We start from the raw sequence: 62,334 nt of genomic DNA, 5'->3' as shown, positions 1-62,334 counted from the left end.
TGTGGGAGCGTACAGGTCGGTGGGAGGTAATCTGTGGCAGGAGGCGGTCTCGAAGGTAACCAGGTCCGATGCCATGGAGCGCTTTAAAGATGATGGTCAGCACCTTGAAGCGCACCCGGAAGGCCACCGGCAGCCAATGCAGCTCGCGCAAAAGCGGTGTAACATGGGAGCGATGAGTCCCTCCCAACACCGCCCGCGCAGCCGCATTTTGAACTAGCTGGAGCCTCCGGGTGCTCCTCAAGGGGAGCCCCATGTAGAGAGCATTGCAGTAGTCCAGGCGGGAAGTGACAAGGGCATGAGTGACCGTGCGTAGGGCGTCCCGGTCCAGAAAAGGCCGCAACTGGTGAATCAGGCGAACCTGATAAAACGCTCCCCTGGTCACGGCCGCCAACTGGTCATCCAGGTCAAACTTTGAAAGAGAGTGATCTTTTTTCCTGCCCCAGCTCCTTGATAATCATTTCAAGTAATCTACCAAATCTTATAATACAAGCCATATTTTTCTTTCACTATAAAGAAACAAAGAACTACTCAACAAATAGAAAATTTGTTCTGAGCTTTACCCCAGAAGCTGGAAGTGTAGCACCTTCCATTTTTGAGCAGACTCCATTCTCATCTTTGCTGTGTTTTTTTATATTTCAAAGACAATACAAATGAACTAAAATTTACGGTGAGTGCCGATACACATATTCAGTCTGAATAATAAGTGAATGAATGTTTAAGTACTTAAAATCAAGAATATCTGCAGATTATTAGTAAATAAGATGACAAATAGAAAATAGACCCCATGGCTTACTTAGCCCTTTAAATATAGCATTCTGGTATAGTTACTTGAATAAGAATCATATAAACATTATTTTGATTTATGTTCATATTTGAAACCATGTTCATGGGTGTCCTAAAGAGGAACCATGTACTTCCTGCTATAGTTCATATTTTTATTGCTCTCTGTAGGACACTTAATGCTGTTCAGATGCAGTATGATTTCTTTCTTCCTCTTCTGCAGATTGCAAGATGTGAATCTTGATTCTCCAGTTGCAGTTGCTTGGGGGAAATGTAGGGAAAGTTGAGATATTTACACCTTGTCTTGTCTGTGACTTTGTTGGGCTCAGAAGGATGACCACTTGTGAACAGACTTTGCACTCCAGAATTGATCCAACAGAAGTTCAACTCTTCTTACGTAATAAGGCTATTTATATTTTCACAAGAAAAGTTTCATTTCTGGTAATCCACACATGAGAGGGTAGTGCACGACAAGCATGAGTAGGATTTCCTCTTTCTGAATAAGTTAATACCTTTTTTTTAAAAAAAAACAAAACCCCATCATTCAACTTACTAAAGAGGTAATATGCAACAAACCCCCATAATGATTTCAAATTATTTCATAATTCCTGAAATATCTTGGTGCACTGGAAAAAGCCATGCAATTAATAACATCAAAAAGACTTTCACAGAAGTCTGACTGCACCAAAAAATGTGACATCTCCATTCAAGACTATTTTGGCACTTGTGCGTGGTATGGTAAGCTGAAGTTCATCTCCTTCTTCTAATTTTGCAACACCTGCCAAAACATTGCAATCATTTTAAGTACAACAGTCTAATATACCAAAACAAAACAAAAATGGCTATGATTTGGCTAGTCCTTAATTGACAAAGCTGCCACCTTTTTTCATTTTGAGGTAAAAAAATGCATATTATATACATTATATACACCTATAAATAAGGTATATATAAATAAATATAGTCCTCAAGGTACCATAGGCCATTTAATGAACATTCAAAGTTATAACAACTCCTCCCCCTCCAAAAGCTATATATGAACCCGTTTCAAAGTTACAATGCCTGCAGCTCCCCCATGGTCAATGGCCCCATTTCCCCCCCTCCAATCCTGCTTGCTGGGTCCCCATAGATACTGGGCCTGCTTTGCCACCCCACTGGCTTCCACACACTCCTCCCCATACCCAGTCACTGTTCTCCCACTTATCTTTTGAATATACCCAGAACTCAGAAAGTCAGGGTAGGGAAGGCCACTCTATTGTTGGGACACATGGCACAATTGAGGAGAAGAAATCCTGTCGGTTTTGCTTTCTTCGCTGTGCTTTGTTCCCCCAGGGCCAGCAACACTAATGTAAAACTACCATTGCTGGCACTGTGGGAGGAAAATGTTGTGAGGAAAGCAAAACCGGCAGGATTTCTTCTCAGCTTCTCCAGCGTTACCAACGCTAGCATAAAGCTAGTGCTGCTGGTCCTGGGGGAGCAAAACATAGCCAGGAAAGCAGAACTGAAAGAATTTCTTCCCCTCAATTCTGCCATATGGCCCAGCAATGGAGCAGCCTTCTCTACTCCAACTTCCTGAGCTCTGGATATCCTTGAAAGGCAAGTGTGTGATTGTGACAGGGTAGGATAGGGAGGAGATCATATGGAAGTGGGGAACCCAAGGGGCAGGAAGTGAGCATGCGGTATCTCAGAGGGTAGGGGCAAGCCTTGGGAGGTCCAATATGAGTGGGCCAGTCCTGCACTAGGCCTCCCATGATCTCCCCCACCTAAGTCATGCCATGCTCTACTTAATGACCCATGCATTTCATTTAATGTTTAACAAATGCATTGGGGAGAGCAAAGATGGGGAGGTTGTTAATGGCACGGTTCATTTTACATAGATCCCAACCTCCGACACTAATGGGCAGGTTCCATTACTGTTGTAAATCAAGGACTATCTGTCAGTCCTTTTATAGAGGGATTTTGACTTCCAACATGAATGGAAAGGCAGACTAGTGGGGTGTAGTAGATATGAGGAATAGTTTAAAATTATGGAAGCTGCTTGGGGAGGCTTTGGATCAGTCACTCTTTCTAATTCCAGCCTCTCCTGAAGAATTTTCATGAGACTCAAATGATGGAGGATCATGGACATTAGTCCATAAGCTCTTTGGAGAATGGTCAAAATATAAACAAATCAACATCAGTCAATTTCAAAAGGCAGCCTTAATTGGAACAGCTTACATCCTGTGACGATACCTTTAACATCATCAAACAACAATATCTGCCTATCCCAGTCCTTAGGAAAGACTCAAGAGATGGACAAAAGTAGGCAAATCCAGTCTAAACACCTGGTTGACTATGCAATCAACCATAATAAATCATGCATTTCAATTATTTCAGGCGTTTGGGTCCATTCAGCAGCAATGCATTTTCTAAGTCGTGAGTGGCCCAGAATACTCTTCCCCATTCCTAGCAGATTTTATGTCTGTGTCCATCAGTCAGTCCCCAGTTCTATGCCATTTTCCTAATACAGAAAGATGTGCCAAAAAAGCAAAAAGCAGTGTATATTTGCATCTGTTTCTCTAACAGAGGTTGCTGCCTACCACTGAAATTAAGAGAAAGAATTAACAAGAACTCACCTATATGATGTAAGGAGTTCAGCATGGCCCACCACACCACCCACCACCATCATTTTATATGGCTAATTCTCTTTCCCACCAGTAAAATTCTTATCTAGGCCAACAAATTTAGGATGGTTTTCATAATTACCTGCTGTATAACAAGAATTGTTAGGAGAGGTTTCAGGCATGTTTTGCAGGCAACGAAATAATGTAACCAGACTGAGATCATCTCCAACGACGTGGGCTTTTTTCCTCTGAATCAAATGTCCCATTACAAACATTTCATCTGTATATAAAACCTGAACAAATAAATTTCATTACAACTTTAAATTAATACTTCAGACAGATTAGTAAAAGAACTTTTTTCTCTATTTTACCTGACCATATATGAAGAAGTAGCCAGTTTCTCTGACCAGTATTTTATTTCCATGTTCTTCTAGAGCTGTTCCTCTTTTAAAGCTAAGAAGCCAGGGAACTATACTTGAATCATCTGAAAAATTATTAGTATCTCATTAAACGTGGATTAACTATTTTCCTTATATACTTCCTATGATTTTTTTTAAAAAAAGAAATAATCATTATGCCTTTGAGATGAGTAACTCAAACAGAAACTAACAACAAGTATTAATGTTTGATGAGAAGTTCAGATAACTAAGCCTTGGCTAGTGGTTGAGGATACTTTTGATGTTTTTGTATCATCTTGCTTTTTTCAATTTTCTTTTGTAATTCAATACATGCTTTTTTCAATATTCTTTGTATTCTATCTCAATATTTTAACAGTGCATATGGATTTTAAAAGAGAGATAAGTAGTTTTTGTACACCAAAGTGAACTTCAAGGATCTTCAAGAACAGCCTCCTGACAGAAGCCATATTTTTAAGGATCTACCAGGGTTCAGGCTGTATCAGAACTCAGCTCAGAAGGCTGGTGAACTAGAGGAATGCAGTGGAATGTAGGGAAAGGCTTGTAGTCAGGTATCCTATATACACATGGATTTTTAGCATATAAGCTATAGAAATAAACAAACCCTTTGGGACAGGTTATGCATTCCCACCTGTCATCCATTGAAACACTGGACCATCAGAGTTGAAAACTTGAATCTCTAATGCTGACCCAGGGTTTCCCCTAAAATCGGGAAAGGTGGAGTGGTAAAATGATAATAAATATAACTGGATTTGCCCTTCCTGCATTACTTAAGAACCTTTAAGAACAAGGTTGCATTTGAGCAATTATAATGCAATGGCTAAATCTGTTCACCCACAGAAAATTGGGTTGCACTAAATCACGTTAAGAAATTAGTACATTACCATGTTGCTGAATGGCACTTTTGCTATCAGCCATCAATTGCAGACACGACTGTAATACTAGAAAGAGATATTTAGAGAGAAGAAAATTAACGTGGGATTCAAATAAAGGAAATGAAAAATAATTAGTTTCAGGAAAGTGTGGGTTGTAACTTTTCCAACCCTACTAATGAGTTGTTAATTCAAACTGGTTCAAGGGAATTTGCATTCATATTCTGTAATGAATACATGTCGCTAGGGGCCCATTCAAACTATTCCTGGAAAAAAATGACAGTTTAGAATTATAGTATTGCTAATATTATATTTTGAAAATAAATGAACCATGTTAAGAAGAGCAATTATAAAATGTAATACACAAGATAGGGTTATTTCACCTTTGGTTAGATGTACATGAATTCAGTGGGAGAGATAACTGATCCGGAAAAGAGAGAGAAGAATTAAAGTTCATCAAGCAACAACTCATCTAAAGGGTGGAAACTTGAAAGACACCCATCTTTTCAGCAGGAATGTTTGCTGTTACAGATACCTCTGGTCTACCCTATCATCATCTGTTATTTTGACTATATAAGACCCTCCATGCTCAGCCACAATTGTTAATGTCCTGACCTGGACCCTGGGGTGTTTTCCCAGAGACCACTGTGAATTCCAATCAGATCTTACTTCATCCAACCAGATCTTACCTTACCTGTTTCTCCTCTCTGAGAGGGGGATCTTTTCCCCCTGTGTCTGTCTCCAGTCCACATTATGTTTCGGTTTCCTCGATGTGATCCCAAAACAATTCCCTGACAAAACAGGCAAATAAGCATAATGAAGGCTGTAATTGCTAGCTCTCACTTCAGCTCCTTCAATGTCCAAAGGTTTTCAACTCACCTGGCTGGAAGCTGCGTTGGCCATCTTCCAGTATGGAGTGAAGGGGCTGGCTGCCTTGGGTTCAACAAGCCGTGGAAGTGAATTCCTTGCCTGAATCCTGCCATTCAGCTTGCTGGTTAGGACTGCTAGTTCTGTTTTCAGTGCAACAACGTAGTAAAGGGATGCTGCTGCCAGGCAAAAGGAGACAAACACTGCAAATCCAAGAAAGATGAATAGGAGCCCTTTACAATCAAAGCCATTAACAGAAGAAGAAGAGGGGGAAGACCCACAAGTCGTGAAGGTATTGCCTTTTTCTCGTGGGAAATTCATAGATTTCATGACTTCTTTATTAAAGCGAAGAAGAAACTTCAGCTGCTTCTTATTCTGTGCAATACAAACATTTTGCCAGTTGCATCCAAGATATGTGCTCAAAATCCCATACTGCGTGCTTCCGGTCATGAGAACCTGCTGATGCCATGTATGTTGCTTCTGCTCTGCATCTGCACAATGTAAAGCTCTGTTTTTGTATTTTGGCAATGAATCTTCCTCATTTTGGTTTCTGCCTCATTTATTACCCATTATCCTTGTTATGCAGCCCCATGACCTTGCCTGACTGCACAACTTCTACCAATGCAATTGCATTTTGCAGCTGGGCAATAATTTCCTCCTTGACAAATGAGTGCATTTGTGTGGGGTGGGAGATTAAAAAAAAAAGTGGGACTTCTGTCCACTTATAGTTCCCTCTTATGCTACATACATCCCCTCTCATTAGGTCTGCTGTCGTAGTAGCATTCCAGATGTTCTTGTCTCATCCATGTATAGTTTCTTCCATTAGCCCACTTACCATTAGATTGTCCTGGTAGTGGACTTTGTTATTCCTGGTGATATCCAAGTTGGCCTGATTCTCTTAGTTCCTGTTGGTCTCATATCTGAGGCAGGCAGGTAAAGTGCTCGAGGATCTTTGCCCAAAGACCCTTACTAGTAAGATGGGTACCAATCAGGATTTGAACCCATGTCAAGGGTCAATGTTCTAACCAATCTGCCATCTAGCTCCCCCATATATGCCATTACAACTTCTAAACAAGAAGATAAAAACTAACACAACTTATATAAAATAAAGAAGACAAAAAGAAAAAGAAAAAGAAAGAAAAAATAAATGACTTATGATATTCTTATGATATTCTAACCTCTCTCTGTATAGTTACATTATAATACTTTTCTTTCTATAATCTGTCTGATCATCATAACCGTAAATCAGTCCAGAAACTCTTTTAAAGTGGCTAATTCTCTTGATGCAGTTGAAGATTGTCTCCTGCTGGGTATCTGGGTTCCTAGCTTTCAGCTGATGGTATATTGCCCATTAAATTAAGGGGCAATGTAATTGCTTCCACAAGCATGACCCAGAGACTTTCTACTTTAGCTCTTCAAGTTTTGACTAGGTGTCCCAAAGTTCCACAATAAAAACATCAATGAAGGTTTTCCTCTATTTCTCTCCTGAGGACCAAGTGTTTTTTACAACTCCATTTTGCAAGTGTTTTTGGCATCAGGGACTGAAGAAACCATAATTGGAACCAGCAACTTGGTCATTAAACGAAATGGTTGCTAAGTGAAATGACAACTGTAGTAATGGTCTTAGCTCAGCTTTTCTTTGCTTTACAGACATGTGAAGGTCATAAATGGAAGAATTTACTTTTTCATCACCATAACTGCAAATGGTCACTAAACAAGACAGCTGTTAAACAAGGGCTACAGTACCTCTATTATATTTATGATTATTGTAGAGCCATCTTGGTAATGGTTAAGCCACCGAGCTAGAAACTGGGAGATTGTAAGTTCTAGTTCTGCATTAGGCACAAAACCAATTGGCGACCTTCAGCCAGTCACAGTCTCTTAGCCCTATGAAGGAGGCAATGGCAAACCATTTCTGAAATCTTGCCAAGAAAACTGCAGTGACTTAACCAGGTAGTCATCAGGAATTATTAACCCAAAGGCTCTCTACTTACCTACCTACCTACCTATTATCTATCTATCTATCTATCTATCTATCTATCTATCTATCTATCTATCTATCTATCTATCTATCTATCTTCTATCTATTCTAGCATATAACTGAAAATCTGATAGTATGTACTCATAAATTCTGTGGTGTCAGAATCCAATTATATTTCATTTCTAGCTACCTACTCGGAAAAAAAACCCCATTTCTTACTCTCTGTGGATTCTGTCATACTACGAAAGGGGAGGAGGAAGCAAGGGGGTTTTATGACTCTCACTTCCTTCATTTAAACTGCAAAGGACTGGATGTTGATTCTAATCAAGAGGACTGACCATAACAATACGGCCATCGCCTTTCATCTACTCTCTCTCTGAAGTCTCCCTTTTGCCGGCAGTGAGGGAAAAGGGGTGGAACAATGTAACGCCTGTGATCTGGGAAAAGAGAGGATGAGTGATCGTCGCACGGAAGGACTGTGGGGTGGGGGGGGTTGCTTGGGAACACTTAAAACATTGAATGGTAGGGGTTGATCCCTCAGATCCTGTCTAGAAGGCCTGCAATCATTTTCTCTTAATAAAGATGCCTATTGGAAGAGATATTCCAAGAGTTCTGTCTTCTTAAGATGTAAAGTGAGGTGGGTCCTTACAGTTGTTTTGTTTTGTACCTTGTAAATATCTTCAAGTCAGATTGTCAAATGTAGCTCTAAATCTTTGCATAAAGGTCTAGTAATTATCTAGTAACAAATCATTCCTCTCAATGAGGGCACAAGCCATTTTGTTGCCTCTTTTTTCAGCAGAATGAAAGAACAATCCTGGAGGGAACTGTAGGAAACTGCTGGTTGACCTAGCATAACAATTCATGCCATGTGATAAAAGTCAAATACTAATCCCAGGTATTTCCAAATTTCTCCAATACTCAACAGGACAGCAAAGAAATATTTTTTGGGCTGCAGGCTAGCAACTTCTTTGCTTCTTGTGAGCTGCAGAATAACAAACTTGCTGCTTGATTATGTATGTATTTTCTGCTTTTGCCTTAATTAGGAATCCATATTGCTAAATACTCAACAATGTTGCTACTCCTTGCTGATGTGTGATCGTCCCTTGCTGATGCTAAAACTAGACAGCTATTTTTTTAATTATTATTTCCCCAAAATCAATTTAAGCAATGGGGGTGGGGGGTGGGGGAAGTAGCTGGTAGGTTATGAAACTTGATCAACATTGTGGATGGTTTTGTTATGCCTTACTCCTGATGCTTCCCAAGTGTCAAAAATTATTCAATAAACTTTCTTTACTGCTCTTATTCTGATGTTTCTTTCCTTCTTCAGTTTTCCAATCTGCAGCCACTTCGGCCAGTCACAACCTGTCACACTCAGGTTCTGCAGTTTCCTCAATCTTTTATTTTTGTGAAAATACAGACCATTGCTTTTTTCTCTTCTGGCACTTCATCTGTTCTCCAGATTTTCTCAAATAAAGTAGAGGCTCGGAAAACGATTCTATGTGCTTTGAGAAGCTGCTTTGTAACCAAAGATTCTCAGACTTTGCAATTCAAACACCATGGAGCTAGTCAAAGAAGGACCTTCCCTTCATGGGAACTGAAAAGAAAATTACTTCACACAGGTGAATATGCATCTGGTCACAATTAAGGACTGGCAAATACAATATAGATCACAGAGAAATGTCCTTTTATTACTTATCAACAGGCCTCTCCAAATCAGTCGTTCTGTGCTGATTGCCCACTCCCTTGACAGGGCTATAAACAATCATTTCAGAAATTATACAGAGGAAAGCATCAACTCATGCAGCAAATGGGTGCCACAAAAAACACTGCTGCATGGAGACAGCTACTATGAAATAGATTCTTCAAAGCATCTTCCACAGGACCATTGAGGGCACCAACTTCAGTCTGTCCCAAACTGCAATTTCAAATAGACAAATCATGCAACTTTAAAAAGAGCACTATAAAAAAAGAGACAAGCACAATGCTATAATCTGAAATTTGGAAATGAGCAGCAAGCAGCCAAAGTATATTTATATTTAAAGCAAACCACACACACAGGAAGAGGAGGTTAATGTTGGGAGGAATTCCCCCATTTGGGTTCTTCCAGCTGGGATTTCCGCAATCAGTGCTCGAAGAAAAAAAATAGAACAAGAAGCCAGCTACCAGAAAAGAGAGGTTTAATCACAGAGATCAAAGTTGAGTGACAATTCAGCATGAATCCCCAGCTAGCTAGAAAGAGTGGTCTCCAAGCATGAGTTTTTATACCTTTTCTTGGTTGTCAAAACTGTCATTTCTGATTAGTGGAACAGTGTCAATTGATGGGCTAATTTCTTTATTTGATCTTGCTCAGGAAAAGGTTAATCCCTGCCTCAGGAAGGAATTTGGTGTGTTTCTATGTGTTTCATTATTATTCTTACAGTAGTGGCCAAAATTGTGGAAACCTTTTGGGAAAAGTGTACATTTGAGGTTTGATGGCTAATAACACCACTTTTTGGGGGAGTAGTACCATAAAATTATATATCAATGGAAAGATAATTTAATCAAGAATGTAATGCAATAACTTTTATGAAGGATTTGCTATTAGAATAGCAGGTATAAAGAAGAAAAGTGAAACTCGTAGAAAATGTGAGATATATAAAAATTATCACCATAGAAAATGTGATATACAAAAATTATCGCCATGTCAGTTAATACTTAGTTGGGTAACCTTTACCATAAATTACGGCCTTACGTCTTCCCATGGAGTGAACCAAGTCCTTTAGTTCTGCAGCTGTTATAATGTGAAACCAAGATTGAATGATTGCTTCTATTAACTGGGTTTTATTGCTGGGTCACTTCTGACTAATAAGTTTCTTTAGTCAGCTCCATAGATTTTCAATTGAGTTAAGGGCTGAGCTATTCCCAGGCCATTCCAGCAGTGAAATATCATTATCTTGAAACCACTTTTTGCACAAAGCAGCAACATGACATGGAGCTGAATCCTGTTGAAATATAAATGCTTCATTGTCTTGGAAAAGATCATGTGCGGAAGGCTTCAGTTTGGGCTCAAGTATTTCATTAATGTATTTTTGGCCATTTATATTTCCATTAATCACACAAACTCTGCCCACACCTTTTGATGTCATACAACCCCAGATCATAACACTGGGTGTTTCACGGTACATGTAATGCAATCAGGATTCAAATCTTCTCCGATTCTTCTCTTTACGTATTTTATGCCATCACTACCAAACAGGGAGTTCTTAGTCTCATCACTTCAAATAACACTGTCCCATTGTTCCTCTGTCCAGGTAACATGGGTTTTAGCCCAGTTTACTCTTTTCAACCTTTGTCATGGTTCTGACAGATGAAACTCTTCAAAAGAACTTTGAGGCATTGTTTACCTTAAAGAATCTTTTATTCGAGAAGCAAAGTATCGGCACTACATAGTTAAAGCCAAAAACTGAATTCCCCTCCCCTGGGCACAAAGTAGCAAAGCACAATTCCCTTCTCCAGTTAACAGTCATAAATCACATTCCCCAATTAGCTTTATTATTGTTATGACTAACTGGACTCTCATCCACATCCCCCCTCCTAGCATCATCTAACTCTAAAAGAGAAAGAGAAAAGATGGCTACATTTCCATCTGTTGTCAAAGCAAGAACATCCGATGTTAGCAGCATTGACAACCTTTGTTTGAGAGATAAAAGTGGCTTTTTTCATGGAATTCTAGATTTTAGGCCAAATTCCTGCAGTCTGTGCTGAATAGTCTTTGCACTCAACTTCACATTGCATTGTGCCATTTCGTCTTGTATACACCCAGATGATTTTCTTCTGTCACGTAGGCACAGTCTCTTAATTCTTCTATCATCACTTGCTGTTGTGCACCTTTTCCTGCCTTTAGCAGTGTGGTTTTGTAGTGACTGAGTCTCCTTATACCTCTTCAAAAACTTAGAAATGCCACCTTTCGTTAAGTTTCCACCACTTTTTCTTCTAATTTCTTTATAACTGTAGCCTTGTTCACTTAATAATACTATTTGACATCGCTTTCTGGGCAACTAGTCAACTCTTTGCACCATTACTTTAATTTTATTACATTTTACAAGCTCACTAAATGAAAGAACACAAAAAACCCAACCAACTTGATAGTGATTACATAACACACTGACAAATGTCCTCCTCTCAGCTTCAATACATGACATCAATAACTGAATCCTACTGTGATCTGATTGGCCCATTGCCAAAACAAGATGACACCTGATTGGCTCTCTAAACACTCATGCTCATTGGCTACAATCAGATGAAGGAAAGCTACCTGATATCAACCTAAGCAAATTGTGCTTCCTTTTTCTGGTTATTTGGCTATAACGTTTCATAGAATACAGATAATTGAACAAACCTGGTTGCATTACATTCTTGATTAAACTATCTTTCCATCGATATATAATTTTATGGTACTACTCCAAAAGGAAGTGGTGTTATTAGCCATCAAACCTCAAATGTACTTTCCCCAATTTTGGCCACTACTGTATGTATTTTCCTGTGTGTCTGTTCTAATCTTGTTAGTCTTAATTGCCGATAGCCAGCCTTATATTCCTTCAGTTTAAGCTGATACTTTGTTGGCGCATTAAATGTTTGTTTGCCTTGGGCCGCTTAGCTTGGTGCTGAGTCAGATTGATTTGCATTGGGTTTTTTTCTGTATTGGCCAATGTATTTCTTGTTTGATTAAATTATATCCTTTTTATTGGTGTGAAGGGGGTGTCTCTCATCATTAAGTACTAATTGTAAATGCATCATTTTATTGCATATTTCAGTACACAAATGTAGATGTTGAGTAAAAATTTAATGCAAAGAAAAATGAGAATAAAAACATAAGCAATTATTTTATTATATATTACTTACAGGCTGAACACACAAGAAAGAGCAGGATTGTTCAACTTAGCTTTTGAGTCTTCTCCTCTCACACACAGACACACCATGACACATTTGAGAAGAATCTCCTCTTAAAACATATTTATTCAACTTCCATTGACTTCAATCCCTATTTTTTTGAAGCGTTTATGCATACACCTCCCCCCCTCCCCCCAGAACTGCCGTGGAATGTGTTCCATGATTTATTGCTCTGCAAATGCAAATGAGGTGAACAGTCATCACTTTGTAAAAGTAGGTCAACACTGACTTTGAGGGGAAAAGTCCAATTTAAAACAGTGACTTTGAAGTTCTGTCCTACAGAACTCCTTCCCCAACTAAAAAAAACTGTGTTACAATACAGGAAGTTTAGGAAGCATTTGGGAAAAGTTTTGTAAAATACAATTGCTAAAGATAATAATGCAAGACTGGACAAAATACAGGTTTGTAAAAAAAAAATATCTTGCACAATCTTTTCCTACACTTTACTCCAAAAAGTTAACAGTGTTACACTATCAACATACAAAAATGAAAGGACTACTTAAAATGTATTATATGTGATCAGAATAATCATAGAAGAAATTGGTGAGGGAATATCATAACAAAGAGAATTTCATAGCTTATGAGACATCAGACTATCATTTACAAACTCAAATTTTAATGGCAGAATTGTAAAAATTTTACAAAATATTAACGAAATGCAATAATGGTCATGTTAAAATTAGCAAAAAATTAAAGATATTTCTCTCCCCCTCTCCCATCCAAATGCACACTTTAAATATCTACTTGATCAGGTCACATATAAATTTGATAAATGATTATTGGCATACACCCACACATATAATCTCTATATTTAATTGGATCCAGTCTGCAAAACTCTCAATGACCGCTAGATGGCAGAAAGAAATGTATTTTAACACTTTGTTGCCATCTATGGTTGTCTGTATTTCTATTGCCCAGATCCAGTAACCCCATGGAACTTTCATCCAAACAGCAAAAGGTCAATGTAGCGTTCCAGTATACAAATACCCTAGGACTGACTGTCAAAGAGTACCATTACTTGTGATTCCCTAGTTTGCAGTTTCAAACGGTAATATGTATAAAAACAAATTTTGGACACAAATCAGTAATTACAACTGAGCCTAATAAACTTGTGCAATCATTTGAGCTGAGTGCTGTATAAACATTTTGAGTGACTATTTCAGGAAGAAATAAAAATTAAGAGGGCTTTATATGTTTGCTATGAACCTACCTGAATTACAGTTCTTCCAGCACAATTCTTCTACATTTCTCAATGCAATAATAAAAATTAATTGCATATGTTAGAAAGTAATTAGAAAATTAAGTAATTTAATTAATGAATCAATGTATAAATCAATTAATAAATTAATTAGAAAATTCATTGCATATATTAGAGATTAGTTCGCATAAACTAAAATTACTCCAATTTATATTTATAACCCTCCCCCTCTGAACAACTATAAAGAAAAAATTATTATCTGCATCTATTATTATACTGCACAGTATTTCTTCTTTTCAGATATACAGTACATTTTCTTGGAAACATTGTTTCTCTTGTCCTTTCCCAGTAATACTGTATGATAACGTAAATAGAAGACAAATTTTGCATATGGAAAAAGATTATGTATTTATTAGATTTCTACCCTGCCTTTATTATTTTATAAGTAACTCAAGAGGATGAACATGCCTAATATTTCTTCCTCCTCCTATTTTCCTTACAACAACTTTGTGAGGTGGGTTGGGCTGAGAGTGATTAGTCCAAAGTCACCCAGCCGGCTTTTATGCCTAAGGCTGGACTAGAACCTAGTCTACCAGCTTCTAGCCTGGTGCCTTAACCATTAGACCAAACTGGTGTATTTTAAAAAAAATTGCTCAAAAATATTGGTTAAAAGTTTTAATTACAGGCTCAGGAAATGACTGACCCACAAAAGTTGTTCTATCAAAATATGAAAATTATGTATTTCTAAAGTACAGGATCATTAAAAATGTAAGTCAAATCAAATATCTTGAAAAACTCAAGGAAAAAGGGGTCTAAATTAAATACAATAAACCAACATAATAAAGGTAATGCTACAAATATAAATTCCTAAGTAATTATGAAAGAACACCTATTTCTGGAGAACTACTGTAATAGTCCAGCATTATTCTCATGGTTGGCACAATTGCATTCAGCGTAATTTTGCATATGTGTGTTTGTGTGCCTTCAGGTCAGTGATCATTCCTTGATCTTTTACCTGAACAAGTTCCTGCAACTTTCTTGACAGGATTTCAGTTTGGCCAGTCCTCTCTCTTAGCCCAATCCCCTAATAAGGTTGTTTTTGTGGGGAAAATAGGAGGAGGGAGTTATGTTTGACATTTTACAGTATATAAAAAGGAGGGATAAAAAAATCTAATAACAATAATATCAGAAATGAATTCCCCTTGCCTGCTCTCTAGTACTGAGAGAATGACTAGCTCCAGGTCACACAGCTGGCTTCATGTCTAAGGCACATTGCCTGTATTATTCTGAATATAACAATCAATTTTCTACACCACATATTGTAATTAATGAAATGATAAAGATGTTATGAGACTTTAACAGTCTATCCTTAACCACAAAACCCCACAGAGTCACTTTGGGTTAGTTACTTAATTACTAGTCTACTTGCAAGGTTGTTGTTTGGGGAAAATAGGAGGAGGGAATACTGTACATCTGTCAGAACCCTCTCTTTCTATGGGCATTAGGGTTTCTGCTCTCTTTCGGGTTCTGTCATTCGTCTGGGGGGAGGGGGTGCTCGGGGTTGCTACAGTGTATTTCCTTTGCTTCGTTCCTTGCTCTATCCTCTTTGATGTTTCTTCCTCGGGGTGAGAATAGAATGTGCCTCCGGCCATCTGCCTTATCTCCCAGCGTGGAGACTTAACAGCCTTGGAAGCAGCGCCTTATCGCTCCATTCCCATTTTCACAGCTGCGGGTTGGCCTATTCGAATCATCCAGATGGACAGTTGGGGTGGGGTTTTCATTGTCTCTTTTAAACTATTGATTCACGCAGAAAATCCTCAGATCCTGCCTTCTACTACTGCTGTCAACACCTTCCAATAAACGTTCCTTTTGAAATGATGCTTGTTTCAAGAGTTCTGCTTTCTTGGGAGGCTTAATTGAGGTAGTTCCTTACAACATCCATTGCCTTGAGTTCCCGAGTGAAAGATGGGGTATACATCTTGTTGGAAGTAAAGTCTTCATCCTGGTTCATCCAAGCTGGGAATAAATAAGCAACATGGCGACTGCTTTGGGAAGATGGTTACAGTTTATTGAAGAGGCAGAAAGATGGTTCTTGCAGGAAAGACCAGAGGAAAGAAGGACCTGAGCACATGGGCAGTAGCTTTTTATACCCTCTAGCCTTTTGTTTGGAATAGTTTCCTGTTCCTGTGGCATGAACTTTGAACTGAGTCTGAGTGCTTTTCTAGGCGTTGGTATTGTAATTTAATCTTATTATGTCCCAAAAGTCATATCCTGCTTCCCAGGGGCTGGGCTAATGACTCTTAGAGTTTGGATGAGGTATGCAGATTTTAAGTCTCTTTGTCTTCTTGAGTTTTCTGGCTCCAACTTTCTGATGGTTTTACATTTGCATTTGTATAGGGCTGGATCCTGTTTGGGATAGAGAGATTTGGGGGCAGAGTTGGCTTCTGCTTTTAAAAATCCTCTTGAGGGAAAATATATTTTTCTGCCCTTTTAATATTTCCTTCTCTGGGGCTCTGACTTCGCACAATCTAATAAATAATAAAGTACTATGTCAGTGAAAAGAAATGGCAGGAATAAAGGATAAAAAAATGCCCCCACCTAAAAATCCAACATTAATCCTAGCTTTATTTATAAAGTGGTACCTCGGTACCCATTGTTAATTGGTTCCAGGCACAATGAGTACCAAAAACAATGAGTACCAAACAATTTTTTCCCATGAGGAATAATGTAGTGAGTCACAAGGCAGCCAACATCAGCAAGTTCTAGCTTGCGCATTGAGTACCAAACAAACAATGAGTACCAGGACAAAATGCATTGAGTACCAAATCTGATGAGTTTCAGAGCAGTTGAGTATCAAGGTACCACTGTATCAAGGTACCACAAACTTACTTTGTGCAAAGTGTTCCAATATTTTGGGAATTTAATTTAATTCCCAAATAGGAAATAAAGATTCTTTGCTCAAAAACCAGAATATTTTCAGTTTATATTTGTGTTACATATATGTAAACATACACATACATAGAACACACACAGTATCTCTATACAAAACCTAAGAAAAAAGTGTGCTCCCCACTATGTTCATATAGAAAGCTTCTTTTTGGATAACGAATTGCATGGGGAATGAGAGATGAATGTAAAAAACTAAACTTTCAGTATCCTGCTTTCAATTATCAACATGTCATTCCAGTAAAATAGTATTTTAACTGTACTGTTAGGCAGTTTAATTTTTTCATTCCAGGGCTTCCTAAATCATCAGTTCATTTTTTTTCTTTTTTCAGCAAAAAGTCCATAAGGAATTTCAAGTAACTAATAAATATAATAATTGATCTTTCTCAAAGCAATCAAGTTAATTGCGCCATTTCTGCTAATTCTGTCATCTTCACCAATCATTCCTCCATTGTGGGTGTTTCAGAATCTTTCAATTTTTGTGCATATTGTTGCTCTGCAGCAGCAATCGTATTATATATTTGTTGCTCTTAACCTGCTGTTTCTTTCCTATAAAATACTTCTTGTGCTGTGACCTATAAAGGCATTTTCAGGCACAGTTTGGAATATATCCATTCCATATTCTCAATATGGCACTTCTGGCACAGTAATTTTTGAAATCTACATTAACTTTATAGTTCAACAGAAAGCCATGCCTTCAGATCACGCTAATTCAAAAATTCTTTTCTCAGTAGCACCTATTCTTTTATCCAAAGTAAACAACTGGCTACAAAATACAGTTTTAAATCAGGCAATCTCAATCTCCTGGAGGGAAGGAGCACTCAGATTTGAATCAGGATTTCCTCATGATGAAAGTAAATAAAAATCTTTAGGAAAATATAGAGTTCATTTTGCAATACCAGGACCGCAAACTAAAGTCTTGGGTAGGACTAGGTTTACCTGCCTTTGAGACTGTGTGGTAATATCAAAATGATTATAATCTTTAGATATACCTTTTCTTATTTAAATGCAGAATTAGCAGTAAAAATTAAAATTATGTAGCTATTCCAATGAAGTATTTTCTCTTAACATTATTTATAATATTAAAAGATGTTAATTGTGCATCACAAAATTAGATTAAATTTGGAGATTTAATCATATATATTAAAGTAATAGTTGTCAGATTTCTCCTCCCAAGACTGGACTGGAAAATGACAAACGGGCAGTCAAGGACAAAGCAAAAGATTTCTGATAAATTAAATATCATAGAAAAGCCACCCAAGACTTATTTACAGTGAAATCAAGGTTCAAATTCTTGTGCCTTTTCTGCTCCCTGCTTCTATAGTCTAGAATAGTTTCCTTTATTTATGACAGTTGTACAGCCACACAACTCAAACAATTTTGCATGGGCAGCATACAAAAATCACTAAATGAAAACAAACATATACCACTAAAATAAAATACTGCAGAACAATTACATGATGATCAAAGCAAAAAGCTTGTTGTATCTCACCAAATGGGAAATCTGCTCCTCTTGTCCCAAGGGCTGGGAGAAAAGCCAGATCTTAACCTTTGTAAAGCTTGCAGCGCTGGGGCCAGCAGTGTATCAGGAGGAGGAAGACAAATCCAAAGGCTAGGGCCACTGCTGAGAAGATATGCTTCTGGAGTCCCACCAGATGGCATTGTTTCATCTTGGGCCCTTTCAGTTGGCGCACATGGGACAGGCAGATACCATTGGAAAAAGGCAGTCCCATAAACAATTTACTCCAATGCCATGCAGTGGTTTACACAGGTAACAACTAGCACTTTGAATTGCAACAAGAAACCTATATACAGCCAATGCATCTTGTGGAGATGTCACATGGGTATAATGAGGAATGCCTAGAACTACCTGCCCAGCTGCATTCTGGATCAATTGATGATTCCAAATAGTTTTCAAGGGCAGCCCCAGGTAGAACAGGTTGCAGTAATTCACCCAGGAATGTCTAAGGATGAATGACTGGGAGCAGTCCAGGAAAAGGTACAAATGGTGTACAAGACAAGAGTTATGCAAAAGTCCCTGTGCTCACAGGTATCACCTGCTCTTTGAACAGAAGCTACAAGTCCAGGAAGACTACAAAATTGCATGCTGAATCCAAATAGGGCAGTACCACCTCATTCAAAGTTGAAATATCTCCAGCCCAGGTCCTATGGGGGCCCAAACCCCCAGCCACTGTCTTGGTAGGTTAAGCTGAAGTCTGTCCTTCCATATCAACAAGTGTTAGGGCCTTAATATAGATATTAAAAGGGAGGGGGGAGAGCTCTATGGCATTCTTCAAAGCAGGGATCTAGGACATGACTCTGCCCTCAAACTGACTGGGACCTTCAGACTTAAGAGGAAGAACCACAGGAACATAGTGCTCTCTATACTCAAACTCTAAACTTGTCCAGGACATATGTATAGTATGAAAAGCTACAAAGAAACCACCAAGGGCCAGATAGATACACTACCCCCATCTTAGTTCTGCACAAGTCATCAGGGGTGACCAAGTTGTTTCAGTACTGTACCATGATCTGAAACCTGATTGCCACCTTCAGAGCTGTAGTCGGATCACATTCTCCATTTTTTCCCAGAGAAACCTGGAGACTGGATGAAAATTGTTCAAATCACAGGGATCCAGTAATGGTTTCTTAAGGTGAAGACTCATCTTTTTCAGAGTTGGAAGGGCTATCCTCTCAAGGAAGCATTCACCATTGCAGGGATCTACCCACATGCCTCTCCCTGGAGGTCTTAATCAAGTAGGAGCAGGGGTTAAAAATACAGATTAATTTTAGTAACAGAATAATCTAATATCTAGCTGAGTATGATTCTCTGAATACCGACTGCCAAATATATTTTGCAAACCATGTTTATCCAGGGAGCTAACATATACACTATACTGAACTGCTTTATTCTTTCCTCAAATTCAGAACATTCAGCAACAAATGTGTTAAAATGCCTTTTCCTAAAATAAAAAAAAACTAAATTTATTAAAACAAATAGAAGTTTTATTTGTTTACAATGCAGTGTAAAAACTATGTTGGATCATAAATCAGTAGATATTTCCATGTTTAATTTCACTTTTTTAAGATACAGACAGAATACACATTTTAAAAATGGTAATTAATGATCACTTCCCACAAATCCAGGTACAATGCAGTTGTATCGGAAAGACAGATTGGAATTACAATTATATTATTGTTACATTAGATGTCATTTTTGCCATTTCTTCAGGGGAGTGGCTTTTTATAACTTCTTTGATAAATTGTTCGAGTGCAGTAAAGTAGCCTTGGCACTGCCAAGTGTCATTATGAGTTCCATCTGGAAATATTGCCAATCTTTTAGTCCGAGCAGGGGAAAGTTCATAAAGTTGCTTCATCATAACTGGAGGAATCAGTTGGTCAGCAAGTCCAGAAATGAACAGTGAAGGCATCCTGCACTGAGATATTTTTCTATAAGACAGGAACTTGTTCTTATAGCACCATAAAGGAAGGTACCTCATAGGAAAGAAAGAAAACAGTGTGCTGGCCATATGTGGGATACTAAGGAATGTATTCTCCACCAAGATGGCAGAAATCCTATGAGAATTTTCAGAGGCCAGGTGAATAGCAACTGCTCCCCCCAATGAACGGCCAAAAAGAAAAATTTTTGTCTTGTCAAGATCTGATCTAGTCATCACATAATCTAGAACAGCCTCGGAATCTAAATAGATGCCATCCTCATTTGCTTCTCCTTCACTCTTCCCATAGCCTCTATAGTCAACCAATAATAAGTTTACTTTCAGGTTTACCAGCATCAGTAAAGCATTTGGTAGTCGATGCCCAATGTTGCCTGCATTCCCATGAAAATAAATAATAGTAGGAGAATATGAGGAATTATCACCTGTGAATCTGAGAAGAATTAGGTTGAGCAACACACCATCTTTGGTTTTGATAAAGATATTCTCATGTGGGATGCCAGTAGGCATGGGAACATAGAGTCGCGATGAAGAGGGTTGCTCAGGGAAATAAAGCAACACATCCTGGAATTTATATAATATACCTGTGATAGATACAAATATTAACAGAGGTAAAATCAGGCCACCATACAAATGAAAAGTCACTATCAAAGGTAAGAGAGAAATACGGCAGACACCCCAGGACCATGACACCAAAGCAAGCAGCCATTTTTCAATGGAAGTCCAAAGCATCCATGATTTTTCCATTATAGTAGCCAATGAATCTCTAGTCCACATGAATCCTGAAAGAAGAAAATACACTTAAGCTTAAAACAACATGAACAAAAAAAAGTAAAGCAAAACAAATAGTAAGCGTAATATATCAGAAAAAATAGGTTTCTCTGGTAACAACTGAGCAATGTTTTTGAAAAATAAAACAAAGTGTCTCATCTAAGGAACTTGAAAAGTGTATTAATTTAACAAATTAAAAAGAAAATTAATTTAAAAATTCATAAATAAAAGACAGAGAAAATAGAGATAAGGAAGATTGAGAGCTTCAGCCCTTTTTCTCCTTAAGTTTGACTGATGTGTTCTAAATCAAAGAAAATTAAATTTGTTCTTTTCCCACTCACCCCAAAAGAGAAACCCAGTTTAACTAGATTTAATCAAAATTCCTTCATTCAAATCCATGTACTGACATATCAGCTTGCAGTAGCAATTAAAACTCATTAGTTGGAAAGAACTATTAGTTAATGTATAAGGGCAGTGCTGTGTTCAATATTGGTTTTGCCCGAGTATGAAACAAGACAAGACCTTCATTGCCTGCCATACAATCTCAACAAATGAATGCCTTTCTTTGGCTATGCCTTGAGATAGCTGATTTTTACCAACTTCCTATTCTTGCTTTCAACACCACATTACACTGTTCTAAAGATTGAAAGGATGGGTTATAAGAGACGATCTTACTACGACAATATGCTATCTATAATTTTTCAAAGGAATTGCAGGCTGGAACAGAAAATATATTAAGTGGAGAAAACAGGGCAGTGTAATGCTTTAGATTCAAAGTGCTTCCCCAAAGACATGAGAGTAGCCGTGACTTCATGGGAGTAGCCTTGACTCCTTTAATGAGACACAGACAGGTGCAATGTTTGTACTCCTACATGTTCCAAAGAACTTTCAAAAGCAATGCAAAGTATCACCTCTATTTCACAAATTACTATTTAAGTGTGTAAGATGGTACAAACAAGCACATGGAAGTGGTAGAATAGGCATCATAGACTTTTCCTAATGTATTACGGTACCTGAAGGCAAAAGAAAGGATCAACTTTGGCCTAGATATGAGATACAAGATACACAAAGTGCTGTAGGAAAAAGGAATGCAAGTGAAGAATCAGGATAACATCATAGCTTATGTAAGTAGTATTCAATTGCAGACAAATGACATCTTTTCATAATAGGTTGGTTATGGTCTTCTACCAAAAGCCCACATTGGCTGGGTCAATATAATACTTTAAACAAAGTAAAATAAGCTACATTATGCTGAGTGTTGCATTAAGTATAATTCAGAAACCATAATTTCTGGTTTAGTATGCTGTGCTAATCTAGAAATTGTGGCTCATTTAATAAATTATGGTCAAAACAAACAATGAATTAGTAAAATTTATACACCTAGCCATTCCATCTATCAAGAAAGCAGCTGTGGGAACTCAAAATCCTACTTGGCATGTTTAGGTAGCAGCTGATGCCTTACTTTTATGCAACACCAATCTATTTTATAACTTAGGTTTAGATAATTCTGTCATTCAAGACCTAAGTATTTCTTCAGACTTCTGTATCTTGTGATCTCTCTTCCTGACAATTCAATAGATACCAGAACTGGGACAAGGACATAAAACAGAACCCCATTTAGAGCCTCTCATTTATACGGAAACTGTGCCACAGCATATAAAACATAAGACACATACTCTAGACTACTGAGCATGTAAATGTAGAAATGGATAAGTCATGGAAGATCAATCCTGCTTGCTTTATAGGGCAGATTTCCAGGCCAGCAAATATTTGCACTGATTTAAAAAAAAATTCTATAGGGAAAAAAACACCATTTTTCAAACTTAGGGATGTCAGAAGTTGTATTATCTTTCTAAAATATGTAATATAACTAAAACTCTTTTTCACTTTTAAAACTTTCACAAAGCCATATGTTCTTCCAAAAGTGATAGTTCTTTGAGGAATGAAAACATCTTCACTGAAGCTTGCTAGAATCGTTGTTACTATCTCACCTACTATATTTCAGGGGTAAAATTTCTAACTTTTAATCATATCCAAATGCAGATTATGAGAAAATGATAAAATTTGATGATACAAGCTTTCATATTAAGTTCATCTTTTCATCCTTTTCCCTTAACATCCCATTTGTGTTGCATCATTTCAAACTATATAGGCCTGTGGGTATTTACTGACTTCAATTAACACATAAGCTATTCTAGCAGCCTTCTAGGTTGAACAACAGCACATTAACATTTCTAAATAGATTAATAAGGTTCTTCAGTAGAAGCTTAATAAGTGTTGAACCTGTAGAATTGATTCAAAGAAATTTTAAATAACCACTATCGTCCAGTAATATCTATATTAGCATAATAATGATTATGCATACTTTAAAGTTTTATAGCCAAATCTATTTACTCTAATTTTGACAAAAGCTGCTGAAAAAAAAACTTCCAGGGCTACCAATGAAGTCTACAACTAGATAATGGTTTGATCCAAAATAGCATGAGCAGAACTATTGCCATGCAGCAGAGTTTCCTGTCTCATCCAGCCCAGTGCAGCTTCCTACTCCCCTAAAAAGGTTTATATCGTAAACTACACAGAATTACTTAGGGTGATATAGAAATGTGATGAATGAACGAATGAACTGTTTGAAAATCAGATGGCCATTCCAGCTGCAATATCCTTATGTCCCTCAAACGAGATGTTTACAGTTGAGGTACCATCAAGAATAATATTGGAATAGACTGCAGCTGGATAGAGAATCAGGAACTGCACTGATGTGCTTTCATTCTCATATTGAATCACACAAACTTTAGCCAATATCATACAAAAATACTTTAGATACATAAATATCTTCATAAATGACTTAGATGAGGGGACTGAAGAGGAACTCATCAAATTTGCAGATGACACCAAGGAGTAGCCAACAATCCAGAAGACAAACTCAGGATCCAAAAAGATCTAGACAAACTTGAACAATGGGCCCTTATCAACAAAATGAGTTTCAATGTGGAGAAAAGCAAAAGTTTTACATTTAGGCAGGAAAAATCAAAGGTACAAGTACAGATTGGGCGAGACCTGGCTTAAAAACTGTTGGAATATTCATGAGCAGGAAGAGTCACGTGGTAACTCAGTCAGCCAATGTGAAGAAAGTGCTACTGAGTCTGTGCAAAAAGGTATTGAGTTAGTAGCTGATTTTTTAATTCAGTTTCGGGTTTGTCTCTGTATCTCTCTGCAAGGAGTCTTCATTGTGCTATGTTGCTGTAAAGAAGAATGTATGGTATTGTAAATATTTTGATATAAATATAAAGAAGTTATTTGAATCAGCTAAATGCAGTCAACTGTGAGAGCTTCTGATTTATTTTTTCACCAACAGAGAAATTAAAATTCTCTAACAAAAACAGTAACTGTGAGAGGGACCTTGGAGTCCTAGTGGATGATCACTTGACTATGAGCCAGCAGTGTGCTGCAGCAGCAACCAAAAAAGCTAATACAATCCTGGGTTGTATAAACAGAGGCATTGTAAGGACCTACCCCACTTTGCATCTTAAGAAGACAGAACTCTTGGAATATTTCTTCCAATAGGCATCTTTATTAAGAGAAGATGGTTGCAGGCGTTCTAAACAGGACTTGGGGTGAAAGCTTTCCAACTCAAGATTTTAAAGGGGTCCCCCCTTTAGCCACCCCCATCACCCCCTTCTCCCAGAGACAGTCTCAGNGCTAATGACCCCCTATTGTTATTGTTAGTCCTTTTGGTGATTCCACATCCAGTTCCTTTGAAGTATCCTGAAGGAAGTGAGGGCCATAAAGCCCCTTTGTTCGCCCCCTTCCCTTCATCCATGACAGAATCCAGGGAAGGCAGGGATGGAGTTTTTCATAGTTGATAACTTGATATGAAATATGATTGGATTCTGACAGGCATAGAATCAAGATCACACGAAGTATTAGTATCCCTTTATAAAACCCTAGTAAGACCACACCTAGAATACGGCAGCCAATTTTGGTCACCATCTCACAAAAAAGATGTTGAGACCTTGGAAAAAAATCAAGAGAAGAGCAACTAAGATGATCAACGGCCTGGAGACTAAAACATACGAAGAACAGCTGCAGAACTTGGGTTTGGCTAGTCCAGGGGTCTGCAACCTTAAACACTCAAAGAGCCACTTGGACCCATTTCCTAGAGAAAAGAAAACACTGGGAGCCGCAAAACATGCACACACATGCACGCGTGAGGGGGGGGAAAATTGATTGAAGAGTTTAATTAAAAAGAAATAGAGGCTGCTGTGCATGAGTTCTCTCTCTTTCTCCCTCTCTCTTTCCTCTCCCCCTTTCTCTTTCTCCCTACTCTCTCCTTTTTTCTCTCTTTTTCTCTCTTCCTCTCTCTTTCTCTTTTTCTCTCTCTCTTTCTCTCCCTTTTTCTCTCCCCCCCCTTTTTCTCTCCCTTTTTTCTCGCTCCCTTTCTCTTTCTCCGTCTTTTTCTCTCTCCCTTTCCTCTCCCCCTTCTTTCTCTCCTTTCCCTTTTTCCTCTCCCTCTCTCTCTCCTCTCCCTCTCTCCTTCTCTTTTTCTCTCTCTTTCCTCTCCCCCTCTTTCCCTCTCTCTCCTCTCCCCCTCTCTCTTTCTCTCTTTCCTCTCCCTCTTTCCTCCCCCTCTTTGTCTCTTTCTCTTTCCTCTGTCCAATCTTCTGCTCACCTGGCAAGCTGGCTTCAAGCTGTTCTCCAACAGGCTGGCTCTCCTGCCCTTCCTGCTTCCTGCAGAGACGCAGCCAAGGCAGGAGCCCCGCTCTCCTGCCCTTCCTGCTTCCTGCAGAGACGCAGCCAAGGCAGGAGCCCCGCCCAATAAGCTTGTCAGAAAATAGGGTAAGGCCACTCTCTTTTTTTATACAGAGAGAGAGAGAGAGAGGAGAGAGAGAGAGAGAGAGAGAGAGAGAGAGAGAGAGAGAGAGAGAGAGAGAGAGAGAGGAAGCTCCAGAGCCCCAGGTTGCTGACCTGTGGGCTAGTCTAAAGAAAAGAAGAAATAGGGGAGACATGATAGCAGTGTTCCAGTATCTGAGGAGCTGCCACAAGGAAGAGGGGGTTACTTTGTTCACCAGAGGGAAGGACAAGAAACAATGGTTGGAAATTGACCAAAGAGAGAAGCAACCTGGAATTAAGGAGAAACTTCCGGACAGTGAGGACAATCAACCAGTGGAACAGCTTGTCTCCAGAAATCGTGGACACTCCATCACTGGAGATTTTTAAGAAGAGACTAAACAATCACCTGTCTGAGATGGTATAAAGGTGCTCCTGCTTGAGCAGGGGGCTGGACTAGAAGATCTCCAAGGTTCTATTTATATTTATATTCTATTCTCATACCAAAAAATGACTTGAGGAAAATATCACAAACATCTCATCATTCAGGAATCTAGAAACATTATATCAGAACCCATGAATTTGGAATATCTTTCTTCAGCCCCTACAGAGTTGGTACTTAAAAGCATAATGATGGTTTTGTGCATAGGATAATTAAACCACCTCTCAGAAGTACTACCTTCTCATCTGGTATTCTTAGTTTTTTAAAAAAACTTTTATCAGATTTCTAACAAATATGGTAATCGGGATTGCCAAGAAACATAACTTATGTGCATGATAACCTTGCACATTAAAAGTAACAGTATTTCAGTCTTATTTCAAACTATTATAAACTATTACCATGGTTGCAGTCATAGACTTTTAAATGCCTGATTTCATTGAGACTACTTTATCTATCATCCATCTATGTCATAATCTTGGAACTGAACAACTGAAACAGTAATATTAATTTTACAATATTATTTTAGTTCTGGTTTCTCTTCACTCTTTTTAAATAATAATTATTACTGTTGATTCTTGTGATTATCCAGACCTGCAAAATATACGTTTAAGGTATTGCTTATCCTATATTTGTTCCTTAGTAATAAGTGACAAAGAGATGAAAGATTACCAGTAGTTATAAAGAATCTAGATTTTTAAACAAAATATTCTGCAGATTTCATTAATTTTTCAGCTGTTAAGCCTGATGTGTGTTACTTGCAGCATCATGAGAATCATTTAACTGTTCCCTGATAATTAAACTCAAAAGAAGATAGGCAGACTCAAAAACATAAATGGGAATAAGATACCCTTCCTACTTTCTCACATATTTAATTTTAAGTTAATGTTCAGCTTTGGGCTAAATAATAATAAACAAGTCAGATTCATTCACAAACCATATTGGAAACTGATTTTTTGAAGCTGAACAGCTTGTTTTACAAGACAAAAATTGGTTTCTAGACCATACTAACTTTAAATTCTATAAAACAATGTTACAAAGTCACTTCTACTATAGGGTTAAAGTTATAGTACATAAATCTAAGGTTTCAAATCAAATTTGTTGCAGATTGTCCACACAATGTTAAGCTATTGCTTGGAAATACTGTGTGTAGCCTTTCAATCTGCTTTACCATAAAATCTTTAAATATTTGTTCTTAAAGTAATCAAATAAAACAACTGCCTAATTGTTAGCATTATTTTTAATACCATGGTAGTATGAAGTTTACATTAGTGCAAATACTTGGAAGTAATATCTACAGATATATTCTATATAATACAGAAGAACAATACACTGTTTCACAATAATAGCATGGAGAAAAGTTTAAATTGGCCCCATGCAATGTTTCATACAAAAACATGGGAGAACTATACCTTATATATCTACTAGTGGTATCTCAACTGTGCAAATCGCTTCAACTCGCTCTAATAATGCGTTTGTGATATAACTGAATATCTCAAAGGCTTCAGTATGCTAGTTTGTGTACTCTAAAGGAAGCCTATTGTATTTCTGAAATAAGCCAGTATTTTTCCAGACCTAAATATTTTCTGGGTACCAGCTAAAATATTTATTAGCAATCTAATGTAAATAAACAAACCAGGTAAAACATTTGGCACCGACTGGACAAACTACATGGTAATATATGCTAATAGAAACACAAAAGACAGCTGATGCGTTCATACCTAATGATCAACTTCTTGAAGAAAATGTCTCTTACATAAGCCATCTCCTTTCAACTTTAGATCAGGTACTGTTTTATAACAAAGAATTCCCACAGGATTTAGTAATGGAGCTAGGATAGAAAATAAAGAAGTTCGAACAGTAACTATTTCAATTACTGTACTACTATATTTGTTTTGAAATGTTCTTACTGTTCACAAATTCTACTAAAGGCATTAAATATTTTAATAAGCATTATTTTACTGTTTAGTAAGCCATAAGAAAATGTGACTGTCTGAGAAGAACTACACTGTCATCCCCTTTTAGAAGTTGAACCAGCACTTCACCCACTTAACCGGCGAAACCACAGTGGCAATCCTTTTCAGTGATTCTCCTCTGGCCAAACCTGATGTATTACAAAAGATCAACAGTCTGATCTTCCAATGTATGTTTGGCTTAAAAACAATCGTGGAAGCAATTCGGACAGAGGCTAGGGTAAAATAGGCTAATCTCAGAAATACTATCACGTCATTAATTGTTAACTAGGACCAACCTTTTCCAATCTGGGGCAATCCAGAAAGTAAAAACTAAAAATTCCAGCCTCCCCAGGTAAGAGTCGTTTAAGGGATGAGGGGGAAGCCCTATTTCGGAACGCCGCGGTGAAATGTCCTTTTCGAAAGATCTCATAAATTCCCCTGCCTCGAGTATGAGGCGGCGAGGAAATGTTTTCGAGAGGCGAACTACATGTGGGCAGCCCTTTCAGCCCAACCCGGGGATTTTCTAGAGAAACGCACAGTGTCGACTCCTGCGGCACGAAGAGCCAGGAGGCGAAGTGCTCGATAGACCTGGCGGCGCCCGTGGCCATGGGCACCTGGAGGAGACCCAGACGACTGCTTCCCCAACCTCGAAGGGAGAGGACGACGGCGCCACTCCGCTTCCTAGCTAAGCGCGCAGGCCTCTGCTCGAACCAGCAGAGTCCCAGCACACCAACCTCATCGCTGCCCGGGACGGGATACTCTACATCCTGCCCTTCCTCTTCTTGGACCGGGTTTGATTCACTCAGCCGTCACTTCCGGGAAAGCGAATCGACGTCACAAGTGCTTCCGGGCAACGAGTGACGAGAACAGATCTTCTTGAACTGACTGAAAGAGTGCTGCGCACCAGTTTGTGAACGCAGCAGAATTGGCCAGAGGGGACTTTCTCGGGCTCGAGGGCAGGCCAGCGTTCCTGTTTCTATGGCAACTTCCGAACCGTTCCTGTGAAGTTCCAGGAGTAGCGCTTTAATAGGCTGCGGTTCGCCGTGGAATGAGGAGGTGCCGTTCTCTCTCTCCCTCTCCCCCCGCCAGCGAGAAACAAAAACTCCGATCTCCCTTACAGCAAAGAAATGGAGGCGCCCTGAATATTTTCGTTCACTATTTTGGTGACCTCAAGTTCTCTCCTCTCTCTTCCCCGCTGCGGAAGGGGCAGAATGTAGGGTGGAGTAAAAATGTGTTGGTGAACATCCCAGCCCATTTTTCCTCCTGCAACCTCCTCCTTCGCTATGGCTGATAAGAGAACCTCTCTTTTTTTGTCACTGCTCCTTCAAAATAATTAGGCAGTGAGATCGGAGAACTGAAAGCAAGAGACCTACTTCCACTTTGCTGTCCTCCAGTAGTGCTGGCCCGCCCTGTGGAGTAAGCACTGTAACTTGTAATCTGCCGGTGAGGATAAATTTTGGCATATATATACTCGTGAATAAGCCAACACTAGAATTTTTAACCAAAGTAGTATGAAAAATGTGCCACTTACCAATAAGGCAATCCTTGAAGTTTAATTTTCACATTTGGCTTCTCTGCAGATGGTTTATTTTTGGGTTAAAAGTTAAAAGTTCAAGGATTGGTTACAGTATCTGCAGATGGATATATACACCGGTTCTTTACTTTAAAATGTAACCTTATATACTTGTGAACACATTCATCTATGAATAAGGTGAACCCAATTTTTTGGGATGTACTTTGGCACTTAAAATTCAAGGCTTATGTATGAGTATGTATAGGTAGTTCATAACTTACAACTGGGTTGCTTAGTGATTGTTTGAAGTTACAACAGACCCCTTCAGATTCAGAGTTCTAAAGGCTGCCCCTCCAATGGTCACATGACAATCAGCCTGCATTTATGGTTGTTTGCATTGCCCTGCAGTCACACAACCATGATTTATGTTTTTGCCAAAACTGGTTTTATTTCTGGTTTCTGGCAAAGAAGGTTCCATAGTAAACAGTGGGTTTGCTTAATGGCTGCGGCATTCAATTAACTGCCATGTTAATGACTTAGGCCTATAATTGCAAGCTCAATTATGGGCATAAACCGAGGATGACCTGTATAGTAATAATGTGGAGGACTGCTGGAAATGGGTCAAAAGTTGTACCCACCCAACCCTGCTAATTAGTCAGTACTGTGCTTCATCTTGCTTGCCCCAACCCTGTTGGCTTTTTGCAAAGCTTTAAAAACCTGGCTGTGTACCCAGACCTGAGACTTGGAATGTGTTAAGGGGTCCCGTTACTTGGCTTTACTATTAGTTGATTAATCATACAGCTGCTGTTTATACTTATTTATTTTGTGGATGTTTTTATTATTTTAATATCTTTAAATTGTTTTATAATTTTAGAATTGTAAGCCACTCAGAGTCACTTGGTTGAGTTGGCAGGTATAGAAATTGAACAAACAAAAAAATCTGGCAGAGCTAAGTGGGCAATATTATCCTGGGAGGGCTGACAGTTAAGAATGCCTCCTCTTCCCCCAAAAGTTCTTGATCCCACAGAATTGGGTAGGAGAATTGGTGCTTAAAGAGCAGCTGCCCAAACACGCTTTTCTTGCCATTCCTCTTGGCTGCCTGAGGTCTGTTGCCAGATCTTGCAGAATTGGCACAAAATGTTGGAGACATAGCCGATGAACTCATTCAGTGAGTCCAGATTTGCCTACTACTATAAGGCAAATGGCCCTGAAGATCAGTAGGCAAGGATTGGGGTAGGGACATATGCACAGCAGCCTCTGGCTGTCACACCAATGTTATCTTGATACAAGATGAAACAGGTAGATGACAGGGCACAGCTTCTGCCAAAAGAAGTTGAAAATATAACTATATTGTATCTACCATATTTAAAATATAGTTTAAAATTGGAACAGGAAAATATGTGTTCAAGGGTGCCTTCTCTGTGGGTCAGAAATGTGTTAATGATTACTTAATCACTTCTCATCCTCCAAATATGATTGCTGAAGTTTCTCTGATCTGCAGTTAACAGACTGTGGGAATGACAACAAGTCTGATGTAGCATGAAGGTTCTGGTTTAGAAACCAGGAAAGACTTAATTCTAGGTCTCCCTTCGGCATAAAACATGACTAGGCGACTTTGAGGCAGTCATTATCAGCTCAGTCCACCTCACAGAGTTGTGGGGAAACAGCTGTATTAGATAGGTTTGCTGCCTTGAGTTATAGATAAAAAGGCAGGACAAAATATAATAAGTACTTAGAAGACATCTCTGGTGTGGCAGATTGTGTTGGTTTATTCTCCCAATCTGGTAAGTGGTGAGTTTGGGCAGCATTCTGTGTCTCACCAAAGGGGGCAGTCATGGTAGGAGAATGGGAAAGACTGGTCCAGTATTCTCTCTTGCAGGTGGCCTAGCACAGAGTGGACCTAGTTGCTCTACGTAAGGCATGTCAAACATGCAGCCCACATCCACTCCGGCCCCGCCAGGGCAAAACAAGTCCTGATACAATACGGCCTGCAATGCAATCGGGTTTGACACCCCTGCTCTAGGTTACGCACCTGGCTATCTCCATCTGCTCTCTTTCTGAGCAGCAGAATTCTGTTGGATCAGCATCTCAAGGGCAGCAGGATAATTGGCTCTATTTTTTTATTTCTTTATTAGATTTTTATCCTGTCTTTATTACTTTTATAGGTAACTCAAGGTGGTGAACATACAATATGCTACTCCCTCCTCTGATTTTCCCTACAATATCAAACCTGTGAGGTGGGTTGTGTTGAGAGAGAGTGGTCCAAAGTCACTCAGCCAACTTTCATGCCTAAGGCGGGACTAGAATTCAGTCTCCTGGTTTCTAGGTCAGGACCTTAACCACTACACCAAACTGTCTCTCCAATCCTCTGGGTCTAAGGATGCTGGATGCAGAAAGCAAAAAAAAAAAAAAAAGAATACAAGTAGAGCATGCTGCCTGTAGTAGTCCCTTCATCACCTGTTGCCATTCTATCTCATTAAACATTAAAATTTGATGAGTTACAAAGGACTTTGGGAGCATCACTGAAAGGTTTGGTGAGGGCACATGTAGCTTTATACCTCAATTAGTACACTTTATAATCAGTGTTTGCTCAGTGTTGCCATGTAGTGCTACTATATCCTCATGTAGCAAAAATACCTTCAAAGGTAAAGTAATTTAAGACTATAAAGTTAGAATAACTGGATATGGAAAGAAACAATATAGTAAAAATAAAATGGGAAGCTTCTTTGCTTACAGAGTATATAACACTGCAGCCTAAAACTCTTTTATTTAGTTTCTGAGATGGCATTTGGCTTTGCCCTTGTACGTCATCTGATGATATTCTGATAACCAGTAGAACGTGTTTCTATCCACATATAGATCACTTTGGCATAGCTGGAGCCAGAGAGTAAGACTAAATTTATTGCTTTGAGTTTAACATTCATTATGCATGTTGAGGCATACCATCAATTCATGGTAAAACTGTAAGTAAAAATGTTCAAACTAAAAAGAGCTCTGAATTTATAATTCCTTTGGTTGTTTCTTTTTGTAGAGAAAAAACATCTAAGATGGCTTCAGTCCCCATTTCACATTCATCTTCCAAGCTAACTGTAGCATCACAAGTCCCATTTGCAGATCTCTGTTCAACATTAGAACAAATACAGAAGTGCAAATCCCGATCAGATAAAACAAGATATTTCAAGGATTTTCTAGATTCCTGGAGGAAATTTCATGATGCTCTTCATAAAAATGAGAAGGATGTAATAGATTCTTTTTATCCTGCAATGAGGCTTATTCTTCCACAGTTGGAAAGAGAGAGGATGGCTTATGGAATTAAAGAAACAATGCTTGCTAAGCTATATATTGAATTGCTAAATTTACCCAAAGATGGAAAAGACGCTTTAAAACTTTTAAATTTTCGAACACCCATTGGCTCACAAGGAAATGTTGGAGACTTTGCTATGATTGCCTACTTTGTTTTGAAATCAAGATGCATCAACCAAGGTCAACTGACCATACAACAAGTGAATGATCTTCTAGATTCAGTTTCTAATAATAATGCTGCCAAAAGGAAGGGTCTAGTTAAGAAGAGCCTTCTTCAGTTAATAACTCAGAGCTCAGCACTAGAACAGAAGTGGTTGATTAGGATGATCATAAAGGATTTGAAACTTGGTGTCAGCCAGCAAACCTTATTTTCTATTTTCCATTCTGATGCTGCAGAATTGCACAGTGTCACAACAGATTTGGAAAAGGTTTGTAGGCAGCTGCATAATCCTTTAGTATCACTTATTGATGCTTCTATTACATTATTTTCTGCCTTTAAACCAATGCTTGCTTCTATTGCCAGTGTGCACCAAATTGAGAAACAAATGAATAATCAGACTTTTTATATAGAAACCAAATTAGATGGTGAACGAATGCAGATGCACAAAGATGGAGATGTTTACAAATACTTTTCCAGAAACGGGTATGATTATACTCAGCAGTTTGGTGCTTCTCCCCTTGAAGGTTCATTGACTCCTTTCATTCATCAGGCCTTTAGAAATACTCAAAACTGCATTCTGGATGGTGAAATGATGGCCTATAATCCTACCACCCAGACTTTTATGCAGAAAGGAAGCAAGTTTGACATCAAAAGGATGGTGGATGATTCTGAATTACAAACATGCTTCTGTGTATTTGATGTTCTTATGGTCAATGATCAAAAGTTGGGTCATGAAATGCTGAACAAAAGGTGCAATAGGTTAAATACAGTTTTTATACCAATACCTGGTCGAATACAGATTGTTTCTAGAATTCAAGCAAACACACAGAAAGAAGTAGTAGATGCCCTGAATGAAGCCATTGATAACAGAGAAGAAGGAATTGTAATAAAGGACCCCATATCAATTTACAAGCCAGATAAGCGTGGGGAAGGATGGCTGAAGATCAAGCCAGAATATGTCAGTGGGTTGATGGACGAACTGGATCTTTTAATTATTGGAGGCTACTGGGGCAAAGGTCTTCGTGGTGGCATGATATCTCATTTTTTATGTGCAGTTGCTGAGGCTCCTTTGCCCGGTGAAAGACCATCTAAATTCCATTCCATTTGCCGTGTTGGTTCCGGTTGCACCATGAGAGAATTGTATGATCTTGGCTTGAAATTAGCCACATATTGGAAAAAATACGATAGGAAGGTTCCCCCTTGTAATATCTTATGTGGTGCTGAGAAGCCTCAAGTCTTTATTGATCCTTGTAATTCAGTGATTGTCCAGATTAAAGCTGCTGAGATTGTGAGTAGTGATATGTATAAAACAGAATGCACATTACGCTTTCCACGCATTGAAAGAATAAGGGACGATAAAGAATGGTATGAATGTATGACTGTTGACTTTCTAGAACAACTCAGAAGTAAAGCTGCTGGGAAGCTTGCAACAAAACACCTTGATATAGTTGAGGATGAACCACAAGAAAAGAAGCGTAAAACTGTTGCAAAAATTAAAAAAGCAATCGGTTTAATGGATCATTTTAAAGCACCTGACCTTTCTAAAATAAACAAAGTTTCTAATGTTTTTGAAAATGTTGAGTTTTGTATTATGACTGGGACACAACATTATTCAAAGTATGCTCTGGAAAGCAAAGTAGCAGAATATGGTGGCAGCATAGTTCAAAATCCTGGGCCTGATACTTATTGTGTTGTGGCAGGGACTGAGAATGTTAGAGTGAAAAATATTATTTCTTCCAATAATTATGATGTTGTGAGAGCAGAATGGCTTTTACAGTGTTTCCAAGCTGGAAAATTTGTACCATGGCAGCCTACTTTTATGATTCACATGTCTCCTGAAACAAAGCAACATTTTGCTTGTGAATATGATACTTATGGTGATAGTTTCACAGCTGATACTAATCCATTAGAGTTGAAGGCAGTGTTCTCAAGAATTAATACCTCTGAAGAGATTTTTCAGGATGTGATTGCTAACATAGAAGCCCGTTATTCTTGGGAAAGTTCCTTAAGTATGTTCAGGCAACAAACCATTTACCTGAGCCTTTCTGATGAAATAAGCTATTTAAGAGACAGGATAAATCAAACCAGATGTTTAACCGTAGAGTTGATACTTCGCTTTCATGGAGCAAAAGTAGTGTCACAGCTTGAGGAAGGTGTATCCCATGTAATCAGCGGAGATCATTCTGATTTGAAGAAAATAAAAACCATTAGAAGGACATTTAAGAAAAAGTTTAAAATTGTGTCGGAGCAATGGATAAAAGATTCTGTAAAAGCTGGAGAATTACAAAATGAAAACTTGTACATGATGTAAGAGTTTAATTAGTAAGAAAAGTCTTGTTAGGATTGTGCAAAGCATTTGAAGAAGGTGACTTGCAGTAACAGGAGCAGGAGTGAAGTACATCTCTTTCAAAATAGCCATGATTTCTGCCAGATGATGTGGCTGCTTCCAAAGTTGTTTTCAGAGTGCACTCTAACCTGGCAGAATGTGATTTTTGAATGTGTTGCACAATTCTATTCTTTTAATATTCTATCTCTTTTGAAGATATGTGAATGAAAGAAAAGGATGCTCAGGAAAATAGGGTGATGATTGTTTCTCAGTGTTGTGTTTTTATCTGTTTTACTTAGCTTTTAATATATTTATAGGAAAACCTGTATTACTCAATTATATCTATTAAAAATGTACCGATCTTAAAACAACTTTTATCATTTGCAGTCAACAGGGCTATATGTTTAAATTTCCAGTACTGAATGTGGTTTGAGATGTGGTTTAATTGTTTTAAAAAGTGCCATCTATCTAAGTCCATGTTTCATTCGTGTTTAATGTATTGTTATAATGATGAATTTTTAAATGAATGAATATGTATCCTCAGAATTCAAAACATCTATAATCTTAAATGTATCATAGGAGTGTTTTCTCCAGCAGAGGCCTTTAGTTTTACAACCACAATTAAAGTTTTAGCAAAAGAGAATCCAGGTATCTATTTTTTGAAACTTGAAAAGACTGCTTTTCAATAGTATAGCAAGAACAGTTTGTTTCTGCACGTTTTCTGTTTTCATCATTTTGTAATAAATATTTGATATAATTAAATAATATATATATTTTAAAACCTGATTCTGTTTTGAAACAAGTAATTAGTTGAGAATATTTAATTTTATGTATATATTCAACGTTATGTTAATGCCTGTGGAGTACAATTTGTAGCAACTGATAATGTGGGGTTTTTTTTTTTTTAATCAGAGCAATCTGGTCTACCCAAATATGGGACGGAACATACTGCTTCCGCTTCCGCCTTTCAGCCCCAATCTAGAAGCCTTCACAGACAGTCGCTTCTGCGACCACAGAATTCTCCCTTTAATTCTTTGTCGGTAAATTTAAATTTAACATAGCTGATAGTTTTATTAGAAGATATTAACTAATTTAAATTAACTAATTTAATTATTTTAATTAATTAAAAAGAAAAGGCTTTTTAATCCTTTTCCAAAGAAGACAAGCCTGCAGTGGTGCGATAGATCTGGCGTCCCTGGAGGCCTACACCTTCCATGCAAAAAAGTTTTTCCAAAGAGCACAGAAGCGTGTATAAGGACACGAGATCTAAAGAAAACAGTTTCATTGGCGTCTGAGAGGACGGCCATTTTTCTGCCACCTGGCCCTGAGCTCTGCTGATCTTCAAAAGGTAAGAAGGCCCAAATAGCTGTGGGGACCCCAAGGGGTGGGAAGGGGAGCAGGAGATATCTCAGTGGATGGGGGGAGGCCTTGGGTGGCTGGAAGCAGATAGTCTTGTTCCTGCACCAATACCCCATTGATCTTCCTCACCCCTGAGGAACCTAATGTACACTTAACCTGTGCATTCGATTAATGTTCATTTAACAGGCTTCAATTAATGTTATGACTGTAATGGGCAGACTCCATTACAATCATAACTCGAGGACTACCTGTAGTTGTGTTTCTCAAGAGGTAATGAATGTGGGCAATGTATGTATAAGTGCAAGAGATGGTTAAACATGGTAGTTTTGATGATTGTGGAAAACGCATTAATAGGAATTATTGAAGGGAGTAAAGGAACCAACTTCAATGCTAAGGATAAAGAAACCTGACACTATTAAAAAAAACATAGAAAGAGAAAAGCCTGTAATATTCTACCTAGAAGGGGTGGGGTGGGGCAACAAAAAAACCCAAACTCCTGAAAATGGGGAAAATTAAAGCCTATCTAAACAAAATTAAAAACTTATTACTCCCAAATTATATCTAGTTCTATATAATTTTAATACTGTGATATATTTATGTATTGGAAGTTATTACAGGTGGTTGTACTAAAGCTGCCAAGAGTCTCTGGATTGCTGCATGGTGGTTAATAAATAAATAGCAGGTGGGGCAGTTTAACTAAGGAGAAAAAGAGATTCAGTTTGTCAGATCTATCATCTTTCAGCTTAGAGCTTTGCTGGCGTCCTGCCATAAATTGTTAGGAGCTGGGGGAAAGAGGGAAGAAGTAATTGGCATGTAAAGGGTAGAGATGAGCTAAACGGGAGGGGTGTGACAGGCTTGATAGAAGCCAGAGGTGTGAGAACCAACCTGTTCCAGTCTTCAAGGCCACGAAGCCAGGGAAAGGAATGAAAACTGCACCAAGCAGCCCCAAACACCTAGGCAGCACATCATTGGACAAAGACAAACAGCCAAGGGGGGAGGGCCAGGAAGAAAGGGGAATACTGTAAGTCAGGGGTAGGCAACCTTGACTCTTTTATGACTCGTGGACTTCAACTCCCAGAATTCCTGAGCCAGCCAAGCTGGCTCAGGAATTCTGGGAGTTGAAGTCCACGAGTCATAAAAGAGCCAAGGTTGCCTACTCCTGCTGTAACTCTTCGTGTGAGAACTTTAGTTCTAGCCTGCTTTCACTCCAACCACTAATCCTTAGTAAAAGAACCTATTGCTTCATCCAAGTGAACTCGAGGGTCTTTCTTGCCTAGGGATCTGGCTGATGCAGGTCTGACACAGTTGGACACCCAGGATAGTTTTGGTTGGCACCTGGCTGAAAAAAGAGCTAAAAGTGCCAAATTGCCAAGATAAATAGGGGAAGTGGTGCCTGTCTGAAGGATTAGTATTACTTGATATTGTATACAGAGGCAATTGGGTTAATCATGCCTCCTGTTTTGCTACAGTTGCCAATAAATTTGAGTTTGATATCTGTAGAAAAAATTTCTCTGTGCATATTAAAACATCAGTTTGGTATCTTTGGAAGTATTTGTAATAGAGAATTGGTATGCAAGATGAAGTTCGTGTTACCCCAAAAGTCAGTCTCTTTAATCTTTCAAACCATAATAAAATTATTGTATTTAAAAGGCAGCTTTTTTCTCACAACTATTGAAACTTTGCCTTTCGAAGTTAGAAATAATAAAGCAACATGTACAAGGAAGAAAAGAGAGGAACCTTTATATTCATATGCATTTTAGGTAATGTCTTTCCCTTCTGGGATTCTCAGATCTGTATAAAATAATGCAAAATGAAAAACCAATATCATGCTATGTGCAGTTTACATTTAGAAAATCTATGTGCAGTTTACATTTAGAAAATCTACTAGTAGACAGCCCTGCAAGAAAGGTGTTAAATTCTCATGGAGATATTTGTGGAATGTAGAATCATAGATGTGTAATGGATGTCCTCTGACCATATGGCTGTAATCACACTACATACAGTAGTGTGATTCATTTTCATTATTGGTATAGTTGAGAATACAGACTCAATTTTCTGAAGTGCAAAGAGTTTATCTGATAAAATTAAATGTAGTTAAAGAAACCATTAGCTCTATTTTCTGCGGGTGCACAACAAAGTGAATTAAAAATTACTGCAACTGCCTGGGTTTGTACATGTCATTAAATCAGGTACAACTCACTTAACAACTGCCTTGCTTAGCAACAGAAATTCTGGTGCCAATTTTGGCTGTAACTTGAGGAGTACCTATGTAATGAGTCATAGTAGTTCAGAGTCATAATAACAATCTGCAGAAGAAGAAATTGCTACTTAGTTTGCAGCAGTAGACCTGAATATGTTATTTTTATCAGTATTCGAATTATTTTTTCTTTTCAACAAAAAGACAAGGAAAACATCTTTTAGCAATTACTCAATTTATTTGTATTCTGTTTATAACATATTTCATACTACTTCTACTGTTACAATTCCTATATTTTCTGTTAATTAGTTTGATATAAAAATGTATTTGTTTGATATAATTAAATCAAAAATTTATATTGCACTGCTCTCATTTTCCAAGTCCAATGTTACATGACAGTGCACTTTATGATCATGTTGAATAGCAACAGAAATTCCAGCTCCAGTTACTGTCATTAAGTGAGGGCTACATGGTCCTAGAAACTGGGACATGAGTGACTTTAATGAATCATAGATAGGAGCTAGCTGCTTTCACATGCCTGTGCATTCCTTTTTCCAGCATTGAGAAAAGTGAGAGACAAGTCTTCAATAGTGAAGCACTGTCTTGCAAATTCCCAGCAAAGTTGCATACTATTTTTCCAGGTCAGCTTTCTCCAGCTTGCAGAATATATGCAGTTAAAGAAAATGGTGTTGTACCAGAGTCACAAGCAGCTAACATTTTCATTCATGTTGTTGACTTCGCTCTTTAAGGTTTCATCCAAATCATGTACTTCAGATGTCCCTGTGGAATAGTCTTTAGCCATTAACTTGGATTCCTTTCTAAAGCATTTCATTTGTGTCAACTGATGTGAGTTGTACACTACAGTAGGGACAGTGTCCGCTAAGAACAACTGCAGAGGTTTCTTTTTCTCTTTGTAGCGACATTGGATGTAACGTATAAAAGCAGATCGGTAGGTTTTACTGAATAATGTATATATAAGTGGGTTGACTGCTGAAGAAAGGTAGCCAATCCAAACAAAAATGTTAAGCAGATGCTCAATTGCATCTTTGTCACATGCCTCCTTGCAAAAAACTACCATCACATTCATGACGAAAAAAGGACACCACATTATCACAAACAGGAAAAAGACAATTCCAAGTACCTTGGATGCTTTCTGTTCGTTACTTATTGATTGCATCTTTCTCCTCCTAAAAGTTCCAGACTCTTTGTTCAGAGAGCGCTTGAAATGTTTATCCAAAGAAAGAGAACTTTGAGGGGAAAAACTGAATGAGCCAAACTTAGCTTTTGAATCAAGATCATTCATGCATAATGTGGCTTCTTTCTGAAGGGATTTTATAGTTAAAAAATAGGAGATCATCATGATAGCAAGTGGAATAAAAAATGCTACAAAAGAACCAATTAAAACAAAATTCTCATCCACAAGGAAACAGCTTCCGTTCTTGAAAACTTTAGAATCATCATGGAATCCAAATATAGGAACTGGCATTGAAATACCTATATGTTTAGTTAAAAAAAGAAGAAAGATAAGTACAGTCATTTTCACTTTTAAAAATATGTCATGTACCACATTGGGTGCCCACTTGTTCCCAATAACATTCCTGGAAACAAAGATCAGATCATCATTGCAGAATGTGACTGTTGCTTCCTTGAAGTTTGCACAGCTATTCAGTAGAAGCTAAAAACAAAGTACCCTTTTACAAATAGAAGTTAAAGGTTTTTGCTTTGGTAGTAGCTATAAGCACTGTGTAAACTCTACAAGGACAGATTGGAAAGCCACTTGAACAAATTGCTGAATTCAGAAGTCCCCAGCAACACCAATTTTGTACGTTAGAATTTCAATTCAGAAATGTGAAAGTTTATTAGCTCATTAGCTTTTATTGGGAAAAAAAATCATAAGATTTTCCTGTTTGGCAAGTTTAGTAATACAGGCAGTACTCATTTAGTGACTAGTCATTCAGCAACCATTTAAAGTTATGATGCTGCTGAATGGGGGAAACTATAACCGTTCCTTGTAGTTGCGGCCACTGGAGCATCCCCATACTCCTATGATCATGAGTTGGGTGCTTGGCAACCAACTCACAATTATGATAGTCATCACATCCCATGGTCATCATTTGTAAAGTTCCCTGCTGCTTTCCCACAAGCAAAATTAATGAGGAAGCTGGCAGGAAGTCACAAACAGTGATCCCATAATTCTGGGACACTAACTGCGCAGGATTTGCCTTAACAACTTTCATAATTCTGGGAACAGCTGCAAATTGATGGCGTCATATGACATCATGCTTTCCAAATATGCTGCTCAGCAATGAAACTGCTAGTCCCAATTACCTTCATTAAGCAAGGACTACCTGTACTATATTGTCCTAATGCAATCTCACACAGAGCACAGAAATAATGCTGGTGTACCTTGGGCAACACACATATATGTTTGCCAGCATATATACACTTTGAGGCAAAGCATCCCCTCCTTCCCCAGTGATTTAATGCAGTTGAGATCACTGGGAGGAGGATGGTAATATCTCCCCATCAGCAGACTCTATTGAGATTGTTCTATTTCAACTACATGAAGATTATGATCACTTTGGGATGCGGTGAGTGGGCAGTGCCAAATTGCAATTTTTTAAAACTCAATAGTTTATTCTGTTCCTTACTTTCTTTTTAGGGTTTAAAACTTTTAAGACTTTCTTTTAACACTCCCTCCAGCAAAAACAGAATAAAGCTGGCCTTCAATACTATATGTTCAAGCCATACATATTTCATCCATTGTTAATTATGTCTGCTGCAAATGATCGATGCCTACTCTTTGGGGCTATTTTGATTTTGAAGCATATTTTATCTCCATGCATTCTATATATATGGCAAAAGGAAACAGTACTATCTATGCAGGACACAGCTAGAGAAAAAGACAATGTTCTAGTGCTCTGCACTAATGCACATGCCAATCAAGCACGCACAACTGCATCTTCAAGAAAACATCACTTAATGAATAAATTGACAACAGTTACTGCAATTTTCTCTCCATGTTACACCGCTGCAATTAACCCTCTTTTTCTTCTTGTATTGCTTCTGTTTTGGGGGGGGGTGTCTCCTTGCTTCTTTCTGAAGAGACATGTTAGCTACAAAAGACATTGTTCCCAATAAAGAAATGTTATGCCTCAGACCTTCATTGATGGTTATGATTAACCATATAGTTACAGCAGGAAGCAATAAGAAGACTCCCAAATTTTTAATGATTACGGAATGGGTTTTTCATGTTCCAGCCATTGTCCATGCAGCAAAGTTGACTTACTACTGTTGAACAGTGTTGTTTCATGTGAAGAGTTCTTAGGATAATAAGGCTACTATGCTGTGGTGAATTTACAAAGCACTTTCCTGAATAAATTGTTTTGTATCTATTTAGATTTGCATTTCACTTAATGAGCAAGTATATTTTGAAGGGAAGACTCCATCTGAATTAAAATAGAACTGCACTAGTAGCACATGAGCTTTAAAACTAAATCCTCTGGAAAGAAATCAATGTAAAATATTGACAATTTAGTTCAAATTGAATTATCCTGGGGTGGCATAGAGGTGAAAACATTTTTGATTGCCCAAATAGTAATAAAAAGCCATGAAATGCAATAGAAAATATGGCATCAATGAAAGATATCAAAAGGCCGCAGGCAAAAATGCATAGCCTTAAGAGAGAAATTGGGAGAGGGATGCATATATAATGTTACTGAAAGTAAAAATCTCTGATGATAACATAACACATAAAGATTGAACAACTCACCTATTGATACCGTCCAAACAAGAGCAATTTTTGCCAAGGCCTTTGTTCTGGAGTTAAACTGGCTATGATGAATGGGGTCTTGAATGGCAATATAGCGATCCAGAGATATGGCACAGAGATGCATGATGGAGGCAGTGGAGAAAAGCACATCTAAATAAATCCACATAGCACAGAGGTTCCTGGGCAGTGGCCATCTATATTCTGTAACCAAGGAGAGTGTTTATGAACTGTACAGCAGTTGGAAAGCTATATTTCACTGATATGAAACATATTTTCTGTTGTTATATTTTACCTTATCCATCTACAGATTTTTAAAAGTGGTAGGTCTGTATCCTGCTGATACCTACAGGCTCCCATATTCAATTCTGAAGCCAGCAGACTTCTCTAGATCTCACTGTGGCTGATGTGGCAGCAAATTTGCCAAATTTTAATGATACAATTGCCTTTGTACTCTCCCCTCCCATCTTTCTGAACAGTTGTAAGATTTTAGAAGAATGCTAACCTTTACTGAAAAAAATGCATTCTGAGTCAGTTTAGTGCATGAAAGGGCTAAAATGTATATCAGAAAGTATAAACTGTTGTTATACATATATGGATATGTATTCGAAACCAGAAGCTTGATGACAGATGTGAGTAATGGTACTGTAATAGATAAATCAAGGATGAGTTTGGAGGAAAATTGTGCAACATAATGAATGTAATTCGGCGGGGGGGGGAGGGGGGGACTGTTCTGCTAGTCATAGGAATGGATAGGCGAGGGATTGCAAGCAAACTGATTGGATCATTCAGATATTGCAGAGTGAAAGAGCATGGTGAGTACTTGCTTGGAATAAAGGGCGTTCTGACTAAATGGTTTAAGAATAAATCTTATCGTAAATACAAATGGCAGAGAACATCCAGTAGATTGAACAAAGTTAAAAATAGGAATAATAAAATTATTTGAAATGGTGGAATTCTGAAATTAATATTTTGAATAGGAATGATAGTGACTGAGAAGACAGGAACTGAAAAGAATGTACAGATAGTCCTTGACTTATGTTCATTTAGTGACCTTTCGAAGTTACAACAGCATTGAAAAAAGTGACTTATGACCATTTTTCATATTTACAACCACTTCAGCATCCCCATAGTCGTGTGATCAAAATTCAGATGCTTGGCAACTGACTCATATTTATGACGGTTGCAGTGCCCTGGGATCACATGATCATCACCTTTTGCAACCTTCTGACAAGCCAAGTCAATGTGGGAGCCAGATTCACTTAACAACTGTGTTACTAATTTAACAACTGCAGTGATTCACTTAATAACTCTGGTAAGAAAGGAGCAATGGAATGGAAATGGAGCAAAACTCACTTAACAAATGTCTTGCTTAGCAACAGCTCAATTGTGGTCATAAGTCAAAGACTACCTGTATAAATGTTAGCATTCAAGAAAAATTAATGAGATCCGGGTCTGCTGCCTGACACCATCGGCCCCCGCACACAGAGGCCAGCAAGCGCATGGGGGCTGATGGTGTCCATTAGCAGCCACAGCATGCTAGCTGTCCTGCACAATGGCGAACTGGCCACGGAGCCCCATCGGCACGGACAGGGGTGGCTTCTGCTGCTGCTCCAACCGGTCAACCATGCAGGGAAGCAGGAGGAGGTGGAGGGGCAGCCAGGAGTCTGGAGCTGCTTCGGCTGCTCACTGGCGGTCCGATGAGGCAGCCGATCTCGTGCATCAGCTGCCCCTCCTGCTTCCCTGCATGGTTGACTGGTCGGAGTAGCAGCAGAAGCCACCCCCGTCAGAGTCGTCGAATGGATGGGCCCAGGCTGGGCAAGGGCTTCCTTCTGGCCGTCCTGGGGCCGTCTCCGCCTGCACCGATGGGGCTCCATGGCCAGTTTGCCATTATGCAGGACAGCCAGCATGCTGTGGCTGCTGACGGACACTGTCGGCCCCCATGCACCCCCGCCCCCATTAGAGCCACCGTGTAGACAGGGCCCACACCAGGTGAGGGCTCCTTTCCGGCCGTCCCGGGGCCATCTCCGCCCACTCCGATGGGGCTGCACTGTGGAAGGGAAATGGCTATGATTCCCCCCTGCCTGCTGCCCCCCTGACCCCCTGCCCCTTCTATGAAATCCTAGGTGACTGCAGTATGGATGAGAGGCTCAGCCGGTTGAGGGGTGGCTTTCCTCCGCGGAGGCATCCCGGCCCTCCTGCTCCCCCTAGCCAGACCCCCTCACCTTCTGCTAGCCGGGACCTGATGACCCACTACCCTGCCCCCACCCTAGCCAACCCCCCAAGCAGTCCATCCCGACCAAAATGGAGGGAAGGCGAGGCAGAGAACTGGTTGTTAAATGATTTCAAACCCACCACTGGTCACTTCCAAAGGCTGCTTGCTCACTCTCCTGCCAAAACTGCTCTTTTTATAGGTTCCCTCACCCCGCCCAGCTCTCACAGCTGTTCCCGGACTCTGCATGCATGGAGAGGGAGAGGGGAGGAGCCCGGCCCTGTGTCCCTCTGTGGCAATGGCACGCGTGCCCACAGGGACAGCCCTGCATGCCATCTGTGACACACGTGCCATAGGTTCGCCACCACGGCTATATATGATTTGCAAGTGCAGTCTTTAGTAAACACAAGCACCAAAACTCACTTTTAATTTTAAAGTGATGTACAAGGGCACGGGTTAGCAACCCGTGGTTCTGGAGCCACATGAAGCTCTTTCAGCCTTCTCCTGCAGCTCCCAGTCCTCTTCCTCCATTTACAGAGACAGAGAGAGGCATTTGTGCTTCCCTTCTCTCTCTCTCTCTCTCTCTCTCTCTCTCTCTCTTCATGTGGACTTGCTGTCTCCCGGGACTCCTAATTGGCCCTGCATCCAGGCGCCCCACCCCCTGGGAGAAGCACAGCCAAAAAGTCCCTTTCCCGGGCTGGCCCCGTCCGAGGTGCACAGGGCCGGGGAGCCACACGGGGCAGCCCCAGGATCACCCCTAGGAGCAGCCTGCCGGAGCCTCCACTGAGCGGGCCAGCCCTCCCGCAAGCCGCAGACCCAAAGGAGCACAGCCCCTGTGATCCCCAGCCGGTGCTAATGTTGGCCCCGCTGGCCGGGAAGGCACATCGGAGTCCCAGCTGCCGGGAAGGAAGAGGGAGATGCAGCAAGGGCAGGAGAGTAGGGACGATTTAAAACCAGCCCAGTCAGCTTGTCAGAGAAGAATGTGAGCTGAGCAGAAGATTGGGGAGAGAGAGAGAGAGAGAGAGAGAGAGAGAGAGAGAGGCACAAGTGCCTCTCTGTCTCTCTCTCACATACACACAAACACAACACACAAACACACTGAGTGGGGGAAGAGGACTGGCAGACCAAGGGCAGAAAGAAAGAAAGAGAGAGAGAGAGAGAGAGAGAGAGAGAGAAGGGAAGCGCAAGTGCCTCTCTCTGTCTGCGTCTCTCTGTATCTGTCTCTGTCTCTATGAGTGTGATCGCAAGCTCGCTGCCTGCCCAGGCTCTCAGGCCCCCTTCCGGGACACTGTCCCCCTGATTTTATGCCACGTTCAAAAAAAACCCCAAGCTTGAAACCACACAGGATTTGCGCCTTGACACTCTTGCAGCCCCCTCGCTTGCCCCCCTCGCAATTGCACCGAACCTTCGCAATAGTGCTCAGAATAATGGGGAAGAAGGGACGTTCCTGGGGTCAGGGAGGGAGGGAGGAAGGGGAGAGCTTAATAGGGGCGCGGGGGCGCTCAGCCACCCCTCCAGCTGCTGCGCCCAGGCGCCGGGACTGCTACCCTCTTTGTGGCGACAGCGGCGGCATCGTCTTCCATGCCAGTGCCATCACAAACTAGGCGCGCCCCTGCATGCTCACGGGAAGGACGGGGAAAAAGGGGGTGGGCAGTGCCGGTGTTGGGTTGGGAGGAGGGGGTTGGGGGAGGAAGAAGGGATGTGTGGGGGCAGGGGGTGTGGGAGGAAGAGTTGGAATCCAAGATGCTCAAATCTGGCTGGGCTCCCAGCAAACGTGTGCAGAAGAAGTGATGGGAGAAGGAAGAGAGGAAGAGAAACAGCGGGTGGGGGGGAAGCACCCCGTTTTTTCTTCTTCTGGCGTAAACTCTGTGCTCAAGCCAGAATGGGGGGGACGAGGAGGAGGAAGAGGATGAGGAAGAACGGCAATCGACAAACTCTGCCAGTCAATCTCTTTGGGGGAGGGGGCGCAGGATGGAGAGGAGGGCAGCTTGCCATGGAGAGGGAGGGGGAGCCCTTCCTGTCTGCCTTTCGTTCTCTCTCTCTCTCTCCTCACTTGGCCAGCCGCCTGGCTTGTTCTCTGACAAGCCGACACACCGCGGACATTCTTATTCGGCTTGCTTTCCTCCGCGGAGACACAGCAAGGACAGGAGAGAAGCACCGGTGGGAAGAGGAAGAGAGAGAGAGAGAGAGAGAGAGAGAGAGAGAGAAGGGAAGCGCAAGTGCCTCTCTCTCTCTCTCTCTCTCTCTCTCTCTCACACACACACACACACACACACACACACACAAACACACTGAGTGGGGGAAGAGGACTGGCAGACCAAGGGCAGAAATAGAAAGAGGGAGGGGGAGGGGGAGAGAGAGAGAGAAGGGAAGCGCAAGTGCTTCTCTCTCTCTCTCTCTCTCTCTCTCTCTCTCTCTCTCTCTCACACACACACACACACACACACACACAAACAGTGGGGGGAAGAGGACTGGCAGACCAAGGGCAGAAAGAGAGAGAGGGAGGGAGGGAGAAAGGAACTGAGGGAGAGAGAGGGAGGGAGAGAGACAGAGAGAGACAGAAGGAAAGAGAGAGAGAGACAGAGAGAGACAGATATATACAGTATATCTGATATATGATATATATATCATAAAGGTAAAAAAGGATAAATGCAGTGTTATCTTCATTTTAGATGTCAAAAGGGTTTTGCGGCTCCCAGTGTTTTCTGTGGGAAACGGTCCAAGTGGCTCTTTGAGTGTTTAAGGTTGCCGATCCCTGTACAAGGGTATCCAAATAAATATTTTGGCTATCCACTATAAGAGATACCATCATTTAACACAGGTGTGGTTTGCTGGGCAAATGCGTGACTAGAGGTTCCAAAGCTCTGATTCCTTATTCCGGATATCCAGTTTCAAAAACTCCTTCTCAGGAAAAAGTTATAATTTATTGGTTTGTGTTATTCCCCACCACTGTATTTTAGGACTTTTTGTGAGTGTTAACAGATGTGTATCTCTTTGTGCCTTGTCAGTGTAACATATAGACAGAAACAGAGAGAGACTTTATATCTGTTTGGACAAACACAACTGCACATGCTGAAAAAAAAAATCTTTTCAAAGCTTTCAATAGTTATTGAATAGAAAAGGTGCAGAAAAAATGGCATAAACTCTTCTCAGTATTCATCCCTGTAGTTATTTTCTGAGGGTGGGAAGCCCAGCATCACAAAAACAGATATTATATTTCTCTTAAAATTAAGGCAATAATATATGTCCATAGCACTCTTAAAAACTTCCCTCTCACTTATCCCTGCAGCACATTATAGAGAGCTGTAATTTTGACTAGATAATTTTAACTTTAGGAGCATAATGATCTCTGCACTATGCTGTTTCAGAAAATAAAAATTCATTTGGACAGGGTGAAATATTCCAAAGTAATCTACAAATGCAAGGGCTGTTTTATATAATCACATTATTAATACTTTCTACTTTATTTATGTGCCACCCTTCCTACTCAAGAACCCTGAGGGACCTCACATAGGATATTTCTCCCAGCCATAGGTACTGAGGGTTGCCCTTCTTTGGAATTTAAGCCTCAGACACCTGATCCTGCACAAAGCATTCCCTCAAATATTAAATATGTAAGCCACCCAGAGTCATTCAGTGAGATGTGCTGTTAGTATTCATTCAATCAATCAAATAAATAGAAATATTAGATCCTAAGCCACATGCAGCCTAATGATGTCCTTACAAAAACCATGAAATGCAGCTGATTACAGCCAGCCAGCCAATGGATTCCCTGGAAGAACAATATGATCTGATCTCTGAAGGATATTCCAGCCAGCACCCTCGCTACTACATTCTGCCTCAAGTATTTCAATTTATAATGCTTGTGAAATGATTTTAATGCTCCTGATATTTTATATCAAGGTTACTTTCTTATCCTTTAGTTACTAAGGAATTCTTTGGCAAAGAATGAGGGTTATAGGGGGACTTTTGTAATCAATGATGCTCTATTATTTGAGAAACAATGAAAACATCATGCAGAATGAAGGTTTCAGACATCCACAGCTAGTTCACAATTCTCATTTTTTAGAAAGAGTGAGATTTACCTCTTCATTGAGTCTATAGTTACATTAAAGTAACTTGTAATATGTATATTAGTCAATTAAAGTATATTGAGTTTTAAAGGTTGTTAATGGTACTCACCATATAATATAGTTAGCATTGATATCGGCATGACAAGAAAACCCAAGAGCATATCAGTTATTGCAAGTGACATCAGGAAATAATTTGTGGCATTGTGCAGCTTCTTTTCTAGTGAGACAGCCAAGATGACTAGAATATTTCCAAAAATGGTTATAACAATCACAATAATAATTAGAAGAGCAGGCCAGTTTTTCTCATGAAGAATAGGAAATAATAATGTAGTCAGGTTCCCTTCACAAGAACTGTTCATTATATGATCAAAGTCTGCAGTCACATTGCATAAACAAGAATTGTTAATTTCTTCAGATGTAAGTACACTTCTATTGAATTTTCTGGCTTGGCTTAATTGTAGTAAGGAATGTGCTATTAGGTTCACAGACCATTCTTCAGAAAAAATATGCATTTCTAAAAATTCTGAAATTGGTGAAAAATGCGAATTGCAGCTGTTTTGTTACCATCAAGCTCTATATTGATTATTAGTGCAAAAAAGGAAATAAAATTTTACAAAGAAAACTGACAGTCATTCAGATGACTGTATGATTTTCAATTTCATATATAATCTGATAGTGAATCTTGCTGAACGATTTCAATCAATTTCAAACCATTAAGGAAAAGAAAAAGCAATCCATCGTCCTCCAATGTTTTCAGCCATAGCAATCTTTCCCCAAAACAGTTTAATCATGTAACTGACAATTAAAAAATATTTTAATAATTAGTTACAATTATTATTTTGTCCTATCATGGAAGTTATTAAATACCATAAGTTTATTTAATGCTATCATTCTGAAAAACGCGATTAAGAAATACACTTACAATGTATTCGAAAAAATCGCCTAAATTAAATTAATGCTGTGCCTTGATTTATGTTGTCCTTTGTTGCATTTGCTGGCATGATATTCTTTAGTTCCAGTTTGCATGAATCAAATGCATTTTGCAGATTTCTCAGCTGCCCCCTTACAGCGATGGTATTTCCTTGTTTGTTCTTCTTTGCCATTTACAGCTGCTCCACTTATATTTCCCTGTGTTGTTTTTCTCCTTAAGGTTAACCAAGTTGGAAGAATAATCTCTGGATAATCATCCCAAAAATTTACAATGCATGGAAGAAAGAAATATCCAAATGGGGTTCAAAATAATTTCTGGCAAAAATGGAGGTGATTCTCTTTTGTCCTGCTTCTTTATAAGACGTCACATTATTTACATAAATGGCAAAGGCAGAAGAAGGATAAACTGAAGAGAGCTGAATTTGTTGCAGTTTTATATGTATCAATGTTAGGCATTCATACTTTAAAAAAGTTAACATTTCCCACAGGATATCCTGCAGAGCAGCTCTTGATAACAGCAGCCTGTAATAAAGTAGGTTCTTCTATGAAAAAGAAGAAGAAGCTAAGAATTGCATATTATGGGCAAATGTCAGATTATTCCTTTTTACAAACTGATCACATCCTAGCTCTAAATTGAAAGGTGAATATTATACTGTCAGTAGTGTTAATTGGGGAGGGGCTGTAATTTTGATGGTATAGAAAATAATTTGCTCAAGAAGAGGAATTACCTTTGCATGCTTTTTGGATTACAAACAACTAACTCGGCCTACTTGAAAAAAAGCATATAGAAAGCAACTACTTGGAGCACCTGTCTACAACCATAAAACTTCAGCTCGAGGTTGTCTACATAACCCTTCTTGAAGGACACCTGTGCATGATGCAGCCTTCCTCTCCTAAACTGCCTGTATCTGAGGGCAGCTTTTATTTTCTCTGAAGTGCTCTTTCCCACTTTCTCCAACCCAGCAGAAACCTTGTTATTGGCAGAACATGGTGGGATCTGGGATGGGTCTGAGGTTAATGATGTGGTGGTGAGGTTGGGGCATCTCCCCAGCATCTCTCAGCTGTTTTCAAAAGGTGTCATTGTAAGGCTGGTGCATGCAGACTTCAGAGTCCCAAAAGACGAGCTTGACATTGTACATTTTTTCTATCTGGATCACCACGTGTAGGAAAAGAAGACTTAACTGACATCAGCTGCCCGCGGGACTCAGAACTCTGCCTCTTAGCCTCTAGCTATGTTGGTAAGAATGATAACCTGGATGCTTACTGTTGTTGATAGCACTGAGTGCTTGGCCTACTCATATGTGTATGTGAGGAGAGGCTGATAAGGGTGCTCAGCTACCCATAGGATATGATTGGACAAACTCCTACTCATTATGCAGTTAAGGTGCATTATTTAATACATAGATTAGAGTGATCACATCGCTGCCTGCCCATTCTTGGTGAATCAGATGCTGAAAGTGATCAACTATGTGCATTGGGAAAACTGTATGTCAAGCAGGAAAGGATCCTTGAGTGCAAGCTCCATCATCCCATATCACCTGTTGTTCATGTGTTAGAAGTAATCCAGTGGGGTAAAGGCTTCAGAGTAAAACAGAGAGGACACTCTATTATTTTATTGCCCCTTCCCCAATCAAGTTCTGTTGAATTGCTAAATCCACCACTCTAGATATCTGAACTTGCCTCTTCCCCTATCAAGGACAATAATTTTCCTGCTGACAGTGTAATACACCAATTGCTGTATTTTAAGTTGCCCTTCAACATCACTCATCAGGCACCAGAGCTGAGATCAGCTATGACAGTAGAGCAAGTTTATACAGTACTGCATACTGGAGAAAAGTGGAGAAAATGTGGAGAAAAGCAGGTTTTATACCTGGGCAGGAAAAACCAAAGGTACAAGTACATATTAGATGAAATCTGGCTCAGAAACAGTTAACTGTGAGAGCGACCTTGGAGTCCCAGTGGACAATCACTTAAACATGAGTCAGCAGTATGTGACAGCAACTTAAAAATGTAATACAATCCTTGGTTGTATAAACAGAGGCATAGCATCAAAATCATGTGAAGTATTAATACCACTTTTAAAAGCCTTAATAAGGCCTCATCTAGAACACATCTGCATCCAGTTTGGTCACCACGTTATAAAAAAAGATGTTGAGACTTTGGAAAAAGTACAAAGAAGAGCAACTAAGATGATTAAAAGCCTGGAGACTAAAACATATGAAGAACGGCTGCAGGATTTGGGTTTGGCCAGTCTAGGGAAAAGAAGGACTAGGGGGGACATGATAGCAGTATTCCAGTATTTGAGAGGCTGTCACAAAGAAGAGTGGGTCAACTTATTTACCAAAGCACCAGAAGGCAAAACAAGAAACAATGGTTGGAAACTAATTAAAGAGAGAAGCAATCTGGAATTAAGGAGAAACTTCCCAACAGTGAGGACAATTAACCAGTGGAACAGCTTGCCTACAGACGTTGTGGGTGCTTCATCACTGGAGGTTTTTAAGAAGAGATTGGACAATCACTTGCCTGAAATGGTATAGGGTCTCCTGCTTGAGCAGGGGGCTGGACTAGAAGACCTCCAAGGTCCCTTCCAGCTCTGTTCTGATTCTGATTTTGATTCTGGAGGACATTAATCAGATTGTCTAGATCTAATCTATATATCAATAAAATTAAAATAGCATCTATGCTATCTTTAATACAAAAATAAAAATTATATTTTATATTCAATGAACATAAAAGACAGAAAACAGGGCCACCAAATTTGAGACGCTGGTGGGTATATTTAAAAGCATGTTGTTGGTACTAGCTGCCAACCGAGAAGAGTGGATCCTTATCCATTCTCATCACCAGTCTCAACCCATCAATTTGTAGAAGGCAAAATGACAATTTCCTTGACTACTACTAAAGTTCCATACTTCCAGACAAGATGGAGAGGCTTCTGGTCAGTAAGAAATCAGGCACAGGTTTGAAGCCTGAGTTTATCCATTCTGGATGAGGTTGTATTCCCCCCAAAAGAACAGATCTATAGTCTGGGAAAGCTCTTTGATTTTCTGTTGTTTCTTGATTTAATTTCTTGGTGGTTATGTAACTGTGTTCTCAGATGCTTCTGTGGGAGAGTCTGGAGGCTTAGACTTAAGTTTATTGCTATGGAGACATGAATACTTCTTATTTCACTTACTGGAATCGGGGGAAATAAATGTATGCTGTAAATAAAAAAGAAAATAGGGAAGAAGCAAAGTGGAGAGTATTGGTGCTCAGTTGGACTAGTGGAATTAAGGGAGTCATCATATTTTCACTGTACAAATGCCAAAGGGCATTAAATAGTATTTTAGTTAGTGTCTAACTTAGTATACAAATTTAGATATCACTTGGGTAAAGCAAAAATAGTTTTCCTATATCTCCAATAATTCAAAGTGCTTATTTTAATGCCCAAATGCTCATACAAACATCATTTTTACACCCTTTGCACTTTTTAAACACATATATCATGGACTGGTTTTGTGGTTTGGGAATAGGAGGCAGTTTTGTGGTGGCTCTTCTCTTTCCTCCATGGCGAGTTTCAGCTGGTGTTGTGGGGAGAGGTCAAACATTAGGTCCCTGCAGTGTGGGGTGCCTTGGGGCTGGGGTCTCCTTCCTCTCCTCTTTTAACATCTACATGAAACCACTGGGTGAGGTCATCTGGCAGCATGGGATACACTATCATCAGAATGTTGATGACACCCACCTATAGATCCCCACCCCTTTCCAGGTAACTGATACTATTGATATACTGGTCAATTGCTTAGAGCAGGGCTTTTCAACCTTTTCACCGATTGTACCACTTTTAGGATAAGGCAATATTAGAGTACTACTAGTCACCTAGCAAGGTGTCAAAAACTTGATGACCCCCCACCAAAAGAAACAAAGTGACTTACAACAGTTCGCTTAGTGACTGTTCAAAGTTACAACGGCACTGAAAAAAATGACTTATGACCATCTTTCACACTTGTGACCGTTGCAGCATCCCCAGGGTCACGTGATTTACATTCGGATGCTTGGCAACTGATTCATATTTCTGAGGGTCACAGTGTCTCAGGGTCATGTGATCCCCTTTTGCAACCTTTTGACAAGCGAAATCAATGGCTGGGGGGCATTTAGGGAAGGCGGGGCTGTGGGGGGTCTCCAGGGGTCTCCAATGGAGGGGTTTGGGACTGGGATGGGCACCAGGGCATGGTCCATCAAAGGAGCCTCACCATCCCTCTTAGGCTCTGCGGGGGACTCCCAGACGGTGGTGCGGGCTGCAAATGCCACTTTTGCTTGTAGTTTGTGGCCACTTAAAAGATTGAGAGAAACCAGGCTCAGTTTATCCCTCGCTTGCATTTAGTGGGGGCGTCCACACACAACAGTACAGCAAAACTGTCAAAATGATGGCTGTGATAGTTGATCAGAGCTCCTCCATTTTTTATGTGCAACAGCTTTAGCGTTTAGGAACAGAGCAGTTTAGCTGCTTTTCTATTAATACATAATCCTTAAAAGGGCTCTCCTGTAGGGCCTGCCTTGGTCTAATTCAGACTGGAAATAAAGGAAAGGAAAATATTTTCCCCACTCTGCTGTGTTCTGTTTTCCCCACTGGAAATGACTGTTAGCAACACACAAGGAAGGAATACTTTCCTAAGGGCTCACAATTCAAAAATGCCAGTGTTAACTTGGATTGCCAACAAAGTTCTGTCTGTGACAAAAGAGAACACAAAATTGCCTTCTCCTTTGAACTGGGGCATTTCCAACCAAATTGCCCCTTCCTTCCTTCCTTCCTTCCCTACTTTATTTTTTAAAACTGCCAGAGGCTCCAGGCAGAGGTGGCAACAGGCAGGCAGCAGTGGGCAGAGGCTTCACATTTTGACCCCTCCCCCTTGTTGTTACCTTTGTGTTGCTCTCAGCTCACCTCTCCCAGACCAGCGCACGTTTGTGTCTGTGTGTGTGTGTGTGTGTGTGTGCGCGCGCGCGTGCGTGGGCGGGCAGGGTTTCACCCCTTGCAGCCCCATGCCTTCAATAGAGACCTTCTGCAATGGCAGGCTGCAAACTAACGAAAGCTGTTTTTTTGGAGTACTTGTTTCTTTCTCTCAACATACCACCGATTGCATTGCGCCTTGTCCCCCTCAACTCCCGCCCCCAGCCCTGTGGAAGGCTGTAAGAAGCTCCTATTGCAGCTTATCTCTCCCCAATGTCACAGCGTGGGGCTGCAAGGAGCGCACACACGCAAACATGAGCGCGGCTCTGGAAGAGTGAGCTGAGAGCCATGCAGAGGCCCTTCAGGCAACGATGGGGAAGGGGTCAAAATGGGAAGCCTTCTGCCTGGAGCCTCTGGCAGCTAAAAAAAACACCTGAGAAGTGCTCAGAAGGCAGTCCCTTTACCAGGCTGCTCCTTCCTTCCTCCCTCCCTCCCCTGCTTCTCTTTCCTTCCTCTGCGCTCAGGAAGGGGTGACAGGAGGGGGAGAGATTGACAGTGCTGCCGGTGGCCATGCTGCCGCTGGCCGTAGCTATCCCACGCAGGCAGGGGCGGTCCCGGTGAAAGGAAAGCCTGGTGACCGCGAGGCTAAGTCAGCAAGTGGGCGTGGGGGCCATCAAAGCCAGAATGCGCTCAGCCTTAGATCCGCGGGGCCCTCCCTGGCCCAGCCCCCTGGGGGTGCACGAAAAGGGCGGGGAGCACATGAGCGCTGGTGTCCTGGGGGAAAGGGAAGCGCTTCACCTTTTTTCTTCCTCAATGGTCAGCAGAGATGCTCAGCAGGGATGCTGGGTGCTCGCCGCCTCTTTGTGTGCCCAGGGGGCGGGGCGGGGGCAGTCCCTCGCTGGCCCTTTCCCACCAAACTACCTCCTTTTATATCCTCTCCTCTCTCGCCCCTCCTCTTCTCTTCAGCGCAGCTCCAGCTTCCGAAAGCGCAGATTAATGCAAACTACCATGTGTACAATGGTGAGAAGTAATGCAAATATACATATATTTTTTCTATGCCCATACATCAAAAGGTATAGGCATCCCAAAAGATGATTTATCATATTCCACTGTTTTCTTACAAAAAACGTATAGGGGTTAATAATAGTCTTATTTTGAACAAATTTGTAGAAATGTTTCCTTCTCCTCCATTCCTTTCTCATAAAGACACATTTGTAATATGTCAAAGATAATATAATGAGAACTGGAGAAAACACGGCTATTGTTGAAAAGGTGGTGATTGATATTATTACATGTTTATATCTTTTTCATAAAAGATAATACATATTGATCAAAGTGATGTAAAAATTATAGTGTCATCAATTACATCAATTGTCTGTGCTGCTTTTGCAAACAAAGGACTTTATCATTCGGGGTGAAGTCCAAAGTAAAACTGTGTCTGTTGCATTCAAAGTCAACTGAAAGGAGGTCCAGAGAACTGAGGCTCTAATCCCATTATAGTTGGATAAATTATCTGCTTGCAAATTTCATTGCAATGAAAGGATGCTGAAAAAATCAGATTAAGAACAATGTTGAGCTTTTAAAACTTTATTACTTTATATCATGTCTATTCAGCACTAAGATAAATAAATTTTATTTGTTTACAAACAGAAAACTCCATGATACTTTTAAATAAGTACCAGAAATTAAGAATTACGTGTTACAGTATTTCCTGTAGTGGTTAAGTTACTGTGTTCAAAGTGTGGTTGCTTCAGAAAACAATAACTGGAGAGATACGCCGTCCATAAATAGTAAGTGAGATGCTCCATTTATTCAGTGTACTGCAGAATATAAATATCTTCAATAGGTAATGAATGCATTATCTGTATATGCCAATCAAAATATTATAATATTCTTGTGCCTCCTGAATTATTCCTCAACAGCTGTTGAATGCTTCATTTGCAACTGCTCAAATCTACTCTCAACAGTCTTATCACTTGGTTAATTATCAGAGAGGCAAAGGGAAAATCCTATTCACATCAAACTTATATTTGGAAAAAACCAAATCTGTATGTTTTTGTTTACAACAGATATATTAAGAACTGCTCAGTCTGCATTTGGAAATTTAAGGAACTAAGATCTGTAACTAAGTAATTGGCATCAAGCCATTCTTTTACAATAAACATTCTATTAATAGAAAAGTGAAACCTGTATGTGGTCATTAAAACTACTACACATCAAATGCAGACATACATAAAAGTTGGGGAGGGGAGAAGAAAAGCATTTAAGAAAAAAAACGATGAAGGATGAGGGATAGTAACTATATATCGGACTAAATTGGCAACTGAAATTTAACATCTACTTGGGCTTGTTTTGCTAGGGTCACTATTTCAGAAAGTTTCACAACCTGGAAGACAAAACAGAGATAATATTTTCAGGAAAAGTTGAGGTAATACATACTTTATCTTACATGCGAGCCTATATTAGTTGTAAGCCCACTTTTCAATCAAACTCAAGTTATTGCAAACTGAACGGTAGCCATAAAATTCCCCTTTTAGGTAGGTACCTAAACAGATTCAGTAAAGTAGCTGCTTCAAAGAGGTTACCCATTAGGCCAATATGATGACCAGTGGTTTTCCTGTAGTTTTCTGAGATGTATATATAGTCATGGGATCTGTTCAAGTTATATTTCTTATAATCAGAGATGCCAGTTTCAACATCAGAGATCCATCCATTCTTCTTCTCTGCCCAAATATCATTTCTTCATTGTCTTATCCAAACTGATTTTACTCTTCAGATATTTTCATGTTCCACACAAATCATAGTGAAAGAATTGATATGATATGGACTTCATATGATTTAAGGACTATGATACAAGAGGTGGAAATTGAACCTAATATTTGGGTTGATCATAATCCAATTAAAATGACTTTGAAAGGAACCAGGAAAAAATTAAGATGGTCATTGAATAAATCAATATTGAAAGAAAAAGAATTTCTACAGTTTGTAACGAAAGAAATGGAATTTTTTAAAATAAATAAGAAAGAAGAAACCTCTATTCAAAATTTTGGGACACCGCGAAAGCGTATTTTAGAGGCTTGGCTATAACTTACCTTGCTAAAAAAAAATAAAGAAAAGAGACAAATACAGCTTAATTTGAAAGGACAATTTAGGAATTTAGAACTTGAGTTACAAAATGATCCACAAAAGAAGAAGCTGAAGACACAAATGGAATTAATAAAACATAAACTAAACTTATTGGAGATGGAGACAAGGGCACAACAGATAAAATACTTAAAACAGAATTATCTAAACTGCTATTTTTATTTCAGATGGTTCCTGTCAAGCTAAGCCAGAAATTTTTTGATGATTTAAATGCAACAATAATGAGATTTATATGGCAAGGGAAAAAAGCAAGAATTAAAATTAAACTGTTACAAGAATCAAAAGACAGAGGGGGCTTTGGGCTCGCAGACTGGAGACTCTACTACCAAGCCGCTATTTTGTTGTGGCTTAAAGAATGGATCACACTGAGAAATAAACGAGTTCTTTATTTAGAGGGACATGATTTGCAACTGGGTTGGCACGCTTTCCTATGGTATGAGAAAAATAAAGTACATAAATACTTTCAAACTCACGCTATAAGGAATGTACTACTCTCAGAGTGGGAGAGAATTAAAAATAAAATGTATATGAAAATACCTGAGTGGCTTTCAACAATGGAAGCATTTGCGTATCCGAACTTAATTAACTATGATAAACTTGTGGTCTATAAAGATATTTTAGATAAAGAAGGAAAACTTAAAGATAGGCAAGATCTTCAACAAAATGGTATTGATTTAACATGGTGGTCATATTTGCAAATTCAAACAAGATATGAAAAAGATGTAAAAGTAATGGGATTTTACAAAGAACAGACACCATTAGATGAAATACTCTTGAAAACAGATGAAAATTTGATTAAGAAACTCTATAAAGTTTTGTTAAACTGGAAGATGGAAGAAGAACAAGTGAAAGAAACAATGATAGTGTGGGCAAAGAATTTTGGTTATTCTATAGATTTAGAAGATTGGCAAAAACTATGGGACCGAAATATTAAACTTACTAAAGCAGCTGTATATAAGGAAAATTTATATAAAATGTTTTATAGATGGCACATGACACCAGTTAGATTAGAGAAAATGTTTAAAAATGTATCAAATATGTGTTGGAAATGTAAACACAACCAGGCACTTATTACCATTTCTGGTGGATATGCCCTAATGCTAAGAAATTTTGGTTTAAGATTCATATGTGGCTAGAAAAGATGATTAAAATACAGATAGAATTTAAACCAGAACTCTGTTTGCTAGGAATATTAGGCTTGAATGAGTATTTAATATTACATGTGTTAACAGCCGCGAGAATAACATTTGCCCAATTTTGGAAAAATGAAAATTTACCATCTGATCAGATTATAATAACAAAAATACTTGAATGTGCAGAAATGGATAGATTAACTTTAGAAATGAAAGAGAAAGAAGATATAATTTATTTTAAAACATGGGAAAATTTTACCAATGGTTAGCAATACGATAGAATGAGAAAAGATTATGAAACTTAAAGAGATAATTGATAACTTGTATTTATATTTCATGATTCTTTGTATGAACTTGTCTTTTTCTGTTTTTTTCGTATTTGTGATATATAGTAAATTATAACCAATAAGTAATATATTACTATTTTAAAGTTATTACAATTAATTAGTATTAAGCATTGTTAATTAGTAAAATGAATCAGATATATTGATTAACTTGTTATTTACATGACTATATTGAAAGCTGTTTAATACTAGAGCAGAGGTAGGCAACCCAAAACACTCAAAGAGCCACTTGGACTCGTTTCCCACAGAAAAAAAAACACTGGGAGCCGCAAAACCCTTTTGATATCTAAAATGAAGATAACACTGCATATATCCTGTTTTACCTTTTATGTATGTATGTATGTATGTATGTATGTATGTATGTATGTATGTATGTATGTATGTATGTATGTATGTATGTGTTTGTGTGTGTATATATAAAATAAAGGTAAAAAAGGATATATGCATTGTTACCTTCATTTTAGATGTCAAAAGGGTCTCTCTGTCTCTCTCTTTCCTCTATTTCTCTTTCCTCTCTCTTTCCTCTCTTTTTTCTTTCCTCTTTTTCTCTTTCCTCTCCCCCTCTCACTTTCTCTTTCTCTCTCTTTCCTTTCTCTCTTTCCTCTTTCTCTCTTTCCTCTCTCTCTTTCCTATTTCTCTCTTTCTCTCTTTCCTGTCTCTTTTCTCTCTCTTTCTCTCCTCTTTCCTCTCTCTTTCCTCAATCTTTTTTCTCTTTCTTTCCCTCTTTCCTCTCTTTTTCTCTTTCCTCTCCCCCTCTTTCTCTCTCTCCTCTCCCTCTTTCTCTCCCTTTCTTTCTCTTTCCTCTCCCCCTCTCTTTCCTCTCTTTTTCTCTTTCCTCTCCCCCTCTCTTTCTCTTTCCTCTCCCTCTTTCTCTCCCTTTCTCTTTCCTCTCTCCTCTTTCTTTCTCTCTTTCCTCTTTCTCTCTTTCCTCTCTCTCTCTCTCTCTTTCTCTTTCCTCTTTCTCAATTTCCTCTTTCTTTTCTCTCTTTCCTCTAACTTTCTCTCCCTCTCCTCTCTCTTTCTGTCTTTCTTTCCTCTTTCTCTTTCCTCTTTCTCGGGTGGGGAGGGGGAGCAGGACGGGAGGCAGCGGTGGCGGTGGTGGCAGCTATTGCTGCATCGTCAGGGTTCCCCGCCGCCACCCCCGGCCCGGCCGCCACCCCCACCGTGTCCTCAGCCGAACGGGCGGGGAGGGGGAGAAGGACGGGAGGCAGCGTTGGCGGCGGCACTGCAACTTCGTCGGGGTTTCCCGCTGCCGCCCCCGGCCCGGCCGCCGCCCTCGCCGGTACTCTACGCTGCCCTGCCTTGCCCTCTGCCCATCGATGGAGCCGCGGTGGAGGCAGCACCCGCCCGAGCTGCCTGGGAGGCACCAGGAGGAAGGAGAGGAGGAGGGCGAGGAAGCCTCCGCCCCAGCCGGGACTCCGCGCTGCCTGGCCTTGCCCTCCGCCATCTGATGGAGCCGTGGTGGGGGCTGTGGCTGCGCGGCCCCTGCCAGCCCAGCTGCTCCCCCCTGGCACCCTTCTTGCCCCGGCACCCGCCTGAGCCGCCTTGGTGGCAGCAGGAGGAAAAAGGGGAGGAGGAAGAGAAGGGCAAGGAAGCCGCCGCCAGCACCAGGCCCCAGGAGGCGGCTCTCCTCTCCTACCTCGCCCTCCGCCCATCCGATTAAGCCACGGTGGGGGCTGGTACTGCGTGGCCTGCCAGCCCCTCCGCCAGCTCGGCTGCTCCCCCCCAGGCACCCCTCTTCCTCCCGGCGCCCGCCCGAGCCGCCTTGGAGGCAGCAGGAGGAAGGAGAGGAGAAGGGCGAGAAAACCGCTGCTGCCGTCCCAGCCGCGACTCCGCGCTGCTTGGCCTCGCCCTTCGCCCATTCAATGAAGCCGCGGTGGGGGCTGGGGCCGCGCGGCCTGCTAGCCCCTCCGCCAGCTCGGCTGCTCCCCCCCAGGCACCCCTCTTCCTCCCGGCGCCCGCCCGAGCCGCCTTGGAGGCAGCAGGAGGAAGGAGAGGAGAAGGGCGAGAAAACCACTGCCGCCGTTTCAGCCATGACTCCGCGCTGCCCGACCTCGCCCTCCGCTCATTCGATGGAGCCGCGGTGGGGGCTGGGCCCACGCGGCCCGCTAGCCCCTCCACCAGCCCGGCTGCTCCCCCCAGGCAACCCTCTTGCCCCGGCGCCCGCCCGAGCCGCCTTGGGGGCAACAGGAGGAAGAAGGGGAGGAGGAAGAGGATGGCAAGGAAGCCGCCGCCAGCGCTGGGCCCCAGGAGGCAGCTCTCCTCTCCTACCTTTGCTGAATCTCCTTCTTCCTTCCCGGCAGCCTGGACTCCGGCGCGCCTTCCTGGCCAGCGGGTCCAATGGTCGGGCTGGCTGGGGATCGCAGGGGCTGGTCTCCCTTGGGCCGCAGCTTGCGGGAGGGCTGTCCCGTTCAGCGGAGCCTCCAGCGGGCCGCTCCCATCAGGGATCCCGGGGCTTCCCCGGGCGGCTTCAAGGCCACGAGGCCCTGGCCACGCTTCTCCCAGGGGGTGGGGCACCCGGGCACACGGCCAATCAGGAGCCCTGCAGGAGGTAAGTCCGCCTGAGAGAGAGAGAGAAGGGAAGCGAAACTGCCTCTCTGTCTCTCTCTCTGCAAATGGCGGAGGAGGCTCCGGAGCCGCAGGTGATGGCTCAAAGAGCCGCATGCGGCTCCGGAGCCGCGGGTTGCCGACCCGTGTACTAGAGTAATCATTGGGCTTCCGGTTTGAGACGTCGACTTCGTCGGAGGCTTCCTTTGAAGTCTCCCTCCCGGGGCTGCGTTAGAGCCGTGCCGACAGCATAAATCAGCTGTCGGGCGGCTTGAAACTCACCTCCTGGGCTAAAGGAGGTGGGGGAGCCGCTCCGGATAGGTGTTGAGCTCCCCAAGTTCCTTGAGGAATTTGGGTGAGAGCC

The 62,334-nt window shown here is 40.2% G+C and overlaps 5 protein-coding genes across 7 annotated transcripts in view; 1 reads left to right on the top strand and 4 right to left on the bottom strand.

The window, feature by feature from the left end:
- Positions 1-626: 626 nt before the first annotated feature.
- Positions 627-5,865, bottom strand: TNFSF13B (TNF superfamily member 13b). The gene is made up of 6 exons (XM_015812347.2): positions 5,548-5,865; positions 5,363-5,459; positions 4,681-4,737; positions 3,752-3,864; positions 3,523-3,673; positions 627-1,558 (listed from the first exon to the last, which is right to left on the bottom strand). Exons 1-6 carry the CDS (start codon positions 5,863-5,865, stop codon positions 1,446-1,448), a joined length of 849 nt encoding a protein of 282 aa, XP_015667833.2. The 3' UTR covers positions 627-1,445.
- A 13,774-nt stretch (positions 5,866-19,639) lies between these two features.
- Positions 19,640-28,838, bottom strand: ABHD13 (abhydrolase domain containing 13). 2 transcript variants are annotated; one of them, XM_015812345.1, is made up of 3 exons: positions 28,771-28,838; positions 27,803-27,912; positions 19,640-20,826 (listed from the first exon to the last, which is right to left on the bottom strand). In XM_015812345.1, the coding sequence occupies exon 3, from the start codon at positions 20,819-20,821 to the stop codon at positions 19,778-19,780; it is 1,044 nt and encodes a 347-aa protein (XP_015667831.1). In that variant the 5' UTR covers positions 20,822-20,826; positions 27,803-27,912; positions 28,771-28,838; the 3' UTR covers positions 19,640-19,777. The 2 variants fall into 2 exon arrangements, with proteins under 2 accessions (XP_015667831.1, XP_015667832.1); XM_015812346.1 differs by lacking the exon at positions 27,803-27,912.
- A 68-nt stretch (positions 28,839-28,906) lies between these two features.
- Positions 28,907-36,085, top strand: LIG4 (DNA ligase 4). Of its 2 annotated transcripts, none has more exons than XM_015812342.1 (2): positions 28,907-29,092; positions 32,581-36,085. In XM_015812342.1, the coding sequence occupies exons 1-2, from the start codon at positions 29,085-29,087 to the stop codon at positions 35,321-35,323; spliced, it is 2,751 nt and encodes a 916-aa protein (XP_015667828.1). In that variant the 5' UTR covers positions 28,907-29,084; the 3' UTR covers positions 35,324-36,085. The 2 variants fall into 2 exon arrangements, with proteins under 2 accessions (XP_015667828.1, XP_015667829.1); XM_015812343.1 differs by lacking the exon at positions 28,907-29,092 and adding an exon at positions 29,218-29,479.
- A 3,448-nt stretch (positions 36,086-39,533) lies between these two features.
- Positions 39,534-51,250, bottom strand: HTR2A (5-hydroxytryptamine receptor 2A). The gene is made up of 4 exons (XM_029283414.1): positions 51,247-51,250; positions 49,058-49,471; positions 42,667-42,867; positions 39,534-40,388 (listed from the first exon to the last, which is right to left on the bottom strand). Exons 1-4 carry the CDS (start codon positions 51,248-51,250, stop codon positions 39,595-39,597), a joined length of 1,413 nt encoding a protein of 470 aa, XP_029139247.1. The 3' UTR covers positions 39,534-39,594.
- Positions 51,251-56,586: 5,336 nt separating this feature from the next.
- The window catches only part of SUCLA2 (succinate-CoA ligase ADP-forming beta subunit), a 28,508-nt gene continuing 22,760 nt past the window's right edge, over positions 56,587-62,334 (bottom strand). The window contains exon 10 of the mRNA XM_015812341.1: positions 56,587-57,188. Within this exon, the coding sequence (XP_015667827.1) occupies positions 57,114-57,188 (75 nt within the window). The 3' untranslated portion in view covers positions 56,587-57,113. The remainder of the gene's footprint in view (positions 57,189-62,334) is intronic.

This window comes from Protobothrops mucrosquamatus, unplaced genomic scaffold, assembly GCF_001527695.2.
Source record: "Protobothrops mucrosquamatus isolate PMUCROS unplaced genomic scaffold, P.Mucros_1.0 scaffold78, whole genome shotgun sequence".
Classification (NCBI taxonomy): domain Eukaryota; kingdom Metazoa; phylum Chordata; class Lepidosauria; order Squamata; family Viperidae; genus Protobothrops; species Protobothrops mucrosquamatus.
Note: the sequence above shows the minus strand (reverse complement) of the source record. Positions and strands in the feature narration are given on the sequence as shown.

Excerpts from the sequence above, each read along its gene's own strand:
- TNFSF13B (XM_015812347.2), bottom strand. The coding sequence starts at position 5,865 with ATGAAATCTATGAATTTCCCACGAGAAAAAGGCAATACCTTCACGACT. Across the intron at positions 3,674-3,751 it reads ACTTCTTCATATATGGTCAG|GTTTTATATACAGATGAAAT; the intron begins GTAAAATAGAGA and ends TTATTTGTTCAG. Across the intron at positions 1,559-3,522 it reads CAATTCTTGTTATACAGCAG|GTGTTGCAAAATTAGAAGAA; the intron begins GTAATTATGAAA and ends ATGTTTTGGCAG.
- ABHD13 (XM_015812345.1), bottom strand. The coding sequence starts at position 20,821 with ATGTGGACTAGAGATTCATTGGCTACTATAATGGAAAAATCATGGATG.
- HTR2A (XM_029283414.1), bottom strand. Across the intron at positions 42,868-49,057 it reads AATGCTAACTATATTATATG|AATATAGATGGCCACTGCCC; the intron begins GTGAGTACCATT and ends CCTTGGTTACAG. Across the intron at positions 40,389-42,666 it reads TGTTTGGACGGTATCAATAG|GTATTTCAATGCCAGTTCCT; the intron begins GTGAGTTGTTCA and ends CTAAACATATAG.